The sequence below is a fragment of the Numenius arquata genome, chromosome 14 (assembly GCF_964106895.1).
Source record: "Numenius arquata chromosome 14, bNumArq3.hap1.1, whole genome shotgun sequence".
In the NCBI taxonomy this organism is placed as follows: Eukaryota; Metazoa; Chordata; class Aves; order Charadriiformes; family Scolopacidae; genus Numenius; species Numenius arquata.
Window position 1 is genome coordinate 20,766 of NC_133589.1, and position 61,278 is coordinate 82,043.

The following is a 61,278-nucleotide window of genomic DNA, read 5'->3' on the forward strand; positions in this document are numbered from 1 at the left end:
GGCTTAAAGACCTAAGAATTAAGGACGCAGGGAAGAAGACCCAGTCCCTGAAAACTGACAGGTAGGGAGCAGAGCTGCTTACACCACCAGGAACAACTTGAAAACTGAGAACCAACCAGAAATTTCTGAGACACAAAATTGATCCACACTTTAAGCTTGTAACGCAAGAAAAGCAGCACCCGATTGGGGCTATGCTGGTGAGTACAGGCCTGTGAGACTCCAGGGATGGTGCCCGAGGCACACACTGTGCTCCTGAAGTGTAAAGATGCCATCGGGACCCAAGGAAGGGCTAAGACACAGACAACAGACCATACAAACTGTACAATAACAGACACAGGCTGGAATGGGCCTGCCAGGCACAACCTGGCTTCGTGCTGAAAAGTAACCCGCTCCCTTCACTTGCCCAAAGGGGACCACAGCTGTAAAGCGCTTTCCCATACACTAACTTCAAAATCCTTCCCTGCAACTCCCAACTGTGTCTCCTCCTTCCATCCTCCTCCCAGCCCCTCCCCAGCCCTGGTCTCTAAACTTCGATATAAGAGGACTGGAGGTCTTAAATTCCCCATTGAAAAAAAAAATAACATATCGGCTATCTGGGACATTTCTGCAATCACCAGGTTTGTCTTAATCATTGCAACTAAAAAAAACCCCAAACAACACCTGCAAGAACCAGCAGAGAAGTTGTCACGATTGGAGTGATTAACTTCACTCGTAAGAGAGAAGTAGTGAAGTATTTAATAAGGTGAAACAGTGATTTAACAAAATCAGTAGTAAATGCGATAGTGTTTTACGAGATTCGATGTCGAGGCACACTCTATTATTTCCTGCAGAGAGGACAGGGTCAGACAAGCTGTCAGGGAGACCCTCCCGTTGAGTCACGAGGTTCAGAAAGGACCCCCTTCCTTTCTAAACTCCTTCTCAGAGAGGAGTCTAGGTGCGGCTGGATCCAATCCTAGTCCCGGACTTGGTCAACGGTTTATGTCTAAAGGATTATATATGCACAATCAACCCTTTATATTACTTAGCTAAGATATCGAAGTTTAGCATGTTATTAGTCACTTAGCGAGAATCTGTTGTGGCAAGGAGTCTCTCAACCTCGAGGAGTAGATGCTTAAGCGAACGTCCGCACAAAAGGGGAGATCCTGGAGTGCAGCCCCCTGCCGTGCAGGAGAGCTCAAAGGGCTCTTGCGCTATCCACTATATACATATTCTCGTGGGAACAGAATATCTAGGTCCCCACTCCAGACAGTGTTTTGGCTGTGTTGCCAGCCATCCCCCAAAGTCCAGGTGCCTCAGCATTAGACAGCAACAGGGCCTACAACCACCTCACATTCTTGGCCCGCTCGCGGGCATGAGGCTTCGCTTCTCTGAGCCTGCGTGAGGCATCTGAAAAATACAAAGCAAAAGGCACGTAATGAGATACTGCCTGAAATCTCAGCCAGTCACTAGCTCTTCCCGTCTCCCACTCCCTTGCCTTGGCCACTCGCCCACCTGCCCTCTGTAATTTTGAGCTACAACTTTAAGGCTCACGCACCAACCGTACAAGAGACCAAAGGACACTTAGAACTTCACCCGCAGTTGTTCCACCTACCGCTGACTCTACGCCCCTGGGCAGGGCAGCTCCACGCCAAACACACCCCTGTGCAGCCCAACACCACACAACACAGTAGACAATGCGACTTCAAGATCAGACAACATTCCGCACAAGAAGAATGACTTCCAGACCGGAGGAGCCCTCAGGCAAGAAGACCCTAAGGGCAGCAACGCTGATGCAAGGAGGCTCTACGGTGATGCTGTAACAGTACCAAATGTAATGTACCACTACAAGAAGATCCTGTAAAAACAGAGAGGATCTGAGTGCAAGAAGCCTGGCTTCAAGACCTGGGAACGTATGGATGCAGGGAAGAAATCCCAGTCCCTGAAAACGGATGCCTAGAGAAGAGAGCCGCTCACGTAGCTGGAGACACAACACAAAGAGAGGACCTTGCAGAAACGTCTGAGATGGAAGCCCGATCCGTGCTTTAAGATTGTTATGCAAGAAAAGAAGCGCCCATCGGGCACGATGCTGATGAGTACACACCTTCAAGACCCTAACGGTGATGTGCGCCATGCCCCTTGAGCGCACAGAGCAACGAGGACATCAAGACCTGAGGAAAGTCTAAGATACAGGAGACAGACAACACAAAACACACAACAGACACCGGCCGGAACTGCCCTGCCCGGCACACGCCAGCTTTGTGCTGAAATGAAATCCGTTCCCTTTACCTAGCCAAAGGGGACTGCTCCAGGACAGCCCCCTGCCCCGCTCCGACTTTAAAACCCCTCCCTGCAGCTCCCAACCTTGTCCCTTCCCTCCCTCAAACAATCACCAGCGCCAAACCCTCAACTTAGCTTTCAGAAGGCCAGGGGCCTGAAGCCGTCCTCCACAAGAAAAACCACAGCCAGCCAACGGGATCAATCCTGCAGTCCCTAGGCTCCTACACATCATCTGGAAAAAAAACAAGGAAAGAAGGAACAATGCATTCCACACAAAACAGTGAGCACCACAAAGGTCAACATGGACCTTTCACACAACATCCCCCTTCCTCACATACGCCATGACATTCTGCTCACCTGCTCCGCACGGAGTCCAGAGTTGGGCTCATCAGCAGTCACTGCTTGTGGTGCCTAAGAAACCAAGGGACACAAAAATACCATTGAACGTGCAAGAAATCTCCAGCCCCAGGCGCCTCCTCTCTACTACCCGGCTCATCTCAGATGCTCATCCGCTTCCAAAGGCAGCCCGCACAGCGCCTGCAAAACCAGAGAGAAAAACTTCACTGAGCTGCCACCTAATACTTTGCTATTAGACGCCAACCCCGCCCACAACAGCCTCACCAGCTCGAACCGCTCGTCAGCGTGCGGCGTCACCCCTCCGAGCCCGTCTGCAGCACCTGCAAAAACACAAGCAAAATGACACGTGCTGAGATACTGCCCGAAACCGCAGCCTGTGCGTACCGGTTCCCATCTCCTGCCCCTTTACCTTGACAGCTAAAGGGCCCATCCTCCGTGCAAGTCTGGGTTGCCAGCCTCAGGCTTGCACACCACCCGTCAAACCCAAATAACAGGGGTCGCTTGGAACTCCACCAGCAAAAGACCACCTGGAAAAAAAAGGATACTTCAGCCCAGCAATCGCTGCTCACCTTGCTCGAGTCAGCCCTGGTGCCCGTATCCCACGTCGCACATTGATTCAAAGCTTCAAATTAAAAAAAATACCATGAAGTAGTCAGAGCCACCAGACACATCTTCCTTCTAATACCACACACGGACGCACCTTCTGGCGGCACTCTGCTCAGGTCTCCTACATTGCCCTGCACAGCTTGTTCCTCTGCATCTGAAGCAACAATACTGAAGAAGTCACCTGGACTCAGAGCAATACCTTCATAATTCCAAAGCTCTTGTTCCCATTTACAAATATCATATAGAGTCCAACTACAGGCTGCCATTAAAAAACAAAAAAACAACAACAAAAAAAAAATCGGGGGGGAAAAAAAAAAATCAAAACAATAAAACCCAGAAATCCAGGCCCCAGACAAAGCAACCTTAAATTTGAGATGTAATCTGCTTCGCTACCACTGAACAGCCCCTCCCACAGAGCTCTGCTCTTCCCCATAAAACAATAATGAAAAAATTGTCCACAGAACCCACTGATGTCTGCTCGATCTGAGATGACAGTACCACCTTTGCCTCAACAGTCTGGGCAGATCCACATATTAACCACAGACTCTTACCGCTGTTCCTCCTACTCCTGACTCTGCACCCCTGGTCAGGGCGGCTCCAAGCCAAACACACACAAGGACAGACCGACACTACACACAACACGAAGAACAACACACCTCAAAGGTGAGGGAAAACTCTCAGCAAGAGGAATGACACCTGCTCGCAAGATGCCATCGTGCAAGACGACCCATAGGACCATGATGATGACATGAGGATGTTCGAGGGAAATCCCAGAAACTAACTGTAGAACGTCATGGCCCAGGAAAAGAAGTGACTCCAAGAACTGAGATGATGTATGTACAGGAAGCCGGGCTTCAAGACCTAAGAATGTAAGGATGCGGGGAAGAAGTTCCACTCCCTAGAAACAGATGGCTACAAAGCAGAGCTGCTCAGGCGATCGGGAACAATGCGGCAAATGAGGACCATCCAGAAGCTTCTGTGACTCAAGACCGATCCACGCTTTAGGCTTGTAACACAAGAAAAGCAGCACCCGAGCATGCCAAGGTTCATGCCGTACTCCTTAAGCATAAAGAGGACAGCAAGACCCAAAAAAGGTCTAAGACACAGAAGATGGACCACACAAACAACAACAGACATGGGCTGGAACTGCCCTGCCTGCGACACACTGGTGTTGTGCTTAAGAGTAAACCTGCTTCCTTTACCTGCCCATGGGGACTGCTCCTGAAAAGCCCTCTGCCCTTCCCTAACTTTAATACCCTTTTCTGCAACTGTCTACGTTGGCCCCTCAACTTAGCTTTCAGAGAGCCAGGGGTCTGAATTCATCCTTGACAAAAACCCCACACCAAACAGCTAACTCAATTCCTGCAGTCACCAGCTTCCTCCTCATCTGCAAAAAAAGGAAGAAACCATAGCCCCAGCAGTGCGCATCGTGACTGTAAATGCCAACCTCTTCCACAGCACCCTCAATCGCAGAAGCTCTGGGGCATTCCGCTCACCGGCTCCATGCCAATCTCAGAATCAGAGGCTGCAGCAACAATTATTTATGGTACCTAAAAGACCAAGAAAAACAAAATTACCATTGTGCTTGTGAACGATCACCAGTCCCATGCTCAGCCTCGATACTACCTGGCTCACCTCAAATGCAAAAGACTCTAACACACCAGACCTCATCGACACCTTAATCCAACTGCTAAACCAATATGAGAAAGACTGATGAACCTGCCACTCTTTCCCAGCCATCCTCCAATCCCAAAGCTTTAGAAAAACCTTCTTGACTCCTGAATCAACAAGGAAGGAACCCCACTTCTTCCTGACACTTCCAATCCTGTGTTTGAACCCTGAAGCTCCTGCATCAGCTGCTCCTTGGGAGCTGCTCTTCCGAGCCGTGTCCTGCACTCTGTGGGCACCTCCCATCTTCTGCCTTACCACGGACTCTGGGCTCTGGTGCAGTCCCACAAAACAAGTGATGCCTGGACACAATCTACGAGGGGCTGCCGCAACCTGCTAAAGCTCTAGGGACACCATAGTTCTCTGCCGGCAATCGGGAAAAGCAATGAATCATTCTATACCCTAAAAGACACTATACCTTACATCCCTGCTGCTTTCTTCAGAAATGCTAAAACTCCATACAAGATGCTCACCCCAATCCCTGCTAGATAATCTCACCATCAGTCTTTTTAAGAGAAATGGTATCAGCAACTTACAAAGGATACAACAAAATTGGAGAAAGAAACCACAATTCCATCTTAAAAAAAACCAAAAAATCCAGGAAAATACAGTGCACCTGGAATAAATACAAGCCAGCTTGCGGCCCCTGAACACGCATTAGAAAATCTACTGACCTAAAACAAAAAAAAAGCAGCATAAAACTCTACTTTATTTTATATTTACTGCTAAACCTTAACCAATCCTGAAGGTCTTACCTCACACTTCTAACCTCTGCTCCTCTAGATGCCCAAACACACCTGCTCCCACAGCTGAGCCAGCCCCAAGGCTACAATTGACTCAAGACACAGCAAAGCTCTGACCCCAAAGACAACCCAGGGCAGACTGAGCTCCCTGAGCAGGGGCTGTGGCTTATATATGCCGGGCCCCGCCCACCGACCCCTGACCCCGCCCACCAGACCCAGGCCCCGCCCATAGCCCTTTTCCACAATCCCCTGAAGAAGGGACAGGGCCAACCCCCCCCTCCGACCCCCCCCCGAAGCAATAACAGTGGCATAAATTCTCTTGTTACATTGAAATAGAATATCTGTTAAGAGTCAGACCTATTTAGGCAGCAGGCACTTCATCTCGCTGCACCTCCTGCTTGCCCCAGCTCTGGCTAATGCAAGCCCCTGCTCTGCACCAGTCCATTTCAGCTCCTACTATCGGCAAGCTCCGGCTGTTTGCACTGCTCTGGCCTTTCGACCAGGGCATCACTCAGTCACCCTCATATCTCAGCAATTAAACATCAATTACAATAGAATACAATGAAATAAACAATACAATTAAACATCACCGTCATAGGTGGCAGAAATGTTAACCGGTTTGTACGACTCATTACCTATTAACTATTCTAAGAGCTGGACGCAAAGAGGGCATGTGGGGTCTGAAAAGCGCCTTTTCCCCCCACAGACTACCTCACAGGTCGAGATCAAGCAGGTGTGTGCCGGCCTCCCTAGCTTCGGGGTCTGATGTGACCAGACCCTCCACCTCCAGGGAGCCTCCCCGCACCCCACCCAGCCCCTGCTTTCCCCCGCAGCCCCCAACGCCCTTCTGCCCATCCCCCCTGCGGAACCAGCCAAAACGGCTTCTGCTCTCCGCCCCCAAACCGCATCACTTACTGGCCCCTTCCGAGCCCCAAAACCCAGCCGCTGAGCCTCTGCTCAAGTCCCCAAAACGCCGGACTCCACCCCGGCTCCTTAGCCCAAAGCCACACGACTCCCTCTCCGGCTGAAGCCCCAACACCAGCCACGCGAGCCCCTTTGCCAGCCCCGGGAGACGCGAGCACCTCCCCAGACGCCTCAGCCCGCCCCCCCGCAACGCCGTCTCCCCTCGGAGCCGCCTCGGGACCCCGGCCGCCTTCCCTGCGCCCCCCCGCTGTCCTCGACGCTGTCCGGCGGCACCGCGACGCTGTCCGGCTGCCCGGTGCTTTCCGCCCGGTCCGGTGCGGTCCGGTCCGCGCCGCGCCGCAGCCGCTTCTGCGCGGGCCGCCATTTTCCCCCGGCCCCCTCCGCTTCCGGAGCGGCTCGGCCCGCCCATGCGGCGCGCCCATTGGTCGCGGCGCCGGAAGCGGCGTCCGTTCTCGAGAAGCCCGTCCCATTGGTCGGTCGCGCCGTCAATCTTTAGCGCCTCCCACTCCGGCCAATCGGAGCGCGGCAGGCGATCCGCCCAACCGGAGCGCGGCGGTCGCGCTGTGATTGGCTCGTCCTCCTGTCAATCCGCCCGGGGGCGGTTGCCATGGTGAGGAAGCCCCCCCCCCCGGTCGCGCATGCGCAGTAGTAAGGGCGGCGCTGTGCTCGCTGCTGCCGCCTTGTGGACAAAAAGCGGTACTGCAGGTACGCAGGTACGGGGCGGGGGGGGGGGGCGCGCATGCCCAGTAGAAAGGGGGGGCGCTGCGCTCGCCGCCGCTGCCGCCCGTGCCAGCGGAAACCGGCGCTGCGGCTCGGGGAGCGGGGGGAGGCGGGACCGGGAAGGTTCCCTTTTCCCCAAATTGGGGAAAATGTTATTCATATTCGGGGTTCAATTTGGGGGTTCAATTTACGGTTCTGCAGCGTCAGCCCCCGCATGGGCGCCGTCCCCGGCGGCGGGGAAGGGCAAGAAAAACCCTAACAAAACCCTGAAGACTTTTCCGTTGCGGAAAAGCACCGGAAAAAAAACCAAATTGAATAATTTTCCCCAATTTGGGGAAAATGGAACCTCCCTCGGCTCCGCCTTCCCCCCCGGCGGCCCCCGAGCTGCAGCGCCGGTTTCTGCTGGCACGGGCGGCAGCGGCGAGCGCAGCGCCCCCCACCCCCCCCCCCCGTCTACTGCGCATGCGGCCAGCCCCCCCTACCCCCCGTACCTGCAGTACCGCTTTTTGTCCACAAGGCGGCAGCAGCGAGGGCGGCACCACCCTTTCCACTGCGCATGCGCGCGACCCACCTGCAGTACCGCTTTTTGTCCACAAGTCGGCAGCAGCGAGCACGGCGTCGCCCTTACTACTGCGCATGCGCGACCGGGAGGGGCTTCCTCACCATGGCAACCGCCCCTGGGCGGATTGACAGGAAGACGAGCCAATCACAGCGCGACCGCCGCGCTCCGATTGGTCGGATCGCCTGCCGCGCTCCGATTGGCCGGAGGGGGAGGCGCTGGGGATTGACGGCGCGACCGACCAATGGGACGGGCTCCTCGAGGACGGACGCCGCTTCCGGCGCCGCGGCCAATGGGCGCGCCGCATGGGCGGGCCGAGCCGCTCCCGGAAGCGGAGGGGGCCGGGGGAAAACGGCGGCCAGCGCAGAAATCGCTGCGGACCGGTCCGCAGCGGGCGGAAAGCACCGGGCAGCCGGACAGCGCCCGTGCCCCCTTCCTTGTCCCCCTCTGAGACCTCACCGGGGCGATGAGCGGTGACCGCTCTCAGCCCGCTTCCCTCCACCCAGGGACCGTGACCACTTACCGGCGTGCAGGGCTTCCCGCTCTCTGCCCTGTCCCCGCTCGCAGCCCGGGCAGCCACAGCCGTCGCCTCGGCGCCAAAACCTCCGGTGTTCGCCCCGCAACCAGCCCCAGGGACGCCGCGGCGCTCTGCGCGTGGCCCTGGGGGCCGTGGGGGCGACAGCAGCCAGTCCGCCGGGGTCCAGGAAGGCAGGCGGGGGTGCCGCCTTATCCACCACAGAGACATCGGGGAGCTTTGCGCCCCTGCAGGAAAACGGGGCTGGGTTTTTTTCCTCCTGTCCCGCTGCACCGATCCACCTCCCCAGGGCGGGAGGGGAAACGGGGGAAGGGGCTGCTTTTCATAGAATCACAGAATCGTCTAGGTTGGAAGAGACCCTTGGGATCATCGAGTCCAACCATCTACCCTACTCTACAAAGTTCTCCCCTACACCATATCCCCCAACACCACATCTCAACGGTTCTTAAACACATCCAGGGATGGTGACTCAACCACCTCCCTGGGTAGCCTATTCCAATGCCCGACCGCTCCCTCTGTGAAACATTCTTTCCTAACGTCCAGTCTAAACCTACCCTGTTGGAGCTTGAAGCCGTTCCCTCTCGTTCTGTCATTAACTACCTGTGCCAAGAGGCCAGCACCGACCTCTCTACAGTGTCCTTTCAAGTAGTTGTAGAGAGTGATGAGGTCTCCCCTCAGCCTCCTCTTCCTCATACTAAACAGTCCCAGCTCCTTCAACCGCTCTTCATAGGATTTGTTTTCCAGGCCCTTCACCAGCTTCGTTGCCCTCCTCTGCACTCGCTCCAGCACCTTGACGTCTCTCTTGGATTGAGGTGCCCAAAACCGGACACAAGACTCCAGGCGTGGCCTCACCAGTGCCGAGTACAGGGGCACAATCACCTCCCTACTCCTGCTGCTCACGCTGTTTCTAATACAAGCCAGGATGCCGTTGGCTTTCGTGGCCACCTGGGCACACTGCCGGCTCACGTTCAGCCGCTTGTCCATTAGAACCCCCAGGTCTCTTTCTTCCAGGCAGCTTTCCAGCCACATTTCCCCAAGCCTGTAGCGCTGCTCGGGGTTATTGTGGCCCAAGCGCAGAACCTGGCACTTGCCCTTGTTGAAACTCATACCGTTGATGTTGGCCCAATGATCCAATCTAAGTCTCTCTGTAGAGCTTCCCTATCCTCCTGGGAATCAACACTCCTGCTTAAAGTGCTTTTGAAAGCGCTTTTGAAAGCGCTTGGACGCCCACAAAAGAGAGCAGAGGGGAGGGCCAGTTTGGAAATCCCTTCTAGCGATAGGCTCTCTTTGCAGTCTGGAACCATCTACAGCACAGGCGTTTACGCCTCCGCACTGACTGACACGTGGGTAAGACTTAGGGAAAACGGATGCTCCTGATACACTTCGATAGAACATCTGCTAAGAGTCATATCTGTTTAGACTTACAGATTAACACGCGCGATAGACGGCATCCAATTAGACTAGCGACCTGTCCAGACATCCGCTTTGACGCTTCAATCTCTCTTTATAAATAAATCTTCTAAAAAATCTTTCCGTCGTCTAAACTCCCATTAAATAATACAGAATCCTCAGAGATACGGGTTGGTATTTTGAACTCCTTTTATATACATAAGGGAATATTATTTTTCAACACACAGAAAAATGAGAGATTGTTCTCTACTCCAATGCCTCACCCCCGCATATACAGCTTTTAACATTTTTTAAACACCACCGCCCAAAACCCCAACCACCTGCCCCGCACCAAATTTTCAGGCGTTTGGGGGCCGTTACCCACCCTCTTCTGGGGGAAACCCCACTTAACCCCCACTCACCTGCTCCTCCGCCGCTCCGTCGCTCCCCCGCTGACATCCGGCTGCCCCAAATGACATCATCTCACACACACCCCCCCACACACACACCCCGTTTTTTTTTAATTCGCCCCAAAAAATACACCGAACGACCAGACCCAGGGCTGGCCCCTTCCCCTCAGGCGGCTCCACCACCGGCTGCAAACCCGGGCCGGGGCATCTGTCGAGCAGCACGAGACGCAGACAACGAGGCACCTGCAAAACAAACAACAAACCCCAACCGGAGATCAGCATCATCAAACGAAAGAGCACCAAAGAGAGTAGAGGAATTCCCTCCGGCCGAGGGACAGGACAGGAGCTGAGCTACAGGAGGATTGCGGGGAAACAGCTCCGCTCCAAAGACGGCACGGCCTGCCAAAGCCGGAGCCATCCCGACGCTTCAGGTCCCTATTCAGACTGACCCGTGCCCCTTGCAACACCTTCTCAGCCTAACAGCGTAACAAACCCTCCGCCCGCTGGGGGGAAGCGCCTCCTCCCTTCCCTTTCCCCGCCGCTGGAAAGCTCTGCACACGTTTAGATATGGCCAAGAAAAATACTCACGCTAGAAAAGCCTTGGACTTTTTCTTTGGCGCTAATTCAACTGGCACAGCTCCGAACCCCCACCGTTGCGCTCTCCGTCTCCAGAACGCACAGTTGTCATTTGACCGGGGGCTGCTCAATAGTCTCCAATAGTCTACCAGATCCACATGTTAAACACAGATTCTTACTGCTGTTCCACCTATGCCTGACTCTAGACCCCTAGGTAGGGCGGCTCCAAACCAAACACACACATGTACAGACCGACACTACACACAACAGAACAAATAACATGCCTCAAAGTTGAGAGAAAACTCTCAGCAAGAAGAACAACACCTGCTTGGAAGACGCCATCGTGCAGGAAGACCTGCGGGAGCATCAGGGTGATGTGAGGAGGCTCTAGGGAAACCCAAGAAACTAAGTGTAGAACGTCATGGCCCAAGACAAGAAGTGACTCTCAAAGCTAAGATGATGTATGCACTAGAAGCCAGGCTTAAAGACCTAAGAATTAAGGACGCAGGGAAGAAGACCCAGTCCCTGAAAACTGACAGGTAGGGAGCAGAGCTGCTTACGCCACCAGGAACAACTTGAAAACTGAGAACCAACCAGAAATTTCCGAGACACAAAATTGATCCACACTTTAAGCTTGTAATGCAAGAAAAGCAGCACCCGATTGGGGCTATGCTGGTGAGTACAGGCCTTTGATACTACAGGGATGGTGCCCGAGGCACACACTGTGCTCCTTAAGCGTAAAGATGACATCAGGACCCAAGGAAGGGCTAAGACAGAGAAGACAGACCATACAAACTGTACAATAACAGACACAGGCTGGAGTCAGCCTGCCAGGCACAACCTGGCTTCGTGCTGATAAGTAACCCGCTCCCTTCACTTGCCCAAAGGGGACCACAGCTGTAAAGCGCTCTCCCATAGACTTCAAAATCCCTCTCTGCAACTCCCAGCCCCTCCCCAGCCCTGGTCTCTAAACTTAGATTTAAGAGGACTGGGGGTCTTAAATTCCCCATTGAAAAAAAAATAACATATCGGCTATCTGGGACATTTCTGCAATCACCAGATTCCTCTTCATCATCTACATCTAAAAAACAAAACCCAAACAACACCTGCAAGAACCTTCATAGAAGTCAATGCCAACATCTTCCAACACTTCCCATACCTCAAAAGTTCATTAAGATTCCACTCACCTGCTCATTCTGGAGTGAGAAGCTGTGGCTGTCGTTACTTGAGATATCAAGAAACAAAATAACTGTTGCACATACGAGAAGTCACTGGCTCCACACTCCTCTTCGCTACTGCCCCAGCTCACCTCTAGTGCTAATCAGATTCCAAAGGCAGGACCCTGCAAAACCACAAGGTAAATACTAAGCAAAGCTGCCATATCATACTTCACCATTAGACATCAACATGGCCCAAAACCACCTCACTTTCTTGGCCCGCTCATCAGCATGAGGATTCTCTGAGCCTGTGTGCAGCATCTGAAAGATACAAAGCGAAAGGCACATGCTGAGATACTGCCCCAAACCTCAGCCACCCCCAGCTATTCCTGTCTCCCACTCCCTTGCCTTGGCCACTCACCCACCTGCCCTCTGTGTTTTTTAGCTGCAACTATAAGGCTTGTGCACCACCTGTACAAGAGACCAAAGGACACTTAGAACTTCACCCACAATACAACGTAGACTCTTATAGTTATTGCACCTACCGCTGACTCTACACCGCCAGGCAGGGCAGCTCCACGCCAAACACACCCCTGTGCAGCCCAACACCACACAACACAATAGACAATGCGACTCCAAGATCAGACAACATTCTGACAAGAGGAATGACTTCCAGACCACAGACAACCTTGTGCAAGAAGACCTGCAGGGCTGCAGCGCTGACATGAGGAGGCTCTACGGTGATGCCACAAGAGACTCCAATGTAATGGCCCGTTACAAGAAGTTCCTGTCAAAAAAGAGAGGATGTACGCACAAGAAGCCTGGCTTCAAGACCTGAGATCGTAAGGATGCAGGGAAAAAATCCCAGACCCTGAAAACAGATGGCTAGAGAACAGAGCTGCTCACGCAGCTGGGAACGATGCCGCAAAGAGAGGAGCATCCAGAAACATCCAAGATGCAAGTCCGATCCATGCTTTAAGGTTGTTATGCAAGAAAAGACGTGCCCATTGGGCAAGATGCAGATGGGGGCAGGCGTTTGAGACCCTACAGCTGGTGCCCGAGGCGCGTGCTGTGCCCCTTGAGCACAAAGAGCAACGAGGACATCAAGACCTGAGGACACAGAAGACAGACCACACAAGCTACACAACAGACACCGACCGGAACTGCCTTGCCCAGCACACAATGGCTCCCTGCTGAACTGTAACCCGCCCCCCTTATCTACCCAGAGGGCACTGCTCCGGGACAGCCCTCTGCCCCACTCTGAGTTTAAAACCCCTCCCTGCAACTCCCAACCTTGTCCCTTCCCTCCCCCGCACAATCACCAGCACCAGATCCTCAACTTAGCTTTCAGAGGACCCGGGGTCTGAAGCCATCCTGCACAAGAAAAACCACAGCCAGCTAACAGGATCAATCCTGCAGTCCCTAGGCTCCTACACATCATCTGGGAAAAAGAAAGAAAAAAAATGAAAGAAGGAACAACCCATTCCGCACAAAACAGTGAGCACCACATGGGTCAACACGGACCTTTCCCGCAACATCCCCCTCCTCAGATGCGCCGTGGCATTCTGCTCACCTGCTCCTCATGGACTCCAGAGTTGGGCTCATCAGCAGTCACTGCTTGTGGTGCCTAAAAAACAAAGAGACACAAAAATACCATTGAACGTGCAAGAAATGTCCAGCCCCAGGCACCTCCTCTCTACTACCCTGAGCTCACCTCAAACGCTCATCCTGTTCCAAAGGCAGCCCGCACAGCGCCTGCAAAACCAGAAACACTTCACTGAGCTGCCATCTAATACTTTGCTATTAGACACCAACCCTGCCCACAACAGCCTCACCAGCTCGAACCGCTCGTCAGCGTGTGGCATCACCCCTCCGAGCCCATCTGCGGCACCTGCAAAAACACAAGCAAAATGACACGTGCTGAGATACTGCCCGAAACCGCAGCCTGTGCGTACCAGTTCCCATCTCCTGCCCCTTTACCTTGACAGCTAAAGGGCCCATCCTATGTGAGTTTGGGTTGCCAGCTTCAGGCTTGCACACCACCTGTCAAACCCAAATAACATGGGTTGCTTAAACTCCAACAGCAAAACACCACCTGGAAAAGAAAGGATACTTCAGCCCAGCAATCACTGCTCACCTTGCTTGAGTCAGCCCTGGTGCTCATATCCCACATCACTCATCGATTCAAAGCTGCAAATAGAAAAATCAAAACCCATAAAGCAGTCATGGAGCTACCAGTCACATCTTCCTTCTAATGCTACACACTGACCCACCTACTTACAGTGCTCCGCTCTGCTACGCTGCCCTGCACAGCTTGTCCCTTTGCATCTTAAAAAACATCAAACTAATCACATGGATACAGAGGGATAGGTTCATAATGCAAAAGCTCTTGTTTCTATGTAGGAATACCATCTAGAATCTAACTACAGCCTGCCATTAAAAGCCCACAAACTTTAAGCAGTGCACAAAGCAGCCGCAACATCCATCTCGGTGATCCAATCCGCTTCCCCACTGCTGAACAGCCCCTCCCACATAGCTCAGATCTTCCCCATCGAATATTAATGAAAAACCTGTCCCCACTACCCACTGATGGCTACTCAATCGGAGATGACAGTACCACCTTTGCCTCAACAGTCTGGGCAGATCCACGTATTAACCACAGACTCTTACCACTATTCCACTGACCCCTGACTCTGCACCCCTGGGCAGGGCGGCTCCAAGCCAAACACATACAATCACAGACCGACGCTACACACAACATGACAAACAACACACCTCAAAGGTGAGAGAAAACTCTCAGCCAGAAGAATGACACCTGGCTGGAAGACGCCATCAGGCAAGAAGACCGTGATGATGACATGAGGATGTTCTAGGGATACCCCAGAAAGCGAGTACAATGTAATGGCCCTGCACAAGAATCGACTCTCAAAACAGAGATGATGTATATGCAGGAATTCTGGCTTCAAGACCTAAGAACGTAAGTATGCGGGGATGAAGTTGCATCCCCTAGAAACAGATGGCTGGAAAGCAGAGCTGCTCAAGGAATCATCAGAGTTGAAAGGGACCTCTAGAGATCATCTAGTCTAACTCCCCTGCTGAAGCAGGATTGCCTAGAGCACATTACTCAGGACTGCATCAAGGCAGGTCTTGAAAATCTCCAGAGTAGGGGACTCCACGACCTCCCTGGGCAGCCTGTTCCAGTGCTCTGTCACCCTAACCGTACAGAAGTTTCTCCTCATATTTAAATGGAACTTCCTGTGTTCCAGATTGTGCCTGTTGCCCCTTGTCCTATCGCTGGAAACCACTGAAAAGAGTCCAGCTCCATCATCCTTCAAACAGGACCATCCCGAAAATTCTGTGACACGAGACCAATCCACACATTAAGTTTGGAACACAAGAAAAGCAGCATCCAACTCGGGCTATGCCAACGAGAACAGGCATTTGAGGCTCTAGGATGGTGCCCAAGGTTCATGCCATGCCCCTTAAGCATAAAGAGGACAAGACCCAAGCAAGACCCAAAAAAGGTCTAAGACACAGAAGACGGATCACACAACACAACAGACACGGGCTGGAACTGCCCTGCCTGCGACACATTGGTGTTGTGCTTAAGAGTAAACCTGCTTCCTTTACCTGCCCATAGGGACTGCTCCTGAACAGCCCTCTGCCCTTCCCTAACTTTTATACCCCTTTCTGCAACTCTCTACCTTGGCCCCTTTCCAGTGCCGGCCCCTCAACTTAGCTTTCAGAGAGCCAGGGGTCTGAATTCATCCTTGGCAAAAAAAACCACAACAAACAGCTAACTCATAATTCCTGCAGTCACCAGCTTCCTCCTCATCTGCAAAAAAGAGAAGAAATCACAGCCCCAGCAGTGTGCATCATGACTGTAAATGCCTACCTCTTCCACAACACCCTCAATCGGAGAAGCTCCGGGGCATTCCGCTCACCTGCTCCACGCCAATCCCAGAATCAGAGGCTGCAGCAACAATTATTTATGGTACCTAAAAGACCAAGAAAAACAAAATTACCATTGTGCTTGTGAACGATCACCAGTTCCATGCTCGTCCTCGATACTACCTGGCATACCTCAAATGCAAAAGACTCGAACACCACACCAGACCTCATCGACACCTAAATCCAACTGCTAAACCGATATGAGAAAGACTGATGAACCTGCCTCCCTTTCCTAGCCATCCTCCAATTCCAAAGCTTTAGAAACCTCTGCTCTTCTCCTGAACTCTCAGGGAAGGAACCCCACTTCTTCCTGACACTTCCAATCCTGTGTTTGCAACCCTGAAGCTCCTGCATCAGCTGCTCCTTGGGAGCTGCTCTTCCGAGCCGTGTCCTGCACTCTGCAGGCACCTCCTGTTTTCTGCCTTCCCACAGGCTCTGGGCTCTGATACAGACCCCGAAAATAAGTGATGCCCTGACACAATCTATGAGGGGGTGTTGCAAGCTGCAAAAGCTTCGAGGAACACCATGGTTCTCTGTGAGCAATGGGGAAAGGCAATGAGCCATCCCATACCCTGAAAGACACTATGCCTTACATTACTGCTGTTTTATTGAAAAATGCTAAAACTCCATATACAGATCCATGCAAGATGCTCACACTAATTCCTGCTAGATAATCTCACCGTTGGTCCTATTAAGGGAAATTATAGTAGGGGAAATAAAGAGAAATATTAAAAAATAGGGATGGGGACCTCAAACAGGTGAAGGAAAAAAATTTTAAAAGTGATGGCACTAAGGAAAGACAAGCAATAATTAAAAGCTAAGTAACGAAGACAGCAAACAAGATAAAAGTAGAAAATTTTAAAAGTGGCAGGGATTAGGGAAACAAAGGGGAAAAAAAAATCAGAAAATAGAGTGATCTGAAACAGAAGCGTAGAAAGTAAATTTTAAAAAGCGTTGGCATTAATGAAAGAAGAAAAAAATTTTTAAAAAAATACAGCAAAAGAGATAAAAGTGGACAGAAAGAACATTTTAAAAGCAAAAGCAATTAGGGAAAGAAAGGGAAAAATAAAATACAAGGACAGAGAACTAAATAAAATTTTTTAAAAGCAACAGGGTACATGATTAACACAAAACAATTAAAAAAATCAGGATTAGCAACTTCATAAAAGTAGACAGAATTTTTAAGTGATGGGGTAAGAGACAAAAAAAATTAAAAAATAGGCACAGCAAACTGGATAAAAGTTGACATAGTAAGAAAATTTACAAAGCAAACGGATTAAGAAAAGGCAGGGGAGAGAAATAGGGTCAAGCAAACTAAATGAATGAAGACATTGGAACAAAATTTAAAAAGTGATGAAGTAGAGGACAGGCAAGAACACATAGATAGGGAACTGGGTAAATGGAGACACAGAAAGTTTAGAAAGAAGTGGGGTACTGGCCATACAGGTAGATAGGAAGATAAATATCAGGACATGAAGCCAGATCAACAGCCAGTGGAGAGGACACTGGAAGAAGGATGGGTGCAGAGCAGAGGGAGTCACTGGAAATAGAGACAGGTTGCTGGGTAGAGGGAGACCTTGAAGTACCAAGGCCTGAACAATAGGCCTCAAACTGAAGTTGACCTCTAGATGAATCTCACAACCCAACAATATATCTAATATGCATATTATTAATCATATATGCAATTTAATCATATATGCAATATATTACTGATCTATTTTATTATGAAAATATATATATATAGATGCTACTCTATGAAGCTTTGCTGTAATGCTTATTGTGCAATGGTAACCAGCAGAACAATCTTTATTTAGAGGCATGCTGCAAGGCCATGAAACCAGGCATGTGGCCTTGCTAAGTTCTTTATTTAGAGGCATGTTACTTGTTGAAAGATATGTGGTCAAAGCCAAGAAAGAAAAACTCCCTTGGGTTCCTCTTTAAGCCCTGGCCAGGCTTTGGGCAGAATCCAACAAGGAGGGTGATACCAGGTGTTCCCACATTTGAAGTTTTGAAAGATGTTTATTGTTTGTTCAACTGTATAAAAGCTGGACCCTCTTGCAGCAACTTTGGAGACCTCACCTACGAGTGGACGCACTGCGTATGACCCCTCCAATTGCCAGGAAAGGCTCTCCAAATCCTCGCTGCAACCAGGGCTCCCCCACGACTGCAAATCCGGATGATGGTAAAGTATTAGGGCAATTGGTGATGTATCTTTCTTAATCACTATAGTTAACCTTATGTAGTAATGATTAGGTGCATTACCTTGCTTTGTTTTACCCTTGCTATATTATTTCATTATTAGGTGCATTACCCTGCTTATTCTCTTTGCTGCTTAATGCTAGAGTATAATAAGATTATTGTTTTAATTCAATACATTACCTTATTTTTGTATTACCTTGAAATAGATAATAAAATAAGCCTATTTTTTCTGTTGGTGTCTATATCCTTTCTGTTGACCCCATTAATCGGCAATACAGACCTCCAAATGCAATTCTCACAAGCAATGATGAGGAAGGCAGCATGGAAAGAATGAAATAACACAAGGTGGGAAGCTGGGAAGGGGTAGGCACAGATAGGAAATGGAGAAGGCGACAAAGTACAGGGCTGTGTTGTCAGAAGAACAAGCTTTGGGGAGCCAGAGGCCAGGACAGGCAAGGACACAGGCAGGGACAGGCCCGGATGCACACGAGGGGACACGTGACTCACTACAGCTCCTGGTGCAGGCAGGAGACCTTCACTGCCCAGAGGCTTCTTGCTCTGCCCCTTCCTCCTCCATGGTACTGGTGGCCTGACTGTCACCCACCCAGAAGCAGGCAGCACGTGTCTCAACGTTCCTCTCCCATCAGGCTGCCCAGAGGCATGGTGGTTCACAGGTGTGGCCAACGGAGGCACCGAGTTCCCAGTGCTGTGTGCTGGTGGTGGGTTCTGTCAGGGATGGCTGGAAGGGATCCTTCCTCACCACTGTCTGTTCAGCTGCCTGTGGAACCCCCTTGGCTTTATTCCTCAGCCAGCTCCAGCAGGCAGGCACACCTAGGCAGCCCACTACCCAGCCAGAGACCCTCAACACAGCAGAGAGCCAGCCTCACTGGCTGTCCCTAAACCTGCCCCAGCCTATCTCCACCTGCAGCCTTTTGTCCCTTGTCCCAGACCATCCTCACCTCATGGGCACCACCTGGGCTGCCTGAGCCCCAGCTGGAGCCCGTTGGGAACAGGGGCCATTACCGCAGCCCCACAGCACATCATCTCCTGCCCTATTCCTGTCCTCAGTCAAGAGCTCTGTACCAAGGGGCTGCAAACACACGCAGGGGCACAGAGGAGGCAGGAAATAATTATTCATTAACGTGCAGTAAGTTGGCTACAAGGCTCAGTGGCAAAATACAGCAGCTCAGAGGGAGAAAAAGAGGAGGAAGGACAGAGGGACATAGTGGAGTGGGACAGGAAGCCAGAAAATGGGACGCTGAGAACAGGAGAGCGGCGGGGAGCAGGACAGCCGTGGGGAGAGAGGAGAGACTGCACACAAAACAGTGACAGAGAGATGGAGGAAAAAATAAGACAGACGGGGAGAAAGGTGGAAGGGACCAGCAGGACAAAAAGACAGAGATAAAACAAGTCATAGGGGAAAAGAAACATAGGCAAGGAAAAAAAAAATTTAAAAGGGAGCTGGACAGAGATAGCCGTCAAATGAAAATTTCACAGTTCCGGTCGCCTGGAGGATCGCGGAACCATAGAGATCGACGTCCGGAGGACTGACGGGCACTTCCTGCGCGCTGGAGGACCGCGCGGCCATAGAGCTCGGCGTTTGAAAGACTGAGGAGCGGCTTCCTCAGGAGGTGGGGCCGGGGCAAGGGCTGTATTTTCTTGCAACTTGGGGGTTTTTTTCCACTTTTCCATAATATTAAATACTACTATTTTTTTCAGCGCTTTTCCACAACGTAAAAAGTGGCAACTTTTGGTTTTGTGCATGAAAATAGAGGGGATTTTGCTTTCCAGCTGCACAAGTTAGGGTGGATTTAGCTTTATCAGGAGCTCCAAACTGACAAATGTATTTTCCTCACAATTCCCCCCCCCCCCCCCCCCCAGTACAGACCCAGAATCAGGGTTTTGAGGTGTGTGTGCGCCGTGGATGCTCCCGCTGTGTGTGCACGGCCCCATGAGGGAAATTCCCCCTTTGGGTGTAATTGGCCCCAAATTAGGAGGAAGGAAGGGGGGAAAGGAGAAGGGGGATGGGACAGCTTTCGAAAACCGTTTTACATCTTGAAGAGAGATTAGAGGGGAGGGGGGCGGGTTTTTAAATCCTTACTATAAATAGGATTTGTTTGCATTTTAGAAACCTTATATAGCATAGACACACTTGTAAATCTATTTACACATATATATTTAGGGAATATATATTCTCTGTTTACACATATAGAATTTCTATTTAGACAACACTTACGTAGACTGTCTAGACTATCTGTTTAGACATACTTTGACACTTTAGTCCTTTTTTAAATGTTTTTCTAATCTTATATTCCAAAATCCTTTATATACTATAGTAGATCAACGTTTTTATTTTGAGCTCCTTTTATATACAAAAATTAATATTATTTTTCAATAAATATAAAAATTAGATATTTTTTCTCTATTTCAATGCCTCAAACTCATATTTACAGGTTGTAGTATTTTTTAAACCCCCTGTGAATTTTCAGATATTTTTGGGCTGTGACCCGCCTTGTTTGTGGAAACCCCGCGTGACCCATAACCCCCGCTCACCTGTTCCTCTGCTGCATCGTCACTCTAAAATAACTGGAAAAGTAATGAACTCTGTGACTAAACTTATGGTGCTGGTAGAAGTACATCCACTAAATATTTATTCTGTAAAGACAGTTCATGATCTTGTGAGCAGGACTGAAATTACAGTCAAAGATGGGGTCTTCTAGTCGTTCTTGGGAGTAGATGAGGGATGTTTTAAAAGCAAGGTAAAGCCTACTCGGTCATTTCAAGCAAGGTAGGTACTGGCATATCTTAGCTCTTCAATTCGGTCAGAATACTTTGCTTGTTTTTCTGGACGGCTCTACAAATGGGCAAATACTTTAACACAGCAGTGACTGTTTTTTTCCTTGCAGTGATTTTGTTCTGTATGGCAGCCCTAGTATTTCCAGTAGGATTTTACATTACTGAAGTCAGAGGTCAGTCATATAAATTACCAAATAACACAGTGGTTGGGTCTTTGCATATATTGTTTGTCTTACCCATTTTCTTTACAACAACGGGACTTCTGTTTGCTGGCAAAGTTTGATTACCTGGCTGATGAACGTCTGAACTGCAGGACTTTATTTTGGAAAAGAGCAAGACATCGGAAATTAATTCTCAGGAAGATGCCTAGATCAAACACTTAATGAAAAGAGGAATCCTTGTTCTCACTATACACTTTGGATGGAAAAGAAAGGAGAACCTTTCCCATAACCAAATACAGACAACATTGACTAATCTCCTGAGCATAGTTAATGCAGTCAGGTCTGCACTGGGATAGAATTAGTGAAGTATACTTTACACTGAAAAGCCCCATGTTACTGTACTGTTCCTGTTTTTAACATCTAACAATTTGGAAGTCAAAGTATTTATGAACTTTGTGGTAGACCAGAGGGTTGCTGAGGAATTCAAGTGAGGCTGGCCTTGCTATTTAGGGGACTAGTATTTTACATCTTCCTTCTGATGGGCAAAGCCTTTGGCACGAATGTGGATCAATTGTGCATTACTGCAGCAAGAAGCCAATCGATTAAAACGTGTTCTCTAAATATATGCTATAGCAAGAAGGCACACATCCCCTCCTCCCCTATAAGCTCTAGGAAAACATGAAGGAACATTTTAGAGAGAGATTTCTTCCTTATATTTATATAAATATATATATTGCCGATGCAGTATACACTGTGTGTATATGTATCTATATACACATATATGTATATATATGTGCATACACACAAATGGTTCATGGAAAAGAACTTGGAACTCTTTGCAAAACACTGTGGTGTGCAAAACCAGAATTCAATACAAAAAAGCCATTTCTCTGAAGGCCGCGTAGCCTAGAGTCTTCAGTTTACCTCATTCTTTGTAGCAGCCCTCGATTTTAACAGTTTTTGTAATAGGTACAAACGATCCTATGCCTTTATAGGTGCAATTTTAAGTCAAGCTAAAATTCTTTTTATGGTAGTTTATTCGTATATGAGGGTAGAAGGCGAGATCATGTCACACCTTAAAGTTAAAATCCTAATTTTTGGAAAATGACACTCTTTAAATTATTAGCAACTGTTGTACAGAAAGTCTTTTTCTATTGCATTGTTACATTAGCACTCATACATGTTCAAGCACAGTATTTTACCATAGGTAAGCATTTCATTAGCACATTTAAAATGCAATGCTTAAAGTAATGCAAACGCTATTCCACTGCAAAGATGGATGAACTTATTTTCATTTGAGTATTAATCATCCTCTCAAAAAAAAAAAACCAAACAATGTAATTGTTTAAATAATATATGCCTTGTTTACTGAAGTTATGTTACATGTGGATTCAAAGGGCACCCAAATTGGGAGTAAATATTCCTCACTAAAAGTAGTTTTATTTTTCAACACAAGGATAAAGCTCTGAATCCACAGACATCTTCATTTCCTGTCCCAGGAAAGCTGCCTGCACTATTAGTATTTATTTTCCAGTTAATACCTGGTTTACCTGAGATCCATGATGAAAACAAAAAAAATTTGTTTCAAGTGCTGTTCCGTTGAGCTTCTTAGAAGAACTGCATTACATTACTGAATAGACATTTTTTCTAAAATGTTAGTGAGTGTATTTTAGAGTGAGGTGGTTGTTAAAATATAGTCAGCAGTTCCCAAAATAATCACTTATCAAATAAGCTTAAGTGTTTGAAAATCAGACAATTTGCACAATTCTCTTTAAACTGTGTGCCATTCAGAACCTAATGGGTCCCTGTCCCTCTCCTCTACCTCTTCCCTCTCCCCCTCCCAAGGTATTTTAATACAAAAAAACTATTTGCTGAATTAGTATTTTTTCTTTTGACATTTTTGAACAAACTTGTCACTGGTGTGTTCTATAAGCCATTTTTTTTCCCAGTCAGCTCACTCACAGGTAGAAGGGAGTGTTTACGGATCACTAAATTTTTTAAAGTATACTAATCTGCAAATGCAGCCAGGCACCTAGTTAGAAGTAATGGTTTAAATATGACTTGGTTTCTAATTTAAGTCTTCATCTGCACGAGCAGTCTGTGGTCCTGTGGTGGTGCACCCCCAGGTCCCTCTTTGGCTACTCGGTTCTTGGTATGATTCCCCATCCCTGGGCCGCATCCTAACCTCGGGGATGTCAGGCATCATCTGTGAGAGATAAAGGACCAGAGCGCTGAGGCACACCCTTAACCACCTGGCTCCTGCCTCTCCATGGTGGGGGACTATCACTGCCTACAGCCTGGTACATCTGCTGGGCCCAAAGGCAGGGGTGTGAGCTGATACAGGCAGGACACAGGAACAAGCACAAAACCATAGATTAAAGGCAAAGAACAAATTTAATTGCAATACCTCATGGATTGGGGAATCTCTGAAGAAGCCCCAGGGCAGAGGCAGGCAAGCAGGGGACGCAGGCACTGTGGGGCGAGAGAGACTCTTGATTAGCAAGAGAGTCCTTGTTAGCAAGGGGGTGAGAGAGCAAGAGCTCACGCTTGCTGTTCTAGACAGTATTTCAAGGATTCCCACAGGCAGAGTTTCCCGCTGCACTTTGATCTCTTCAACAGCAGGGCAGGAATCCCAGGCATGGTCAATAAGGTCCCTGATCGATAAGGCCCCTAAGTCCATCCCAGGCCAACGTTATCCAAGTGCAGATGTTCTACTTGTTGAACACACAAAACTAAACAACAATTAGTTTGATAGATGTGTTTTCCAGCACCCCACATGCAAGTCACTTGAGCGTGTTTAGAGTCCTCCTCGCCAATCTTCCGTTACTTTCCGACAGGGGGTGACACCAGAACCTGTAAATCTAGCAACATCCAGACTCTCACAACTGGTGAACAGTACCAGAATATTCCGTCGTCCATGTTGGGCTGGAGCGGAAAAACACCTGATGAAAGTCAATTATCTCAGACCCTGTAAGTTATGATTCTAGCGAGACCCTTTGAGCTCTCTTGGATGGCTGTGGCCAGCACCTCCCCTAGGTCAGGAGCCACTCAGGCAAACAGCTCGGGGACTGGAAGGCCAGGGCGAGTCAACTCCCCTCCAGTCCCAGTTATCGCATGCTAAGGTATGCCAACACATTGGGAATATTTGCTCTAAACTCAAAGAGGGAAACTGTAACCATAGACTGGCCTCTCTTTCATCCTCCTCTTTATGTGCATGTTAGCTGTGATGAATGTGGATGTTCTTATATTTTACTGGATCCTAGTATTTGTCTGTGCACGTGTAAAAGGGGGACCCATCAACTCATTGAAGTTGCCTGTTGTGAAGGGACCTTTAGTCCTAATAGTTAAAACTTGGGTGTAGGTGTGTGTGTGACCCCTTAAGTCTTGTGTGCTTCTAAGTTTGTACTTATATGTATATGTATTGATTTAGGATAACCTTACAGTAAGTTAGTGTGAATCTTGTCATCTTTGAATCTGTAACTAGGTCACTGTTCAATTATTTTGTTCAATCATCTAGGAAATCCTTAAATCGGTTAATGATTAAGTGCTGCTAAAACTTAACTCTTGATCTACCTTGAATCACTAGTAAATTTGAAATTGCTACTAAATCATAACCATGTCAAATATTTCCATCCGTGACAGGTCCCCAGTCATGTTGGTGGAAATAAAATGCAAGGTTCAGCTGCTGGATGTGTGGCTAAATTTTTGGTGTTATCACTGCTGCATCCTAAACTGAAGTATTCACTAAAACTTAGATCATAAATTATGTTGGGGAAAAAAAAAATCTTTTTTTTTCAGAAATATCACTCTTGTAAATAGAAGATTTTTGTAACTGGAACACAGTGGCAGAAGGAGGGGGAGAGCTTCTCAGATTTCTCAGCCCCCCAGGTTAGTTATTTCAGTAATAGCAACACCGTGTATACAGCGGATTTAGGCTTAGATTAAATGGATTACCACTTAAAAAAATATTGTCCTGGCTTGGGGTGAAGCAGAAAAAACTCCCTGTTCAGGGAGAGGCTCTCGCTTACACTCGGTACTGTTGGCAGCCAGGCTCGGCTGAGCCGGTTGGGTGCCCTGTGGGGGGGTTCCCCGGTGGGGCGGCGGGGACAGGCCCGGTGACCCCACTGACCCACGGCCTTTTCCGTCCCTCTCCGCCCCAGCGGCGGCCCCGCGCGCGCCTGCCGCCCCGCCCGCGCCCTCTGTCGGCGGGAAGCGGCGCCGGCTTCTCCCGCCAGCGGGCGGCCCGTCTCCACCGGCAACGCCGTAACACGGCGGTGCAGCCGCCGGGCCCGCCCGGGGTGAGGGCGGTGAGTGCCGGGAGGTGCCGTGGTCTGGCGATGCTGAGGGGGCTTGGGGGATCCCTTTCACAGGTGCGGTGGCAGCCCGAGCTTTCGGGACGTGCCCAGGCTCGGGAGGGGGGAGGACGGGAAACGGGGGAGCCCTTCCCCCGGTGAGGAGAGCCTGTGGGGACGGGACGGCGCGGGATCGGGGGAGGTGAGGGGCCTTCCCCGGTGAGGCGAGTCCCGGGGGACGGGACGGCGCGGCGGGAGGGCTCCTCGGACACCGCTGCTGAGCAGAAGGACGAGGGGCGCTGGGGACGGACTGAGGCGCGGAAGCCCAGCGAAGTGAAAAGCAGGATTTTATGATCGGTTTTGCTGTGGTTTGTTGCCTAAACCCGAGGGGCAGCTCACCTACCCGCCTCCAGCCCGCGTCTCACGGCCCGGCTGTCTCCTGCTGCCCCCCACCCCCGGCTCCGCGTTTTGCTTTGGTTCATCTTACTTTCTGGTGGAGCTGTGTGGAGTCTTCCGGCAGCTGTGCGTACATGTCATTAACTACATAAAATCCCTTAACAAATAACTTGCAGAATAGTTCCTAAATGCGTTTTATATAGATGGATAATTGTAACTTCTCTTTGCAGTTATTTTTCAATTTGCTGTTGTCCTACATGCAATGTAATTATCATATAATTGCTGGCAATGTTAATACCTTTCTTAATAGTGTATATTCCCGAGGTTTTAAGCTTTTTAGTCTAATACTTTGTCTTTTTGCTTTTTTTTACCAAGGCTAAGTCTATTCATATAATGGATGCGCGTATGGAGAAAATGGCACAGTTGTTGGGTGATGATCAGTTCTTGGAAACAGTTGGGTAAGGTTACTGTTACAAAGTCTTACTGGAACTTTATATGTAGATACAGAGTAAATAACTGTAGCTCATATAAACTATTTGCTATGTCCCTTCAAAACATTTATCGTACATCAAATGGAATGTGTAAACAAATGTCAAAGTATAAAACAGTTCCCACAGAAAAAACTGTGTATAGACTTTATGATAATACGGAAATATTATGGGTAATGAGTCATCCCATAAAATTCATTGTCTTGTAGAGTGACCACAAAATCCAGTGTACAGGGTGATCGTCCACCATGGCAAGATTTTACTGTATCTGACCTGGTACCAGCTAATGGATTGCCGGTAACATATGTCAACAAGACGCAAGGTCTGCTGGTAGGCAAGTTTTCCTGCTAAATGAAGCAACTAGAAAAGTAGCAGATACCCACTATAAATGCAGAGTGGGGAATAAATAAGCTAATAGGCAACTGATAGGTTTCCTTACATATATTTACATATGCACACAGACAATTTCATTAAAGTCATGAAACTTCATGTAGTTTCTCTGCAGAGATGAATCAGTCTGTGAGCAAATCGGGCAAAACAATAAAGGTAGATCATCTGTTAGTACTGCATTTTTCTTTAGAAAAGCAGAAGACAATATATACTCCTTCAAACTCTATGAGGTGGGCTTCAGAGATGGTTAATTTTTCTTCCTCTCTGGTAAGTCGCTGCTAAATCTCTTTTGTTTCTTTTACTAAATTCTCCTATTTCTTGTCTTCCTTCCTGTCTCCTCCAAACTAAGCTTTCCTTCCCCTTCCTTTAGGTCACAATCTGAGGGTATACTGAAATTTTCTTTTCCTTTGCATCCCACATCAAAAAGAGTATGCCAGTACCAGAAATTATGTCCTTCTTGGATATATGCTGCCTACGATCCTTAGGACTTATATTTTTGTCACAGCACATTTCATTTCTCATACTGCATATAATTCTTTGTTATTTGATCTATAGAGAGTACAAATGAAGAAAATACAGTCTAAAAAGGTGCAAACCACAGAAGAATGGCTAAGAAACTACAGTTTAGAATCCTTACAATTGACATTAAAGCATCTGATAAATGAAGGCAATATTTTTTTGTAAGTGCAACACTGCCCTGTCTTTAGTCAGTCCTAATTTGTGTGCATCTCTGTTGCTAATTATGCATAGTGTTGCAGGAATTCAGGAAACGGTGTTGAAGAGATGGAGTTTACAGAAGAAGCTGTTACTGATTTTGAGTCCAGACTTTCTGAGTAAGTATTCATCTTGTTTATGATTTTGATCTGTAACTGATTCTATATCCCCACACTCTGTCATTACAGGTACTGCCATAAATCTTAATTTGTTATCTCTGGGAACTTCAGAGTATCTCAGCATTGAATCCTTTTTTACTGAAGTTTAGGGTAGGTGATAATTGTATGTCACGATAGCTGAGGGTTTTTTATTTTTTTAATGAACCAGGTTTTGAACTGCAGCAGTTATCTCATTTTAGAAAGGCAGCTAGTGAATGGTTGGGTTTTCGCAGGTAATACTGCATATTTGTGGGTTATGTTTACTGTAACTTTGATTAGTGTCAAGTCATGGATCTTGTCATGATATGTGGAAGTTAAAAGTTTTCTAGGTGAATTTTACATGTATAAAATCAAGGAAACTTAACTTTAGGAAAGCATTTAATGAATAGGTTCAATAAGCTGTAGAGTAATCATAATGGTTTTGCTGGTCTTCACAATACTTGTTAGACTGTTCCGAGAAGTGCTGCTACTTTAGCGTACCTCAGTGTCAGTCACGAAGATCCAGAATCTCCAGAAGGTCCACCTGCAGTACTTGGGCCCTGCACCATCAAAGCAAACTGTTCTGCAAATCTGGTTTAAAAAAGAAGTAGCTTTTGTGTTTTGAAAAAGCAAGAAGTTTTTCCCCCTTCAAAATGTTTATTTAAACTTTCTGTCTGCCAAATTGTAAAATCTTTGCACATGGTAGTAAAAATAAGTTGGTTGAAGTAAAACAATTTTAGAGGACAGAGAGCACTTAGTTTTACCTCAGGTTATACCTATTTTGAAATGAAGTTGTTGAAAGTTGTGCTGCGTTTAGTCTGGCACGTCAGTGAGTGGGCTGCCTTTCAATCATGAAGTTATATTTCATGAGAGTCTTAAGTCATAGTGCAGTTTGTATTAAATACATCTCCTGGCAATGACCTGCATCTGATGAGCTAAACTCAGTTTTGCCTGAGCTTCTGTTGTTCACATATGCGTATGGTGAATACCCCTCTCTCTGAACAGATTAAGCCAGCAACTGATTAGAAAACATTTCAGTGATCCACATTTTCAGATAGCCGCATATCTAATCAGTCAAACAGCTTTAGGGGAAGAAGTATTTAAATGGTTAACCCTGCAACCAGCAGCTGTATGAGAACACTGAAAACAGTGTTTTTAAATCCTGTTTCTCAAAGATTTTGCATCCGTGAGAAAAATGATGTGATGAAGACAAGAGGTTGATTGTTACAGTGATACACAATGCAAGCAAATGCCTTAGCTAAACGTGTGCTATGCCTTTTGTCAGAGCGATTGAACTTTACCAGCAACGAATTCAGTGGCTGTTGCAGGACAGCAGAAAGGTAACTTTAACTTTGCAGTATATTTTTAGAACTGTGTACGGCATTAAAGATAAATTAACTTTTGAATACTAGTGAAAAGTGGCTTCCAGAAAGGTTGTGTATTTTCATTATTTACTGTGAGTTACATATGCAGTGATACTTACCTTGACAATGGATTGTTTTTCTTGATCTTTTATTTGTATGCAGTTTTCTGCTTTCTAAACCTTGTCTTTTTCTTTCTCTTAGCAGTCTTAATAATCAGGACAATGCTGAGCTTAATCTCTTACTGGAGTGGAACTGTCTTGTAGTCCGTTGTGCCCTCTTGCACAGCTGAATACTCAGTTATTGTCCCTAGCAGTGCTCATGCTCAGGAACGGGAAAGGGATGTAACTCCCTCTCAAAGGGGATAGAGAAAGAAGCAGCATTCCAAAATCTAGCTTCCACAAAGTTGCTTCATTTAACCTGAAGGACATGATGTAGACTTTATTAAAAAAGTTACTTTTTATCCTCTCAAATAACAAATAGGTTGTCGTGGGAAGGAGGGAGTATGATTCAGTGGTAAGGATAAACTGGGAGCCAGCAGGCCTCTTTTTATTTTTATTTTTTACTTTTTGGCTTTGTCACTGTGTCATCTTTGGGATAAAAAGTTTAAAATGAAAAATCTAATATTTTATTTTAAAATTGTACAGAATAAACAGTAAAATTATCCAACTTCATATAAGCTTAGTATTTATAATTACTTTTGTCTTTTAAGGTATTTGGCCTTATAAAGGGAACGAAAGTTGGACTTATGGTTGATGTGTCTCATATGAGTTCCGGACCTAGACTACTGGATTTTCAGAAGGACCTTTTGGTAAGTTGTAATAAAGCAGACTTTGGCAATTATAACATACTAATCAAGCTTTTGTATAACTACAAGCCAGGAACTAAATAGAAAAAAATCTGCTTAAATTCATAATATACAGTACAATAGACAATTTCTGTTGTAGAAAATTATGTTGTAAATGTCTTTGAAAGTGTAGTCTTTATTAACGTCTAGATCCAAATAAACTGCAGTATGTACTGTAATAATAATACTTTCCTTATTAATATTTGGAAGTTTCTTAATTCTTTTGCCGGCATTCTCTATGGAATAAACTTGCCTAGCAGAAACAGCTGTAACTTGGTTAGAACCAGGTTCTACATAGAGCTATTTATAGTAAATATAGTTTCTTTATGCCTTTATGTTTTGTCACAGCAAGGCACACTTCACAATTTTGGTCAGAACCTTGGTGAGTTAATCACTTCCTGAAGTCCCAAAAGAAACCTGCCCTTTATTGTGCTTTTAATTTTTATAAAATTTTTATAGTAAGGAAGGAAGATATGATGTAGCTGTTTTACTATCTAACATTGAAACTTCATACAATTTCCTGCATTCAGGAATTGTTTAACCCCTGTTTATATTATCTGCATTTTTCATTTTTGTGTTTTAAATAAAACTCCTTCAAGAAAACTCGATTTCCACATAGTCTGGTTGGCTTAACCTTAATACCTAAACTATTGTTTAGCCCTATTCATGAATATGTATTAAACTTTTTTTAGTCATTGCCTGGTGGGTGAATATGCCCATTCTAGATCAGTATGTTGTTTCATGTGGCTGTCAATTGAAGAGAAGAACTGATACTGGTACAATAAATATTCGCTGCCTCTTGCCCCATTAACAAATTTGCTGGATTACCATAGGCTTGCAGGTTTTGTCTCTATACTCCTTACCAAATATTTGAATTTGTATGACTTTTTCTTGGAAGCTTTTCTCTGGTAGCTGAAAAAATGGCTGTAAAATATTTTTAGGAAATTACTGTTTTTACTCTTTTACATAATAACCCTAGTAGAAGCAGCTTGGATAGTAATGCATTAACAATTTTTTATTTATTAGTGCTTAATAGATGAACAGCTACGTTATAAGAAGCAATTGTACTGCCTTTCATTCAGTGCAGAAATTTCACCTCTGTGGGAGAGTCCAAAAAACATCAATGTTCATGTGTAAGTAAGTTAATTTCTCTGAAGCATAAAGGTGTTTCAAACAAGGTCTCCATTTAATTAGAGCAATCTCTTGTAGATAATAAATACTGTTTTTCGTCTTGTGCCCACAGTGATTTGTAAGAGGGGAAAAAAAGCAATGAATTTTAAGTGCTGTCAGTGATTTCAAGCTGGCTGTTCATGCATAAAATACCGTATCAGCTCCAGTGGTTTGTAGCAATCTTCATGATCTATCTTGTTTAGCGCCTGCATGTTAAGGGTACATATTTCTTTTTCTTCCCCCCCCCTGCAGGCTACGTGAAGCAAGACAGTGGATACAACAGCTGGAGCCTGGTCAAGGCTGCAATTTGCTGAAAGTCTTAAAACGTGTCCTTACGATGAAAGAACTGAATTCGCTGGTTGTTATTGTTGGAAGCTGGTAAATTAGTTATCTGTCCTAGATATAACTTAATACAACCAGATTTAACTTGGATACAGAATTGGTATAAGAATCTGAACTCGATACAAAAAAGAAAAATACAAAATCTAATATCCAGGGGGTTTGTATTTATAATTCATACCACTGAATTACTTTATTTCTTCCCTTTTTAACTATTTATAAGTCTTCTCTTTTCTGATACGGAGCTACGTTATTCCTTTGCAGATCGGTTATCGCAGTAATTCACTGAGTGTCTGCTAGCTCTCATTTTACATCGATAAAAATCCTTCAGCATCATTAAGGATGTCAATGAAACGGTCCACACCTCTAGGAAGATTAGATGATGAGCTATATTTTGCTGTAAAGTAGCAGTAAGCATTCAAAGATAGTCTTCTCTTTGTGATCTTAGTGGTGCTGATGGGAAAACTTAGATGTCTGATTAAATAAATGAAACCAGGCTGAGATTGGGTAAATTATGAAATTTGGTTCTACTACATAATTTCCACCAGAAATTATGGTTCTACTGTCATTGTTTGAAAATTTGCAGTATTGGAGTCAGGATTACAAGAAAAAGACTACAGTAAGGATTCTCGTAGTGTTACCGTACTCCTAATTTATTCATTGTATTTATTTTAAATGTGCAAAAAAGCGATGTCGTAAACTTGGCAAGCTTGATATTTAGGGTGATTGAGATTACATTTCGGCTAACTTACTGAACACACAGTGTTCACTTAAAAGGTTTGAAGTTTTGCATAGGTCTGCTTTGAACAGAAGGCAAAAGTGTATAGTATGTGCAAGTGAAATCTTCCTTAATTTCTGTCCCTGTCAGAAGTGGAGCTGGAAGAAAAGGTTTTTACTATCAATGAAGAACCATCAAAACTCAGGGAATGAAGGCTGAGTGGGTCACTAAGTTCTAAACACAAAGCAAAGTTTTGCTTTCTTTACTGCCTTTGGAAGACAATGGGCATCCTTACATACAGCTGAAGATCTGAGATGAAAACTTTTCCAATGCAGTTTGTCACAGGCCATAAAACTACATTTCCTTATTTTTAGCTTCCAAGGCTAGCAAGGAATAATTTAGAACGTTTCATCCATAAGCCATTATGAACTGGAAAAGAATCTTAGTGCTTTTATTATTGTTCAGGTTTTCAGGACAGAACTAAACCCCAGTAGTAGTACCACAGTAATGGTTATAAGAAGTAGAGGAGGTCCAGTTATGCTAAATGACTGAATTACATTCCCATGATTTGTTATTTAATTCCCACTTCTTCCCTGTCTTCTCCAGTATGGCATCTTTTACCCACTTGATTCCTGTCATTGTTAATATCTTTTCTTTTTTTTTTTTTCTGCCTTATTTATTTATTTACATCAGCCCTGATCAGACTTTGGAAATATTGTCTGACTACGCTCAGCAGCATATGCTGGGGAGGAAACTGCAGACTCATGCTGTTACATATGATTGCAGCAATCCTGCTTCTCTTGTAAGTAATTGTGTTAATACTTCCTTAAATGTCCAGTCATTTGTTTCCTATTCAACTGCAATGTCTTCTCTCGTATACTTGTGGAGAAGCTAACCTACTCATTAAAGAGTTCTTGATATAGCTATGTATTTTCTTTAAAGCAGATTTGCACACATGAAAAAAAAGTTGTTTGGAGCATTCATCTTGGTTCCTACCAAAGCCAGAAGTGGTAACCAAGTGGTGTTGACAGGCTTGGCAGCAAAAGGGAAGCAATTATTTCCAGATAATCATCCTGTGTGTTAACAGAGAAGACTTTGGGGCTAAGAGCTCTTTTGCAGGTGAAAGCAGAAAAGTAGGGGACTTCAGGTAGGCAATATTGCAGTAAGGACAAGTGGGTAGGGAGAGGGGTCATAGGAGAAAAGGCAGGGACTTGTGAGAGAGATCATATGAGTATGGAAGTCTCTGGGATAGGAGTATTTTTGTATGGAATAGCATCAACGCAAGACCTAGCAGCGTTACTCAAATTACAGTGTTGATCATGAGCAATGCTTTGGATGTTAGCAGTGACTGGAGGAAGAGGAGGTCAGAAGGATAAGGAGTTACTTTTGATTAGCTTCTGCATAGAACCTTGCTTTGCTTGTTGATTGCTTGTTTAAGCTTATCCCTAAGGCATGTAGTGACTTTAATGGCAGGGAGGCCACGGTTGAAATCCTGGTTTGAAGAGAAGATTGGATGGATTAAGGGTATTGCAGTTGTGGGGAAAAGGATTGCAGTGGTAGATGGTAAGAGAGAAGGAAATGGGAGAGTTGAAAAAAGCAGCAAAGGATTTAAGAAGTAATTGTGGACAGGGGAAGGAGAGCCTAATATTTATACTTGTATACTTCAGTGATATGCCTTTGATCTGACTAGCACAAGCCTGTCTTCAAAGGAAGAGATAGCGACTGGCATTTTAAGATAAGGTGAATGAACTTGACCCTAATTGCCTATTTTGTAAATATCTTTACTGAGTTAGTTTTTCAGCCATATTAAAATAAGACTGGTAAGAAGACAATGGAAACAATTACTTTGGCTTTCTCACTACATGTACCTCAAAGATTCTGTCTCTAATTGAGAATGGAATACCAAATACCAACAACCCATATTACCAAAAGAGACTACCAAATCAAAGTAACTATTTCTCTTCCTATTTATATATGTAGGGAGTTGTAAAGAACCTTGCAGAAGCTCTAAGAGGCCGTTATCATTGCTACTCTTCAAAGGGAGAGGTAGGTGACAGCTAGAGAGGTAACACATTTTTCTCTCCTTTTGGTGATTCTTCACCTTTCAGAAGGTAAAGTAATTATTATCTGAGTAGAAGTTTATAGCAAGACCTTGTGCTGGAAGTCTCTGTCTTGGACCCGCTAAGGATGTGGTCAATAAACCTGTGGTTAATTTTTTCTAAATAATAAACCTGTGGTTAATTTCTTTCCTAAAAGTGCAATAAATTTTGCTGATATTGTTTGCTGATTTAAAGCTGATGAATAGGAATGAAAGCAGTGGCTTATTGTAGACCGACTCAAAATAATAAAATAATATCTTGTTTATAAAATGATTAATAACTTATATGCAGATTATTAGATATATTTGCACTCGATTCTGCTATGCCAAGCAGTCTTGTATAGAGGCATGCACATCAAAGTAAGAAAGCTGTGTTTGGGTGAGATTTGAATTTGAGATTTGGCTGAGTACTTAACTTACTTTTTCTCCCTTTGTTTTTATATGTACAGAATTTCTACAGCAGTGATGTTGATCTGCTACTTCAGGAATCCCAGAAGGCTAAGGACCTACTCAAGAGCATCAAACAGACTTTTCAAAGAAGAATTCGTGGCTCACTTATTAGTAGAATAGTAGATGTATGCATCTTTTTATTTTCAGGTGTACTTTAAAGTATCCGGAGTAGAAGTTTTTAGTCTTGACAATATGGAAAAAAAATTATATGACTAATCAGGTGTTTTGATAAGTGAACTTTGAATATTAGGTATTGACTATCCGTTGCAAGAGTGAGTTAAGGCCAAAACCGATGAAGGAGACATTTTGCTAGACATTCTCCAAAATTCAGCAAGTTTTATAAAGCAACCAAAATGCGATGAAAAGAACATTGTACTGTGATCATAATGGAAATCTAAGACAATCGCTAGCCTAAGTATATGCATGATCGATTAAATGAAGTTCCAACAGTCTTTTAAGTAAAAAGATACTTACTTCTACCTAATTGAGGTGGACACTTAAATCGGTTGCAAAATCATAAGGGCTTGTCTAGATCCATTACTAGTGTTGAAGTTAGGAAGCTACAGTCTGTCTGTTACACATCTGTCTCTATGTTCGTCCTGTCTTATTGGCACCATTTTTTCTGTAACAGTTGTCTTGGTAATGTTTCTATTTTTGTGCCTTATTTGACTAACATACCAAACGTTCTTACCTTGTTTGTCTTTTCTCCCATGAAGTAACTTCTAAGTGCTCTAGAGGGAATATGGATGAGGAAGAAAAAGAGTCTCCTGTAATTTTTCTTTTGTTCTATGGAGTGTTTGGATAATTTATAGTTCTGCTTTGATCTGGTAGAGAGATATTTACTCCTGTCTTTCTTTCACTTTGTGCAGATAGTCTTAAGTGGAAATATCCATCTCTCTTTTGCGTTATTCTCATCTCTCTACTTTCATAGAATCATAGAATCGCCTAGGTTGGAATGGATCTTTCTATGGACCTGGTTTAGAAGGTGGCTGAATTCACCTATGGTTGCTGAATTTTAATATTAAAAATTGGGCAGTGCTGTTTTACGAATCTGTGAGGACTTTTTTTTTTTTTTAACAATAGAAATAGTCTGTTTTCTGTCACAACTACTGTAGGCAGTTCTGTGAGGTGGACAAATATGATCTGAAAGAGGGACTGAAAACTTCCATTGGGTATGTTTGCATATCTGGTCATCTGACCTGAGCCGTTCCAGAGAGGAGGCAAACTGGTCATTTGTGAATAATATTTCTATTTCTGTTTCCCCTCATCCTCCCTAATCTGTATATATAGAATTCTTTCGTCTCTCTTCCAACCTTATAATTACTAAGGACCACATAGACTACATATGGAGCAGAAGTCACCCTGAAATGACTTAGAAGGTCCTATGTCCCCAAATAAAATCATGTCATCTCAGAAATTTACTAGTCAAACCTGTATGAATATACTTCTCCGCAGACTTGTGTCCATTCATAAAACAAAGGTCTCTTACCCCTTTTTGAAATAAAGGAGTTTTGGTGCCCCGTAGGAGTTTTTGTTGGCTTGTTTCCGTTGGTGTGAATGAAGGTAGAATGTGGTTCATTAGAGTTGTTGCAGGTAGAAAATGGAGCAGTCGGGATTTGATCTGTGTGTAACAAAGATCCTTTTCTTAAGAGAAATGATTGGCTGTTTTCATGCCAGTGTGTATAATCATGATGTTTTAATTTCCCTGTGGGTTTTTGCATGGTGGCAAACACAGTGAAGTTAATGGAACTTTATCCCCCAAACCCCATTTTTAAGAGAACTGATGATAGCTATTTTCAAAGTATTTTGCATGTTGAAGTCCCAGCACTTTGGTGAACATAAGTAAAACTAATATTCCATGCTGGGTATTTTGGATTTAGGTTAAGAAAGATTATGCTAAAACTTGGAAGAGTTTTTCTTAAAATCTGTTTTAGGTCTCCACAGAATTTGGAAATGGAGCACCTTCCAGCTTCTTACCAAAGCCTCTAAACCACAAAGGACCATTAGTTATTCAAACACCAGGCATCTTGGCTAAAAACTCAACAGACTGGTTAAAGACAAATGGATTGAAAGGTAGCATAGAAAGAAAAGCTTAACAGGTATGAAACATGAATTAAAGACAGAGCATGTGTTTTATTTAATTTCTTTGCTCCTTGTTATAGCTAAAAAGTTAAACCTTTATCAAGTGTTGGCTCCCAGTGCTTTCTCTCCTGTGGAAGAATTTGTACCTATTCTTAAAAAAACAGTATCATCAACTCTACATGAGGTAAGTGATGAGGACCCTTTCATTTTTATTTTTTTTCCTTTCTATTGCTACATCTTTCTAATTAAAATCAATACTTTATAAGTTAGTGAAATTCTGCAGGCTTTAGCTGAAATTTGAGTCGTAGATTAAAATCAGATACTTACACCATTCTTAAGAATGATTCAGGAAGGAATTCTGTGTCAATGTGGCTTATATAGGCTTCTGTAAACACATACCTGTATTTATCCTTCTAGAAGGCGATGATGCAGTTTGAATGGTGTGATGGAACTGTGAAAAATATCCATGTTGACCTGCCAGTATTATACAACTATCAGGTGAGTTGTCTATAGTGATGTGACCTTGTCAGGGCTATATTACCATCTAATTATTCCACATGAATTGTCTGTTACATAAGTACTACAGGGATTCATGTGCAGACAGTTGTCTGTGTAAGTCTGCAATGATCTGGTCAGACTTGGGACCCAGATTCTTACGGCAGTGAGGAATGAGCCTAAGTAAGAGAGAGAGTCCATCAGTGCTGCTCGTATATACTGCAGTCTGTATTCTGCAATTTATGTGTAAAAATGTATTTACATTATTTTACCTACGTGTGTGAATCCTTTACCATGTACGTTGGAAGGACACAACAAAGTACTCCTGTTTGCTTTAACAGAAGTGTCCCACTTCATATTGGTTTAACCATTAAAAAAAAAAAAAAGTGTATTTTCATCTCTTTGAAAGTCAAACAAGTTTTATGAAGAAGAATGTCTTAATTGTTACTGGCTAGACCAGGAAAGGCATAGCAAGAACATTCTAGGAAGCAGTGTAGGAGCAAGCTTTGATGATTGTTGCATGACTTGAAAGATGTCGTGTGATATGAAAGTATGTGCAAAGGAACATTACATAGCAGCAAACCAGAGCCTCTTCCTGTCATGTCAATCTAGTCCCTCAGATGCGTAGGAAAGAGAGTAAAGGCAAGGGATTATTTTGAAATAAAAGTTTGATCTTAAATTATCAAATAATCCAGAAGTCTGGTTGAATAAGGGATTAAAAAATACAGTGTGACATGAGTTTGTTTGGTAGGTGAGCTTCTCTCAACTTCATGAATGGATAGATGGAGTTTGGGAGAATGGTGAATTAAGAATGATGAAGAAAGAGACAGTATTCCAGATCGGTGATGTTGATTTCTGTGTGTGGGGAAGATGGCAGAAGCATAGGAAAGTCTGCGTTATAAGAAAGCCACAGGAATAAAATTAGGTTGACTTGATCAGGATCTTGCATTAGTCTGTATTTCTCCTGTGTAGTTTGGGGTGGATCCTACAGCATCCAGCACCCACTTTCCTTCTGTTTGAAATCCTGATATAATACCTTAAGACCAGTAGTATAGTACAGTCCATATGGAGAGTCCAGTAGGATTTGGAGATACAGTTTATGTTCTGAATTCAGCATCTGATCTGTACTTTCAAAGGCACAACATTAGCCTTTTCATTGTTTAGATCCATTACCAGTGTTGAAGTTAGGAAGCTACAGTCTGTCTGTTACATATCTGTCTCTGTGTTCATCCTGTCTTATTGGCACCATTTTTTCTGTAACAGTTGTCTTGATAACGTTTCTATTTTTGTGCCTTATTTGACCAACATACCAAATGTTCTTACCTTGTTTGTCTTTTCTCCCATGAAGTAACTTCTATGTGCTCTTGAGGGAATATGGATGAGGAAGAAAAAGAGCTTCCTGTGATTTTTTACCTTTTCCACGTGGGCAGTAGCTAGTAGTCACCATTGTAAGATGATGAGATCCAAATCTAATAAGTTCTGTCTGATTGCTATATGATAATATTCTGCAGATGGTCATGTTAGAAGTAATTAATTCTAAAGTTACTCTTTTACCCAGAGTAACATTTTAGCCTTCACAGTGTTCCTCCAGCACTCTCGCCATGTGGAGTGTTAACAACACTCTTGCAAGACAATGTATTTTTGCTAACGTGAACGTCAAGGTCAAATGATTTCAATATGTTTTCAGCATACCCAACCTTTTTAAGAGTAAGAAAGCAGAAATTATTTCTGCTTACTTTATAAAAAGTTGCACCGAGGCAAGCAGTTCTCTGGACCACCACCATCAAGAGAGAAAGAAAATACACAGCAAACTTTCTGATTTCTGTTGAATGTGACATTCATGGTATGAAATAACCCTGCTTGCCATCTTGGGTCAAGTGCCCGTGTCTCGCTCCTCATCATCCCCGCACCTGGTGAGCTCGAAAACACTGAGCCCTTGAATCCCACATAGCATAGCTGGCTATAAAGTAAATATATTCACAGATTTAGACATTAGTCTTCTAGAAGTGCAGTTTCTGCAAGCATTAGAAGAGAAATGAGTCCTGTGTCGCTCAAACCAGGACAGTAACTTTTTAGCAAGTAAATGATTTTTAAACTACACAGGTGTCATTGGCTTTGGTGTCTGTCTAAAGAGAAGCTTTAAAAGAGAGCTTACAAAAAATGTTGTGTTACTGGTTAATTCATTAACAGTGAAATTCCTTAGAGATAACAGATTTATGTTAAGTATTGATTGCGTTGTCTCAATGTTGCTATCAAAATGAATGAAAAGCATTAATTTTTTCATTACTATGCTGTCATGTTACTTCTGTTTAGCATTTGCCAATAAGAGACTTATCCGAACTTTTTTTTTAACTTAAATTTTCTGTATTTTATCCATAGAAGCTCCTTGCTGAAATGGTAAGAATCTATGAGAAACGAATTGATTGGCTATCTGTTGCTAGCAGAAGAATATGGGGAAGTGTTTGTGAAAGGAGGTATTGTACTTTTATAGCCCTTTTTTATGTATTTGTGATGGTTCTAATTTGTCATCCTTTGCTTTGTGTGTAAGTCAGCACCAAGGAACACAGGGCAGAAAATAATCAGACGTAGTGACAACAGTCACAGATATGACCAGTGTAAGCAATCCACTTTTGAAAACAGGTGTTGATATTCAGCTTTTTTAATGATCCATTGAATTTACTGAATCTGGTGGTCATCAATCAACACAAAACTGCAATTTCGTGAGACAGAATGAGAGCCTTAAATTTGAGGTATCTAGCATGTAAGCCACACGTTTCACATGTGTCTTGGATATTCAGGTACAGAGAAGGAAGAGGACCCGTTTAGGGTTCAACAGCCATTATGGCTCTACACGTGCCAGTACCCTGATTATTGCATAGCTTCAAGATAGACTTTTCCATTATTGTTACTTCTTTTTTAAAATGTCACTTTATGTTTTGCAGATTTTTTTTAATATCGATTCACTGTTTATACATTTTGATACATGTCTAGAAGATACTTTCCCTAGGGAGAGTACAGTGAAGCTAAAAATATGTAATTAAATAAAATCTTTTTTTGACAAATAACATTTTTCTTATATAGGGTGGTTATACTTCTTGATACATCAGTGACGAACTCCACATACATCATCCATATCCAGCATTCTCTGCGACTTTTACTTGAGGAACAAATGTCAAATAAAGATTACTTCAATATTATAGCGTAAGCAACTATTTAAGATTATTTTAAAATAATTGTAATGCATGTCAATGAAAGAAGTATGCTCAGAGACTGTAGTTACTACTGGGCATATCTTAGATTATTTTAATTGTATTTAGGTTTTATGATGAAGTAATTGAAAGAGAAGCACTGATTTATTGGTTTTGGATAGGTGTATGGATCAGGTGCACAGAGACCAGATTAGTAATTAAAAATCACTGGTTTGGGTGAGGGTCCCTGAAACTGATTGCATCATACCTGCAACAAATTCTTTCCCTGCTATATTGTTCATAACATTATCAATTCACGCATCAGAAATTTTTACTGGAAGAGGACTCTGGAGGTGTCTCAGGTACCATAACTGAGAATACCCTTTAAATTTCACAGTAACTTCGATACTTTTTTTAATATGTAATAGTACTAAAATTTTGTACTTGACACTAGTAGCCAGAAATTCATATATGACAGAGCTGCTGAAGAGCAGCTGGGTAGATTTCTGAATGGCAGGTAAAAGCAAGAGACGGCATCTCGTGGAGTTCCAGAGTTCCTGGTGAGAAAGCAGAGCCGTCTCCTCACAAGAGAGATACAGGTAGCATCTGAGGGTTGGGTGTTTTTTGTCACAATCCTTCTGCAGAGCTTTTACCAGCTCCCTTAGTGTCTTGTTCAGGAAAGAAAAATGTTGTCTGGCCTGCTGCCTTTAAAATCTGACAACCCCTGAGTGATGGGGGTAAATGTGAATAATTAAACTGTTTGAAAGAGAAAATATTTAGCATCAGGTAATTTTACATCTGTAATACCCCAAATCAGATTATTTTTTTTTCAGTGAATTTACTCTCTTTTTTTTTTTTTTTTTTTTTATCTAAAGCATAGTCTGCAAATTAATTGCTGTTATCTTTCCCTGAAAGATTTGGGAGTCATGTTGTACCTTGGCAGCTGGAAATGGTTCCTTCCCAACCGGAAAACTTACAAAATGCTTGGAGGTAGGATCGAATAACTTTCCCATACATCTGAATTAGCTGATCGTAGGCACCATGGAAGAGAAAAACTGGAGAAACAGATTTAAACAGAATTGTGAACAATTTACAAAATCGATAAATTTATCATATTACAAAAATAGTTTGCCACGAACTGTTCTGCACTAACTGTTTGTGATGGTTTGTTGTCAAAACAGCATTATCTATCTATTTATACAGAATATATATGTTCACAGATACAGAAGTCTGTAAGAAATGCACAGGTTACATGAAGAACTGAAAACTGCTTCAAATTCAACTGGGTTGTGAAAGTTAAACTATGTTTTTTCCCCAGATACACTGGAAACAAGTCCCAGGTTTCTCTTTGTGGAGTCACACCCTCAGTGCTTTCATTATACCTCTGTGGTTTCATTTTTATTCCTATAAGTTCTACTATATTACAATTTTTCTACATAAAATTAAGGGATAATTCTTTCATCTCTACACTCTGAATCTTATCTTTTCTTAAAAAGTAGTTTGCCATGGTGGCAGTACAGAAACTAGAACAAATAATTAGGGTCATTATATAATCTGGTTTTGCTATGTGTCATTGTGAAAAAATTTTAGACTCCAGTGCAGTGTTATTTAAGATTCTTAGTTCTCTTTATTGCTTTAAGGAGAAACAAAAGCTTTTGTTGCTTCATTCTTTGAACTGTAAACATCTTTTAGGTGGGTGTTGAACTTGCAGTGCAAAGGGAGTAGAAACTTGATGGGTGCTCTCAGGAGGGCCGTGGAAGTAGACTTCAAAGACAAAGATAAACACAAATCACATGGACTTTACCTGCTGACTACTGGAATACCTGATCAGGAAACAGTAAGTATCTTGGGTTTTACAGCTCTTCTGTCAGTTCCGATCCAGAATTAATCTAATTTTTTTTTTTTTTTTTCTCTTTCCTTTTGGCTAGTCACCATAGCTTGTTGGCACAACACATCTCCTTTACATATCTAAGCCGGCACAACTATCAGGATCTCAAACTTCTATTTCTTCAGTGGCTATTTGTATGTTGAAAGTAGCAATTATTAATAATATGTGTATCATAGAAAATTCCAGAGGTGTTTTTAGGATTCCTTTCCCACTCCAGCTCTGACCATCATTTCACTGCAGATTTCTGAGTTGGAACAAACGAACTCTGTTTTTTATTTCCTTAGAACTCATGGGAACAAAGCCACATAGAATTTTATGGTGGAACTCCATAGTACACTATGTAGAGGCAGCTCTTATTTTTGATGACAGTAATTCATTGCTTGGATATATGTTCGAAGTGCATGTGCTCTATGGCTGTTAAGCCATGTACATAGCCTAGAGTTTCTGAACATATGGTAATCCAACTGGAATAACCATGCGTACACAGTAGGGTGTCTCTTACTTTTGTTACCAAACTTCTGGAAATTCTGGGCAAACCTAAGAAATCATTAAAAGCCCATGTGGATAACAAGAAAATGAAGGATGTTCAAATTGGCAAATGAATAGTTCCATCCCTACTTCATTACTTCAGTCCGTGGGTACCTTGAAGTCTATGACCTTGTGTCTTCTATTCCGATAGCTACTCCATCTTGTTTCTTGGCTGCAGCAATGCTGTTGCCATTGTCTGTAATAATAGTGGCAGTTTTTGTGTGTATGTGTGACTTGAGATGTTCAGCTACTCAGGGTATGTTCCTGTAGTGAATTGCTCAGGTTGGGAGTGTTTATACATCAGTTCAGGAACCAGTGGAGTAGATGGAAGCTCATCTGAGGTACAGGGTGACTACTGATATTTTTATTTATTTTATTTTTATTTTTTATTTTTTGTCTTGCAGCACACAATTAGTGCTTATGTGACTGAGGTTTGCAGAGGTTTTGATTTGCAGCTTCACATCTGTCTGTTCAGTGTAATGGAGGATGTTGACTCGAATGGAATTACTCCAGCCCGCTATGCTAACCCAACTGAAACTGCCATTGCTTTTAAAGAAATAGTACAGGCAGCCAATGGGAGATTTCATTGGTTTGGAGAAGCAGGTATGTGAAAAGAAAAGTCAGCGTATACTTCTTTTTCATTAATTAAATAATATTTATTGATGCTTTTTTCCCCCCAGATCAGGTATTTTACTTTTTAGGATGTGATAATGCTATACTAGTGCTGAGATAAAAACAGAGGTCCTGGTTTGATTAAGGCTTTCAGTTGTGTTGCAGAATATTATAATGCAGCTTTACTGCAGGAATTTCTTTTTTTTTTCTATGTGAATTTGCAGGTTTCTGCTAGGTGTTTTAAAGATACGCATTTGAAATACAGTAACTAATGTGGTACATCCAGACCATCTGACATACAGGAAACAAAGGCATTTTGATTCTTTTCATTGATACTTGGCATGCTCTGCAAATTGTTGTACACTTCTAAAAAGATATATTTTGTACACTTGAAAAACCCACACTGATTAGCATATATTGATTATCAGGTATTTTTGAAAGTGATGATATCACTGTTATTGTGTCTGAAATGGAAAAAGCAAACAACTACTCCCAAAAGGTATGAATTATATGTATCTTTTTAAATTATGGTTTTCTTCAAAAAAAATTTCAACAATTTTTTTTAGCTGACAATGCACAAGATTAGACAAAATCTTTGTAAGATGGGCAGGAATGCTCTAGAGTGTGAGAATAGTCACCGTAGAGTAAATATGGACTAGAAAGCAGTTGTAAAATAGCACTGTCGTCATTGGTGTTGGAGTGGCCATGATTCCTTATGAAATACAAGGAGCTTACAACTGCAGTGATTCTCCTTTTTGTTGCCAATCCTATGATGAATTCTTCTCAAGTAGAATTAATTGTTTGTTATAAGTATAAAAAGAAATATATTTACAAGTTATATATATTATATAACAAATACATAATATTATGTTCCTGTAAGTCGTAATGAAGTGAGGGGTTGTCATTGACACGATACATTTGCTCAATTCTAAAACAATTGGTTTTTTAAGTGTACTAAGGGTGTAGAACTAGACCGTATCTCTCCATATTACATGCACATGACTTTTTCCAAAGATATCTAACAAAATTACTGAGGTGATATCGCCAGCCTGGCAGTGCAGTTGTTGCTTCTTGCAAAAGTGTAACTAGAAAGATATACGCCGTGAGATACATGTCCAGAGGTCTGAGCACCTTGTTGCATGCAGGTCTGAGTCACAAAAGTAATTTTAAAATGAAGAGTTGGTGGGTATTCAATGGGATCTTAAAATAGTGTTTTATCCTTTAGTAGTTGCATATGCTTGGTTCATCATCTTCCAATTTGTTCTAGTCTTGGTATGCATATGGATGCCTTTTCTTTTAGAATGTTTGCTTGGAGCAGAGAGCATTTTCCTCCTATGTGTCTGAGCAAGCACAGCACAAAGGGGTTTCTGTTTGGTTAGAGGTGTTAAAGTATTACCAGATTAACTTGGTATGAATTTTATTTATTATTGAAGTAATAAATACAGTCTTTGAAATGGAATTTACTTAAATTTCACATATATGAATTACTAAATGATGTGACCTTCCATTTCAGTGTGCATTCCTAGTGGAATCCTTGAAGCAATGTTCGGTAAATCAGTCTGTTAATCCATTTATACCAGAAGGAGACTCAAACATGCTTCTGAAGAAAGAGAAAAGAAAGCCACAGAAGTTGCCATCTCCTAAACCCACAGCTCTGAGTCTGGCTAGAATGGTTTGAAATGGTCCCATTTTTAAGATGCTGTGTGTATTTTAATTAGAGATCCTCCACAACTATCAGATTCTGCTCTTTGTGAGAGAATTGCTCAGGCTGAAAATTTGAAGTAAAGCAGCACTGTGATAGTACTCTAAATTTACATTTTAATTTGTCTTCAAAGTGCTACATAAGCGAAAAAGTACATCTTACTAATTCCTGCTAAGTAATTAATTATAATAGAACCACATTGTAGTGTCTAAAATTGTCTAAATAATCCCTCCTCTGACCTTAAAAATTTAGTGTTTAATGAAAGCAAAGGCAAAGCAGAAATGTGCTTTACCAAGTTACGTCTATTTTACAAGGCCTTCTAGAAAGCAGCGATGACACAGTTGCAGTGAGTCTTTGACCACACAGAGAGCCAGCATATTAACAAGAAATAGGATCACAGAATCACAGAATCTTCTAGGTTGGAAGGGACCTTCACGATCATCTTGTCCAACTACCAACCTAACTGACAAAAATAAACACCCACACAACAACAAAATGCAACACCATCACTAAACCATGTCTCCCAGCGCCACGTCAACCTGTCTTTTGAACACTTCCAGGGATGGTGCCTCAACCACCTCCCTGGGCAGCCCATTCCAATGTCTGATAACCCTTTCAGTGAAAAAATTTTTCCTAATATCCAGCCTGAACAAATCCTGATTCAGGATTTGTTTCCTGCCTGCTGTGCTTATTTCCATGGAGTTACACTGTGGGGTCCTTTGGGATTTTTGCTCATGTTTTCCCTGTTAATTTTGACTGTGCGTGCACCTATTTTGCGTGGGTGTGCAAATCTGTAATACACATAAATGGCCAATGCCAGTGCTTACCACTTTGGTGTACAAATGACTAGATACAGAATTTCCTGTTGCAGAAAATGTACTTAACTTTTGACCTGGAATTTTCAGGTCTCATCTTTGAAATGGGAATGACACTCTTAAGTGTAGTGTGTCCTGTCCATGTTGCAAAGACCTGAAGGTGAGCTCAGACAGGTCTTCCATGCTACTTTATCAAAACCAGTATATTCTCAACACCTCTTCAAAAATGCAGGTAAAAAGTAATCACTTTTTGCCTGCACTATGACTGCATAGCATAGTTTTACAGGGATTAAAGTTGTAGAAAACTTATACCACCTTGTCTGTAGATGTTTGGTGATACTATAGTAGACCTGTATGTTAAATTAGATGTCAGTTACTTCAAGGCTTTGTGCCGCAGAAGTCTGACCTTACAATAGGGTTAAACAAGGGTTCATGTTGTTTAGCAAAATGCTCAGCCGCTAGAGGATTGAGCTGTACCCAAAGGGAAAATTACTGTTCGCAGCACTAGGTTTACAATATTCAATAAAATTCTGAGGAAAATACCACATACAGTATTACATAAAACAGTGCCATTACCATGCTGGACTGCTTCTTCAAGTGACAAAAATGGTCCAAACTCGTCTGCCTGTAGATGTTAGTCTTTAGTTTTATAGCAGCAGATGAGAGTGGCAACTTAATTAAAACAGAACAATTAGTTACTTAACCTAGTAAGAAATCACAAATTAATAAGTCATCATGGCAAACTGCTGACTTGTCAGAAGAGCCAGAGTAAAACAGGAATTGGAGAATAAGGAAGGATAGTTCCAGTTTTGAATAATGCAGTTATGATCCAACTGAAATACTTTTTTTATTATTTTTTTTTATTATTATTATTATATGTGCTTATAGTGTATCAAAGACAGCCACGGTGCAGAGAGAAATGCTTCTGTAAAAGTACTGGCATGGCGTCCTACTAGTGCCAAAGCAGAAATTCCACCAGGTCTGTATGGATAAGGGGCTTTTTGTCTTCAGTTTCTTTTGTGTTTCGCTTAAAAGACAGTATTAAATTAGAGATTTAATTTAAACACAATTAGAAATACTTGCAATTTTAATCTTTAATCGGACTGATAGGAAACATTGTGGTTGTTTTGAAATTACTTCGTTGTGAGTTTTAGCTGTAATGTATCTAGCTTTCTTCTAGGTTGTGAGAAGGAACGTTGCACACCTGTATAACTATTTCCAGGTCATACGATTGAATAACTGTCCTGTATTAGGAAATGTCAAATGTGCGTGCTGGAAAATAGAGCTCTGCTTTTTTCCATGCCTGAAGCCATAATTAGAACCTCACTTCCCTTGGTTTTCAATTCATTTTTTTTAACAAAGGCTCAACAGTTCAGAGATTTATTATGTTACTAGTTCAATATATATATTTCTGCTAATACTCTTAGATCCCATTGTAATTAATATGCTATTCCATTTGATTTATTTATGGTCTAGTAATGAAGGAAAATTACAACACAAATGTCAGGTTATCTGAAGTGCTGACTCTTGCAGCTGCTTCTGGTATATGAAAGCTCTTAAATTGATTCCAGTCACTGTTGGTCCCTTAAAGTCCAACTCCTTTCTCCTCCATTTTTGTAATTTTCACGTGATTTTTCTTTGCATCTTTGCTAACATCTGCAAATTATTTTTTTTGCATTAAATTTGAGTCTTGACTTCTACTGATTTATTGAAATTAGATTGTTGATATGTAGCAGTGTTTACAAATGCGGATTTGTATTTGCATATGAGGTGGTTTGTACAATGTTAATTGGCTTTTCCAACAAATACTATGTTTATTCTAACCCCCTAATCTTTTTAAATTATGCCCTGCAACATTCTTTCTGTTGGTAATTTATAAATTTGTAAAGGTTTTGGTTCCCTTTCTATGAAAGTGGCATAAGTAGTTCTACAATACAGATTTTTCTTAACCAGTACCTAAGAAAATTAAGTATTTATAATTGTAATAAGATGAAATCATGAACTGAAGAACAGAGTTGCATGCAAGAGTTTTATCTAGCTGAAGTAAGTCAGCATCTTTTTTTTTTCAACTGTATTTGTAGCACAAACAATAAAAGAATGGCCTCAGACTCAGAATAAAAGAAAGCATAAACCGAGGAAGCAGCCAGCGTTTTCTGTGTCAGTATTTTATACTGATAAAGGAAGAAATGTGGGTACGTGTTATCAGGTTATGGTGGGTGAAGCCTTTTTATTATCACTTTTTTTTACTTTTTATTTTTATCACTTTTTATTATCAATTTTTTTAATTATAAAACTGTTAGGATATTAGGTCCCTGATAACCAGTGTGCTTTAAATAGTGAGAGGAAGTGAGTTTCACTTATCAAATAGTGATGGGGTTTTGTGTTTTGTTGTTTGGTTTTTCTGAGGGTGAGGTTGGGAGCAAAAAAAACAGATTGCTCTGTTTTGGCTCTTTTTTTGTTTTGGTTTGGTTTTTTTGGGGGGTGGTTTGTTGGGGTTTTTGGGATTTCGTTTTTTTTGTAAAGTCACTTGGCATCTCTTGGTTAAAGATGCTCTAAAGAAAAATGCAGTCATTGTGGTTTAGATGACAGAAGATTTGGTTTGGAATTTTTTGAGGGTGACAGTTTAAGTAATTTTTTTTTGAGTACATTGCTATATAGAAACTGAATTTTTTTCAACTGTGGAATTGCATATGAAATGCTAGTCTGTAGGGTTTGGGGGGGTGGTGTTCTTTTATTTTTTAATCAACAGTCTTATGTGATTTTAAAAGGCTGTGATTTAAACCTAGGGCTCTCAATAGTGCTTTGTTCATTTTCTTAACTAGGTACAGTATACCAAAAGTATCCAAAGGTAACATGCATAAGAAAGTCTGTTCCCTCTGTTACATTGCCAAAAAAAGAGGAAATCTGTTCAAGCAAAGAGGTATTTTGCTCCTTGCTAATAAATTCCCATTTCAGAATTATCCATGCGAATAAATGTGAACATGATAATTGTGATTCTGTACAATGTATTATTACTTAAACTGTTCTAATATTTACTAACAATCAATTGCTCCGTTTGTTTGTCTTACAAGTGGCTGACCAAGTACAGTATTAAAAAGCTTAAACTGGAATTGCCCAGACTGATGTTTGGTCCAGGCTGTACTCATCAAAAGAAAACTGTGAAGTCTCTGCACAAGAAAGTATCGGCAAAATACTGTACTATCTTCCCGAGTGTAGAAATTAATGTAAGCTTTTGCAGATGTCATATACCCACATCATTGAAAGACTTTGTGTAGGACAATGCACGTTGATCAGTGTTTGTGGCTTGTGAGTGTGATGTTACCTCCACTCTTCCCTGCTCTTCTGTGTAAATCACTCTTGGATTAGAAAGCTAGAGAAGGTCTTTTATTCACCACAAAAAATATTTAGTATGTTTGAAGTGGAAACTGCATGGGATCTTTAGCATGTATAGCATCTCCTCTGCTCATACAGTGTGAACAATAATTTTAAAATTTTAAGCTTTTAAAAATAATGTATGAGTCGAAACTGGGAAAATGGTGTATCTTGATTGTTAAGGTTTATGTAATGACCGGAGAGAAGCATAAGAAGTTAAGTCCAGGATATTATTGCTCTATTGTATCTATATAACTGTCAGAAATAATGCAACAGATGCACCTGTCCAGTCAAATTGTGTAATTTTGTTGCCCAGCAAAACTGGCTGAGATAAGAGCTAGGCTTTCCTAATTTGGGTAAACCAGTTATTTAGTAGCAACAGAGAGGCAGAAACTTTCTTACGGTATTTCATACAGGAAAAGACAAAAACCCTTATCTCCTTGATTTGTAATGCAGACATTGCATGTATAGCAGCTGAGCTCAGATCTCCTTAAGTAAGATGCTCTTGTACAAACTGAAATTTTCCAGGGAGTTGTGAAACATCTGCAGTTTCAACCTAAAGAACTTGAAATCTACACTGAACAACTGGAGAAATTGTTGCAGCGCTACATAGAAAGAATACAGTGGCTTTTGTCAGGTATTGGTGTGCATCAGTTTTACAACTTACACATACATGTCTACTGTTTTTTGTCTGCTGTTTCTAATAGAATAAATCTGTACCTCAAAATATGAATAAAGGTCATCTGTTTTGCATTTCATTGAAATTTTAAAACGTATTTTTAAGAATACGAGAATGCGAGAGAATTCAGCATCTGTGTAGCTGATAAACATCTAGCTTGCTGTGTAATAATTAGGGCTGTGATGTAGGTTTTTCCTTTTTGTATGTTGTGTTCATGAATACAAGGCTCCTGGTGTCAGAAGCTTTCTATCAACAGAATATATACAATAACATATACAAGCAAAATTAGCTTTTCTGTTTCTTTTGCAAAGATTATGCCCTATTTAGAAATTCAGCATCACTGCTGGTGAAAAGTATTTTGATCCTTCTCTTGCTCATAAAGATATTTTTTGGGAAACAGTTTAATTTTTTTGCTGGATTGTTAAGTAAGAGCTACAAATTGTTTAATCCAAGTTGCTACAGTTGGTTAGTAATAAATGCTTGATAGTGTTCGATTTGAAATGGCAGAAGACTTTTCTATTATTAACCTTTGAACTACCTAGTTGCCACACAGATTAGAATTTATTATGTAGAAACCCCTAAAGAGTGAAGGTTTTACAGTATGCTCAATAAAATAATGTTCAATAAAATTAGCGTATAAGGACACTTAATTAGTTTTGATGTTCTGGCCCAGGAAGCCGAAGATTGTTTGGTACCATTTTGGAAGCAAATGTCTGTGTTTTGATTGATACATCTGGTTCCATGGACCCATATTTGCCACATATAATGAAAGAACTTACCTGCCTGATCTGGGAACAGCTGAGAAAAAATGAAGTCAGGTATGATGAACTACTGATAAAGGCTGAAATCTGCACTACTTCTTATTATGTAATAAGATTACTTAATCATTACAAATAATACAGTACTGAAGCACAATACAAGTAATTATTATATGTTAGTGCATAATATACATGTGATGTGAACTGCTTTTTCTGTGCTTCTTTTTAGCCAACTTTTAATTCTGAGCTCTCTAAGATTTGAGCCTCATTTACCATAGGCTGATGCTGTTTATCCTTTTGGGCTCAGCATTCCCATAGATTTTCTGTTCATGCAGAGTGAGATATGCTTTCTGACTCTTCCAAAGCTGAAGACCTTAGTCCAATACTAGGCTCTTGGTTAGGTTTTTTTTGGTTGGTTTTTTTCCTATTGGGTTTGTGTTTGTGTAAGTTTTTTGGGTTTATTTATTTATTTCAAAACTGGGTTATATGAAGTGATTGATGGTATTGGTTAGGGTTAAATGTTGTGTGCCATCTTTCTCCTCAGGTTTAACCTGCTGAGATTTGCAGAAAATACAGAGAGTTGGAAGGAGTGTCTTGTAGAGGCAACTGATGAAACATGTCATGATGCTGTGCAGTGGGTGTCCAAATTTCATGCTCATGGTAATACATGCATCCTTACGGCTTTAAAGGTTAGTAAATTGTATTTTTATTGTATTTTATGTTTAACTAAACATAATTGTATTTTATGTTTAACTAAACATAAATTTTGGAGAATACATCATGTCTTGTGGTGATAAAACATTTCCATCTGACTAATAATATTTTAGGAAAATTATTTTGGTCAAAGCATACAACATTTTTATATGCAAAAAACTGAACAGATCTGGAATCAGGCCACTGTTTCTGTCCCCAGTGCATGTAGATCCTGGAATTCATTGCTCATACTGGGTTTAAAAAAAAAAAAAAAAGTGAAATATCAACGGTTGCATTAATATTTGTGTTCAAAGAATACTGGAGAGAGAAAATAGCCAGTTGCTCAAAATGATGCTTATGTACAACTGTGGCTGTGATATGTTTGCTCTGAGCCAAACAGGGATTTTAAAGAAGCGGTGTTCGTTGGAATCACACGGGCATTCAGTACAATTCTTGAACTTCAGTTACAGGTGAAGAAACTTTTCTCCTATAAAAATTTTCAGTTTAGAAATTAACTAGTAATAATAATATAAACCAGAGTCTGAAAGAACTTGCAATTTCACAAGATACAAAATTTGAATCAAAACAGAAATGTTACCTTAATAAATGATTCTTCTTCCAGAAACCCTTGCAGGATCTCCTTATAAATTTTATGAAATTTATCATGAATCAAGTCCAGTAGAAATGTAAGGCATGTCTATATTACAGAAATGTCCATTACATAGCAAGTCAATTACATAGCAAGTTTTATAATATGAAAAGACCAAGTCCTAGTGAGCCTGATTTTCAAACAGTAAGCATCTTTAACTCCCACAAAATGTGATGTAAAACTCTTCTGTCAGCAGTTCTCCGAAACCAGTTAATTTGCTTATTTCAGTAAGTCAGTTTTTGGTGATGCCCTGCTTATGTGTATGTTGTCTTCTGTGACAGATTATTTACTTGTTTATTTTTCAAATTTATATCCTTGATCTCTTTCATACTTAGTGGAAAGACAATACTAACTTGATTAATGATGTGGTAAATATTAAACTATCTGAAATCACTGGAATAGTGTTTTCATTCTTACGTATAACTTTTCGTGTAAATGTGCTAATTATTTAAGCTTATTTTCTGCTTTCCAGAAGGGTCTCAGTTTCCAAGGTATAGAGGCACTGTATGTACTGACTGATGGAAAACCAGACACCAGTTGCAGTCTGATTTTGAAAGAAATTGAGAGATTGAGAAAGAAGCAAGATGTTAAAATCCACACCATTTCTTTTAGCTGTACAGACAGGTATATGATACTTTGGAAAAACAAAAAAAAAAAATCTTTAGAAGCATTGGTTTATTTATTGTCAGAAGGCTGTGTTATCAAAATGTGCCATGTGCTCAGTTCACTGAACACCAGGATTGAGCTAGGCATTCATGCATGTGGGACCTGGGAAGGCTGTTCTGACGCAGGTAATTGTGCTACGGCCTACATTTCCCATAGATTATGTCCTTGAGAGAGTTGCCTTCACGCGGAAGTGATATGCATCACTAGTCTGCAGCACTGGGATCCAAAAATATCCTGTCTTTGGAGGTTACGACAGCTAAAGAGCTTATATTCTTCATTAGCAATTGACAGTTAGAAATGATACAGGCGTTTATAATCATGTCCTCCAAACTATTTGTTTTGATGTAACATTTTTTGACAAATTCTTCAAAATTCTTTTTCTATTGCTGTTGCTTTCAGAGAAATAATTTTCATAAGTAATTTACTACTTTGTTGTTAACAGAAGAGCTAATGAATTTCTGAAAAAGCTTGCATCTCGAACAGAAGGGCGCTACCATTGCAGTTTTGGAGACGTGGATGGACAATTAGCAGCACACAGAATGTTGACAGAGGGGCTTGATGATGATGATGATGTATGTCAAATGGATTGGTTTTGTTTCATTGCAACTTAGTTCTTCATCAGTAGTTAAAAATCTTAATACCTGGCTTTGCCTCTTTGCTAACTGCCTTGGTTAGGTGACCAAACCCATGAAAGAAGTATACAATCACAGAATCACAGAATAGTTTTGGTTGGATGGGACCTTTGAGATCATCGAGTCCAACCAACAAAAAAACAAAACAAAACAAAAACCAAAAAAACCCAACCAAACAAAAACACACAAAACAACACCAAAACCAAAAAAAAAACCCAAAAATCCCAGAACACCAAAACCAAACCAAAACAAACACCCACAACCACACACCACCCCACCCACAAACAGACACAAACCAACAATCTTGGGCACTAGAGCATGCCCTGAAGTGCCATGTCTACACGTTTCTTAAATACCTCCAGGGATGGTGACTCCACCACCTCCCTGGGCAGGCTGTTCCAGTGCCTGACCACTCTCTCAGTAAAGTAATTCTTCCTAATATCTAATCTAAACCTTCCCTGACACAACTTCAGACCATTTCCTCTAGTCCTGTCATTATTCCCTTGGGAGAAGAGTCCAACACCCACCCCTCTACAACCTCCTTTCAGGTAGTTGTAGAGGGCAATGAGGTCCCCCCTCAGCCTCCTCCAAACTAAACATGCCCAGTTCCCTCAGCCTCTCCTCATATGAGTTGTTCTCTAGACCCCTCACCAGCTTGGTGGCTCTCCTCTGGACACGCTCCAGCACCTCAATGTCCTTCCTGTAGTGAGGGGCCCAGAACTGAACACAGTACTCAAGGTGAGGCCTCACCAGTGCCCAGTACAGAGGCACCATCACTGCCCTGCTCCTGCTGGCCACACTATTCCTGATACAGGCCAGGATGCCGTTGGCCTTCTTGGCCACCTGGGCACACTGCTGGCTCATGTTAAGCCAGCTGTCCACCAATATTCCCAGGTCCTTTTCTGCTGGGCAGCTTTCCAGCCACTCTTCCCCAAGCCTGTAGCGTTGCCTGGGGTTGTTGTGACCGAAATGCAGGACCCAGCACTTGGCCTTATTAAACCTCATCTCATTGGCCTTGGCCCATTGATCCAACCTGTTCAGGTCCCTCTGTAGAGCCTGCCGACCCTCAAGCAGATGCAATATAATTTCTGAAAAGGAGCAAAAAAAATATCTTGTGTCTGGACACTGTGGGGTTTAAACTAACTTTAGCTTTTACTGTGCCTTCTTATCCTTACCATCTTGTATTTCATTTATGTAATTGTAAAATCCTTATACAGTCTTTAGCATATTAGTGCTCCAGCAGGAGACCTCAGGGATTGCCACAGTAGAAAAATAAGTTAGTGAACAGAACCATATTCAATCCACAGCTGCTCTGTTCTGCTCATGTAAGACCAAGACCTTCTCTGCAAGTAGATAGTCATAGGGAGATTTAGAATTTAGGCTCGGTTAATTAAGTCGGTAGAAATTGAAAATAATAAATAGGTGCAAGTTAAAGTAGAATATTTTAATTCTGTTTTCAGGATCCAGTTTTCCCTTGCTTTGAAGGAGATGATTTAAAGAAACTTACTCAAGAAGTAGCAAAAGCTAGAAGTTTCTTAAAGCAGTCAAAATCTTTGAGGTGAGTATTTATCAAGAACCTTTCAGTAATTGCTTTTTTATTTCATGAAAGGAAGACAAGAATATCTGACTTCCAGTATCTGCTATGTAAAAAAGAATTGTTTCTTTCCTTGTACTGTCAATTCTAGTGTTTTTGTGAGGCTTGGAAAAAGACATGCAAGCAAGCCGTCTGCTTCAGAGGGATTTAGTTTTAAGGTCTTACACAATTAGCTGCCTTTGCTATGATAGCAAAGGATCTGAGTAGATTCTAACTATGTGTTAAACTTCAGGGCTGTTGTTTTCTCTCAGTTGTTGTTCCTCCATTTCTTCTGTCAAAGAGAAATTACATTAAATTGTTCCTTTCCTTGCTGAGTTCTCTCATCTGCCAAAACAATGTATTTCTCTTCATATATATTATTAAAAGAGAAAATTTAGTCTTGTTAACGTGACGCAATGTTCTTTTTAGTACCTCTTCCTTTAGTATGACTGCTTACTCAGAAATGCAAATTACTTGTATTTTCCAAAATCTGTATGGGCTGCTTCTATCTTACCTCATCCTGATTTCTGTAACTGCATCATCATCCCTTCTCTATCTGCTAGAATTATGTTTTCTGCATGGAATAATGTGAACTCACTCTTCTGTTCTCAAACAATCCCATTTCAACCCATTTACTTTTCAAGTTAACCATCAATCTCCCTTTCTTTTTGCCTCCAAAGACCTGTAAAGTTTCTACTAGCCTTTTTCATAGATTCATAGATTGATCCAGGTCAGAAGGGACCTCCAAAGGTCATCTAGTCCGACCTTCCTGCAGTCAGCAGGGACACCCCCAACTAGACAAGGTTGCCCAGGGCCTCGTCGAGCTTCACCTTGAATATCTCAAGGGAAGGGGCCTCAACCACCTCCCTCGGCAACCTGTTCCAGTGTTCCACCACTCTCATAGTAAAGAACTTTTTCCTAATATCCAATCTAAATCTCCCCTTCTCCAACTTAAAACCATTGCCCCTTGTCCTGTCACTGCAGGCCTTTGTAAACAGACCCTCCCCAGCCTTCCTGTAGGCCCCCCTCAGGGACTGGAAGGCTGCTATTAGGTCTCCCCGGAGCCTCCTCTTCTCCAGGCTGAACAACCCCAGCTCCCTCAGCCTGTCCTCACAGCAGAGGTGCTCCAACCCCCTGATCATTTTGGTGGCCCTCCTCTGGTCCATGTCCTTTCTATATTGAGGGCTCCAGACCTGCACACAGTACTCCAGGCGGGGTCTCACCAGAGCAGAGTAAAGTGGCAGAATCCCCTCTCTGGATCCGCTGGCAACACTTCTTCTGATGCAGCCCAGGATGTGATTGGCCTTCTGGGCTGCAAGCGCACATTGCCTGCTCATGTCCAGCTTCTCGTCCATCAGCACCCCCAAGTCCCTTTCCTCAGGGCTGCTTTCTAATACCTCATCCCCCAGTCTGTATTTATACCGAGGATTGTTTTGGCCCAGGTGCAGAACCCTGCACTTGATTTTGTTGAACCTCATGAGGTTCATGTGGGCCCACCTCTCCAGCCTGTCCACGTCCCTCTGAATGACATCCCGTCCCTCTGGTGTATCGACAACACCACACAGCTTGGTGTCATCTGCAAACTTGCTGATGGTGCTCTCAATCCCTCTATGTCGTTGATAAAAATGTTAAACAGTACCGGTCCCAGCACGGACCCTTGAGGGACACTACTTGTCACTGCTTGTAACTTCCCTTTTCTGGGAAGATTCTGTAAGCCTTCCTCTTCACTCTAACATTACCTTATTTTATTGAAGGATCTGACAAAATCATTCTCCTCTCAGTCTCAGTCTTTTTCTGCTTTTCTAAATAATTTGACTCTTACCTTTTTCCTTTCCCTATTAAGTCTTGGGCCCACCAGAATTTGTCCTGTGTCTTCCCCTCTTTCCTTCTTTACTGTAATTTTCAGCTTCCTTTTCTTTCCATAGAATAAGAATTTTCTGCCAACACCCTTCAGGTTTTTCTCCCTCTCTTTTCTCTTCCTCATTTTCTCTTCAGCATCCTCCCTCAACGTGAAATTTCTTTTGCCGTTTTCTATTAACAGTCATGTAACAGCAGTACAGTGTGACAGAGGTATCCCAGCAGACTTGGAATGAGCTCAGTCAGTTCCTGGAAGCAGCACAGCCCTGTATCATCAGCACTGCGTGCCATCTGTATCTCAGCAGACTAAATTGTCTTAGGTGGCACACCATTCCCTGCTGCTTCTGCTGTCATACAGAGCTAGCTTTGATACCTGCCTAGAACTGGAGTGAAGGACAGTTAAATTGTATTGATCCTTATGTTTTGTCACTGTTACACTTTCTAACTGCCAATCCAGAACCAGAAGGTGCCATTTCAATAGTTATAGTGGGCAAAAGTACTTGCAAAGAGCTTTAAAATGCATTATACCTCCTTAATGAAAAGATTTTTCTGTCACACAAGAACATGGCTAAACAAAGATACAAAGGTACTACATGACTCTGTGAAAAGTTCTTGAAATTCTTTGGGGTTTGTTTTTCTTCCAAACAGGTTATTACTTCAAAAATGGAATATAAGCCAAAAGGACAATTCTGGCTTTTAAAAAAGTGCTCAGGTAAATAGTCACCACAAACAGATCATAGTTTATATATAGTTCATACATGTCAGTAGAAGTATAATATTTCACAAGTCTTATGTAAAATATATTAATTTCTAGCAGTGACTTTCTCCAAAGTTGATAACATTTGTAATGATTTTAGTTCTTAGCTGAGCTAGTGCACAGTATAACCTAATATACACATAGAACAGTTCAAAGAGAACTACGTTAGAGGCAAAAGGAGCAAGGCAGATGTGTGTTTGTAGTTATTAATGATTTAGCTCTTTCCAAGAGCAAACAGCTAAGCACATTAGAGGGTTAGGACCAGATGTAATGGTTGTAATAATAATGGCTATGTGGGCTGAATGATTTATCAGTTAAATGAACATGGCTGACTGAAAACAGACTCCACTAATAGTAAAGACAGCCTCAGCAAACACTGGGCTGTTGTTAGACAGTTGTGGGAGAGGCAGCTGGACAAACTAAACCTCTCACAGAGCCAGCCTGCTGCTTTTCAATTGGCAAAGTACAAATTACAGGAAAAGAGAAATTGCTGGCTAGAAGTACTTTCTCAGGGTTAAACAAAACAGAAGCATTTATCACAGAGCTGTTTGAGGGAAGAAGTGGACATGCAGACAGCTACAGAGAGTTGTGCTGGAGGAATTGGGCCTGCCAAGATATCCATGAAGGAATTGGGTAAGGCATATACATAGCAAGACTGTTCTTTAAATCCTTGTTTCTGTAGCTGTAATTTGTATTTTAATTTACAAACATTCATTCAAAGAGAAGAAAAAAAATCCAGTCAGACCTGCTGGTTGAGAATGCTTGCTTCGTGGAGAATGGAACCTGGAGCCCAGTCAAGTATATGCAGAATTCAGCGCATAAGGGCCGATCGCTAAAGAGAGATGCTTGGAGGGGAGACAGACACATAACCATCCCGTAGTAGCAAGAAAGTTGTGACAGGCATGTACAGGCAGAGGCTAGTGTTCCACAACCATCTCTGCCTTTCAGCCTTCCAAGATAAGCTGTATTGCTTGTAAAGTGTATAAGAAGACATTCCTGTTAATGCTACTTCAGAAAGTACGTAGCATTGTAGCACGATTAAACACATAAGTAAGGAAAATTGAAAGTTAATTATGTTAATTTATATTGTTTTTCCATTGCCATTTTGTCAAGGGTGATGGTGAGCCTATGCAGTTTATATTTTTTAAATTGTATTTAAAAAACTGTTCATGTGCTTGACTTGTAGGATAAAATTATAGATGAAGAAAAGACGCTGAAGAGGTTTGGAGTAGAACAACTAGCCTGCTGCTTTTCAGAGTGTGCTTAAAGGGTCCAGCTTCAAGCAGAAAGAGGGAACATTCATTCTTTGTTGTCGCTGAACTTCTGACAAGAGAAGTTACAGCAGCTTGCAGCAGACTTTCCAGGACTCAAAGTAGATCAAGCCCTGAACTCTCCAAAGTTTAAATATAAGTAGAGGATATTTTTCAATATAGCTAATACAAATTTTAAAAGTGTAATGTATTTCCAATCTAATTACTAGTTATACAGGATCACAATTTTTGTTTCTTTTCTATTCTACTGCATCATACTAATAATTGCTTCAATCAGTTGGTAGTATGGTCGAGATGTCTCTTTTGGCAGTTTGAGACTTCTTTGCTGGTGCTCATTATCCCTAACAGATGGGACAGATGGCTGTGTTACTAGAAAAAGAGAATTCTTTATGCCAGTTTTGCATAGGAAGTCCAAGAAATAACCTTAGTGCAGAAAACAAAGCTTGGAATGAATGTTTTTGCCAAAAGAAGTTTGCTAATAATTATTTTGACTGCTTTTTATGTTGGCAGTAGAGAAGGATATAGACTTGATGATTCAGAAATCATGAGACATGTAGACAAGTAATACCTTGTTGCTGATAAAGCCTGGTCATGTTTTGTATAACCAGACATTGCCAGTTTTCTAAGCAATTCTGTTAAGTTCTTATGTGTTTCCTCTCCTAGAAAGATTAAGAATATATTTGCTGGTACCATGTAAGAAAATCCCGTTTACTACAGTTAGCTTAATGAGGCGTATATTTTTCCAGTTGATTTATGAAATACGCTTTTTTTTTCTAATGAGGAACTCTGCAATGACTACTCATTAGTATTTTGTACGTGTTGACTGTTGTCTTTCAGAGGGTTAGGAATTAATCTCGGGTGCTTAATGTATGTAATATTTAATGAAAATGGAGTCAGACTGCAAAATTCAGATACTTGATCTGAGTTTATTCAGGAGCCATTAGTATCTCCTGAGTGCCAGCTGATGGGAATGATTGGATACACTGATACAGGAGATAGTATCTTTTCTGTCCTTCCATCTGTTTTGTCTCCATAAAAAATAAAAAATTATTTCTATCATAAAAGTTTCTTTGGTATTTCATGCTCTGCACCAGCTGACTCCACCACCCTGTTGTGGAATACTGCAGTTAAAATGGTGCTTTGTGCTAAGCACCTCTTTCTGTGATTTTATTAATATATGTGCTGGTGTATGTGTAACTGCTGAGATGCTTTGATATGAAAATGTTAATTGTAAATTAATAAGATTAGTTACATTTTTATTTGAGGTATATAAATATTAGGTGATGATCACTCATAAAATGAGTGGATTTGTCCTAATAGAAATGTTAGAACATTAAATCCAGGTGGAAAGGATGAGGTTTCTGCATTGCCAGAAGGAGATTCCTATTTATTGCTTGGAGGATTTTTTAAATGCCACAATACTGTAGCATGGATTGTGATACTCTTATAAAGATCTTTAAAAGAACCTTAAAAGGAAATATACTTGTGCATGTACGTTAGATGATATTAAAGACTTTTTGTGAAATAAGATAGTAATGCACATGTCAGATTTTGCAAATGTGAATAAGCATCAGAATATTTCAGTGTGTTGTGTTAGATTGCAATCTGTTACACCTCCCGTTTACAGCCTTTCTTTTTTCTGTTTACACAGTGTCTCTATAGACTGATGGTCAATGGATCTATGTGATCCTAAATTCAAAGCAACCTACACTACTCATCACTCAGTTGTTTGGTTTGGTTTAGGCTGGTCAGTTGTTTCTCTGTGCAGAGCATAGCAAGTTTCTCTTGGTCTCTTGAGCATGCTCCCAGACTTGAGTAGGTGTTAGTAATTCAGGAGTCTTCTCTCTGCTGCTGGTGGTGTGAGCAAAGGGTTTCTAAGTCTCCTGTTCAAGAAAAATGCAACTGAAGAGTAAGGAACAAATGTTGACGTTAGAATTTGTGTAACCAGAGAAGCTATAAAATCGTGGTGTATTGCAGTATTTAGCCATTGCATCCCATCTAACTTCACTCTCTCCGTGCTCTCGAAGCCTTGTTGGCTGCTGTCTGCTCAGAGCAGCTCCTTCCTTGAAAATACAGTTTCTGTTTCCTGCCTATTACCTGCCTGGAAACTCCCGTCCTACCTGCTCCCATCAATCTGAGGGTTACTTAGTCAGGAAAACATTTTAAGGAGCTGGTTCAGTGGTGATGACCTGACTAATTGAGTGCTCTGTTAATGACTTTTCAATGTTGATTTGTCAGGTATATGTCATTTGCTTTCCTGGTTTATTGTTCCTGGAATGCAATTCACTGTATTCAAGACATAATAAAAGAGGAGGTTTATAATTGACAGAGATGCATATTTTTCTGCCAGCTTGTTTGTAAGTCATGTCATTGCTGTGACTCACTGAATATGTTGATTTGCATGCAATGAATTATAGACAAATTGGTAAACCAGTTGCTACCTCAAAGTATGTGTTCTGCCACTTATCAGAAGAGCACTGGTTTTGCAGCAAGAGTGGGTAACTCCCGTGTAGAACAGCTCATGTACTGCCATAATTTACAGTCAAATGATATCTGACTGGCATAGTGCAAAGCAGACCCTCCTCTTCCATCCACCCAGAGCCACTTCCTGTGCCCTCGTACCTCCTCCAGTGTTTTGGGGTATAAAAACAAAC

General features: G+C 42.3%; 1 protein-coding gene across 1 annotated transcript; it reads left to right on the forward strand.

The window, feature by feature from the left end:
- Positions 1-26,088: 26,088 nt before the first annotated feature.
- VWA3A (von Willebrand factor A domain containing 3A) lies at positions 26,089-57,313 on the forward strand. The gene is made up of 32 exons (XM_074158464.1): positions 26,089-26,153; positions 26,393-26,513; positions 27,129-27,253; positions 27,332-27,406; positions 28,710-28,764; positions 29,498-29,596; positions 30,659-30,765; positions 31,055-31,180; positions 32,553-32,661; positions 33,840-33,905; positions 34,407-34,532; positions 36,342-36,480; positions 36,570-36,673; positions 36,907-36,987; positions 39,364-39,458; positions 40,066-40,185; positions 41,088-41,162; positions 41,865-42,009; positions 42,993-43,191; positions 43,629-43,699; positions 44,714-44,872; positions 46,606-46,696; positions 47,799-47,909; positions 48,540-48,637; positions 48,789-48,941; positions 49,618-49,726; positions 50,442-50,586; positions 51,071-51,215; positions 52,341-52,492; positions 52,977-53,106; positions 54,627-54,724; positions 57,245-57,313. Exons 1-32 carry the CDS (start codon positions 26,089-26,091, stop codon positions 57,294-57,296), a joined length of 3,546 nt encoding a protein of 1,181 aa, XP_074014565.1. The 3' UTR covers positions 57,297-57,313.
- The last annotated feature ends 3,965 nt before the right edge of the window (positions 57,314-61,278 follow it).

What these genes read in the sequence shown, in the direction of transcription:
- VWA3A (XM_074158464.1), top strand. Translation starts at nt 26,089, where the DNA reads ATGGATGCGCGTATGGAGAAAATGGCACAGTTGTTGGGTGATGATCAG. An exon ending in ATTTTCAGAAGGACCTTTTG is followed by an intron (nt 29,597 to 30,658) that starts GTAAGTTGTAAT and finishes TTTATTTATTAG; the next exon opens with TGCTTAATAGATGAACAGCT. An exon ending in CAGTATTATACAACTATCAG is followed by an intron (nt 36,988 to 39,363) that starts GTGAGTTGTCTA and finishes TTTTATCCATAG; the next exon opens with AAGCTCCTTGCTGAAATGGT.